General features: G+C 35.2%; 2 protein-coding genes and 2 pseudogenes across 2 annotated transcripts; 3 read left to right on the top strand and 1 right to left on the bottom strand.

The window, feature by feature from the left end:
- Positions 1–4487: 4487 nt before the first annotated feature.
- LOC103566857 (olfactory receptor 5D13-like) lies at positions 4488–7755 on the bottom strand (annotated as a pseudogene).
- A 22517-nt stretch (positions 7756–30272) lies between these two features.
- Positions 30273–31205, top strand: LOC103542689 (olfactory receptor 4C16-like). The gene has a single exon (XM_008509621.2). The coding sequence runs from the start codon at positions 30273–30275 to the stop codon at positions 31203–31205; it is 933 nt and encodes a 310-aa protein (XP_008507843.2).
- Positions 31206–33816: 2611 nt separating this feature from the next.
- Positions 33817–46539, top strand: LOC103542691 (olfactory receptor 4C16-like; annotated as a pseudogene).
- Positions 46540–54481: 7942 nt separating this feature from the next.
- LOC103542692 (olfactory receptor 4S2-like) lies at positions 54482–55417 on the top strand. The gene has a single exon (XM_008509622.1). It carries the CDS (start codon positions 54482–54484, stop codon positions 55415–55417), a length of 936 nt encoding a protein of 311 aa, XP_008507844.1.
- Positions 55418–72089: the final 16672 nt, after the last annotated feature.

The following is a 72089-nucleotide window of genomic DNA, read 5'->3' as shown; positions in this document are numbered from 1 at the left end:
TGAATGGAGGGAGAAAAGGCACTCATACATCATGCCATTTTATAAAGAACATGGACTTAAGCAGCAAATCCATTAGGTTAGATTCATCCTCTGTCATCTATTACATATGTAGCTTAGCAAATTGTTTAATTTTATAAGCTTCAATTTTATAATCTATGAAATGTGGATAATAACCCTGGGTAATTTGATATTTAGTGTGAACATCTTTAGTAAGATTTGACTTTAAAATACCCGAAAAAAAAATCCTACACTTAGCTAAATCCTCCACAAATATCAGCTCCCTTCCATCTTGATTCTTTAAAGCTGTTGATCTCCAAGAAGATAGCATTAGTTCCACGTCTTGAAAATGTTTGCAGAGCAAATTTGGGAAGGTATTTTAAAGAGTCTCATATCCTGGACTCCTTTTAATTTCAGATTTTTCACTCAGTCTGGGCCTCACAGTTGTATCCATTTCTAATCCACCTAAATATCTTCATTTTTCTTTGCTTTCCTAACCCCATCTGGTTCTTTCTGACTCTCTTTTTGCCATCTCATATCTATAACTGTGGAAAAGATAACCAGGGAAAAATGAAAAAAGAGAAATAGTCAAAATGTTCTCCCCCTTTGTTTCCACTGTTGTCAACTCTCCACTCACCTGGATACACGATTCCAACCACGCTCCCAAACTACAGTCCAATCTGGAAGATTAACTCTTGGTTACTCTCACTCAGCCTGGAATGCAATAATGTCAGGGTTTGGGAAGACATTTTATACTAAATGCATCAAATTGGAACTCATTAGCCTGGATTTCTATAATATCTCCAGGAACAATATAACCACATCCTTTTTTCACTACAATACTACTTCATTCACAAGAGTATATTAAAACTTTATTGTACAAAAACAAATCATATTTTCTAATCTTCCGCTGTTTATGCCTCTGAAATGGCACCTCTACCTTGTTCTTTTCACTGTGTCATCACTTCACGAGTTATTGCATAACTCTTCCAAGAAACTATTGCTGGTTAATCTAAATGTCTTTTCTCTTACTCTATTTTCTTTTCACTTATATCATCACAATATTTATAATATCTGGCATATTTTGCTATTTTTGTGAGTGTGTGTGTTAACCTTTTCCCTGAAGAATATAATTTCTTTAGAATAAGACTTACATTTAACATTTCTTCTATGAACCCTAATGTGGTTAATATAGACATATTTTCAAGTTCAGGATCACGGTCCTGGGAAGAACGAAAGTAGAATTTAGCCCATTGATTATAACCAGGAATTAAGTAGATATTGCTGTTAGTCAGCTCACATATGTTTCTCCTGATAAAAATTTGTTAGATTCCAATATCCTTCACTTCAGAATGAAAAGATGATCCTAGGTAGAATCAACTCACCAAAAGCTGGATCTTCCTGTTGTGTTTTTTTATTCAAGGCTTCCTTGCTAGTCTTAATAAACTGCATACATATTCTGTCTCAAAATTGAAATTTTTGTTTAATTCTTTCCAATCCTTTAGTCAGACAGTTGATGATTCTTGCTAAATATAACTTCATAAAGATACCAAGAGATGTCATTTTTGCAACTGTCAAGAAATTTTAGAGGAAGCATAGAGATGTCCTTGAGGAATAGACAGACCTGGAACCTATACTCTATGATCACATTGTCTTATGTCTAACTACCTGACCTTGGGGACACAGGCCTTGGAGAATCCTGACAGAGTTTGTTGTCATGAGCTACAAACAAAATAACTAGAAGAAATTTCCTCTTCTGTAACTTAAATATAATTTCTTCTAAACCATTAACGTGGAACTTTATGTATCAAAAAATAATTTACCTCTGTTTAGAGGCTATAATTCTTAAAATCATGAAAAAATTATAGTCACATCTGTCCAATGACTCCAACATAATTATAGTTGTTATGATATGCTTTTTAGTCTCTTTATTTTGCTGGAGTGTTGGCACATGTATTTATATGGAAACACATTTAACATTATACTGTACTTATTTTTACATTCAATAATTTAGACTTATTGCTTTTATATTCTGAATATGCATTCCTTCAGCTGGCAGTTGGGAGATGGGTTATATGCTATTTATCCCCATCCTGGCTATAGATCCAGCTGTGTTCCTCAGTTCAGCCATAGGTGTCATAGTGCTGATGTTTTAAATCCCTCTATGTGATTCCTACACGTACTCCTCTAGGACGCAGATCAGGAAAGAAAGAAAATAGCATTAAATACTGATCTGTCCTGACACAGGCCTTCAAGGAAAATCAGTCACATTTATACCCCTACATCCAAAATTTTAAAAGAACAGTAACATATGAATTCATTGGTAGAAAAACAAAATTAACCTGTAATCATCACTTAACACAACCATTAGTGAATTAATATATTATCTAACATACATTTTTACATTACATTTGTGTAAATAAACTACTCATTCAAGAGTATTTGCCAAAATAAAACAACATCCTGTTCAAAAGGATTTTGCAACTATTCACTCTTCTTTGCTTTTGTTTTATTTTCCACTAAAAGACAGAAAACTAGAGTACCAAAACAATAAGTTACATAACTTGAAAATCAAAATTTAAGTATAACATATTCTAAATTTTAGCCTAGAAACCTTAATGAATATACCAAAAGTTCCATGATGCATGCTCAAACTTCCTAATTCTTTCTTATATTCTTAAAGATCTTTATTAAACCACACACACACACACACACACACACACACACACACACACACATTTTTACAGTACCTTATAGGAACAGTTACTTACGTCACCTGGTTGATAAGCAATTAAAAATTAAAGTCAATCCTTTGTTACTACTGTGATACACTATGAGTGTTGAGAATGGTGTTGTATATCCCCAAAGAGTAAGTTACATAAGACACATGATTTGATGTAAAGCATTCTGGTAAAGAGTATTCAATTTCCATATGGAAATAAAACTCTAAATCATGGAAAGAAACAAGTAATATTTAAAAGGTTAAATTAGAACCATAACACATGGATACACTCTATTACAAGCAGAGTAAGTAAGCATGACTCTGTTTGTAAACTTTAATTATGATTAGTAAGACACAAGAAGAAAAAGCAAGTTCTTATATTTAATCTCAACCAATCATTTGCTTAAAGCACCCCAATGACCTATCAATTATTAGAAAACTTTGGTAAAACCTGTCCCAGTCATGAGCTATCTGTTATCTGCCATAGAATTATCTGGCATTATCAAGAAATAATGTGTTTCTTGAGGGAAATGTCTTCATCAATCTTTGGTAGAGTTTGAACCATGCTCTACATTTCTCCCTATACCCTTGAATATTGACTTGTAATTTTACAGTTCTGTAAAAAGTAGATAACTTTCTCATACTTTGACTTTGGGCTTAATTATGTGTTTTGCTTTGATTCACAAAATATTAGCAGGTGAGACCCAAACAGGGCCTTAAAGTATGCCTTGTTGGGCATACTTTATTGTGACTCAGTACTCAACAAAGACCAGCAGCTACATGGTCCAACAAAGATGGTATACAAACAGGCCTGTAGATTGAAGTTTAGTTCATCTAGATAGCTCAGGCTTGGCACTCAAGTGACCCAGTTGGTATCAGTAGAGCTACCTCAGTCAAGTCACTGATTCAAAAGGGTTTTTATGGCTACATCCCACTGGAATTCATGATTATTTGCTTTTTCTCAATAAATCGCTGGTTCCTGAATAAGATCTATGCACTGTGTTGTCAATGTTCTGGATGCTGTATTGTACTATCATGGGGGAAACTGGGTAAAACACATTGGGATCTCCTACACTATTTACTACAACTTAAAATGTCTAAAATTTGTCAAAATTTCCAATAAATAAATAAATAAATATACAACTACATTGACATAAATGGAAAAACCAGAATAATGGGCACATATTTCAAAAATGTGTATCATTTACTTGTGCTCTAGAATGTAGAAAGAAAATATTATATATTTGGTTATACTACTAATTATATTTTAACTACACCATATTCTGGACTTTTTAAAGGAGAGATATTTCTTATTTATTTTTGCTTGTCTGTGAATCTTCCAGTGTTAAGATGATTCTAATGGAACTAAATATAATATTTTTTAGATATTTAGGATGTTATGTTGAACAGCTCTTAATGTACTACTTTTATAGTAAGAAGTAAATTTCCTCATTGTAAGCAATGACCCTTCAGATCACCTCAAAAATCCCACATGACTTAAATTTAACTGAAATTTCTCCTGGGCTATCACACTGTCATGTATACTACACAGAAACATTTATATTACAATTTCTGAATCAAAACTTAGGTTAAGGAGTCAAAGCTTTTATTCCTAATATTATTTATAATGTTAAAATTATTTTGCTAAACATTAGAGTGAATAGATATTGGACTGTCAGTTACAAGGTTACCATAGATTCATGTACTGCTTTGCTATTGAACAACTCTTATGAGTACCCTCAAGAAGAAATAATGAATATTTCTATCTTTACATTTTATCACAGAACAATTTAGTATTGACTAACTTGTGGGCTGTATCTTTCACATCTTTGTTCCTGAGGCTGTAGATCAGCGGGTTCAGCATGGGGATGACCACTGTGTAAAAGACAGAGGCTACCTTGACCATGAGCCATGAACTTTTGGAGTTAGGAACACAGTAGAGAAAAAGGAGGCTCCCGTGGAAAATGGTAATGTCTGTCAGGTGGGAGGCACATGTGGAGAAGGTTTTGCGGCTCCCCTCAGTTGAAGGCATCTTTATGTCACTGATAAAAATGAAAGCATAGGAAGTAAGAATGATCATCAGGCTATTTATTTTATCGAATGTGCCAGAGACTAACATGGTCTTCTGGTTAATGTGTGGATCAGAGCAGGAAACAGCTACAATAACGTTCTGCTCACAGCGAAAGTTATTTATGAAGTTATTATCACAAAAGGATAAAGTCAACAAAAAAGTATGTGAAGAACAGGCTATACCCCAAGAATATGATGTACCCACCAAGAAGGAACAAAGCTTCTGGGACATTACAACTGTGCAGAGAAGAGGGTTACAAACTGCCACAAACTAGTCATATGCCATCCCTGCCAACATGAATGTTTCTGTCACTACAAATATGCATGCAAATAAGAATTGCATGATACATCCTGTGAAGGAGATGGTTCTGTCTTCCACAACCAAGTTTTCTACTAGTTTGGGTGTAACTATGGTAGAGTAAAACAAGTCAGCAAAGGATAAGTGGCTGAGAAAAAATACATGGAGGAATGAAGTTTGGGATTGATCTTGATAATCACAATCATGCCCAGATTCCCCAGCACAGTGACTGTGTAGATGGTTAAGAATAACAGGAACAGAGACTCCTGGAGTCCTGGATATTCTGAGAAGCCCAAGAGAATGAAAGTGACTTCCACACTCTGGTTTTCTTGTTTCCTGTGGACAAAATAGGAAAGCTGATTCAGAGAAATGAGAAGCAAATTTTGGATAAAGCAGATTAAAATGAGGAAATGTTGAGAGACTTTGTAATACTGTAAACGATGTCATGGAAAACTCTCAGTTTCAATTCTCACATTATTTAAATGGTAAAATTTACTAGTATCACAATTTTAGAGTGAGTGTGAGATCTGTGCAAATGCAATAAAAAAGAAAGTGGTTGAGAGAGGAAGGACTAAAATAAAGTTGGCTCTGCTATATTTCAAATGATCAGACCCTGTATCCTCAGAGGCTGTTAGCATCATGACAAAGAAAAGTCTAGCTTTTTGCATGAATCTGAGTTTAGTCAAAAGGCTTGTCTTGTAAAAAAATACATATCATAAGTTTCAACAATTTCTTCCCTGACAGCTTGTTTAACTATGAGACCTGAGAAGTCAAAAGAAAATTAATGACCCAGGAAAATGGTTGTATTACAAATTTGTTTTTTTGTTACTATTGTTGCTATAACTATTTATAAATTTCCCTTTCCAGTGACCTTCTTACACTCAGTCACACATTTTTTTTCCAATTTTTTAAATAATTCCTTCAGAAGAATAATGCACTTGATCAATCACATTTACCTAATTATCACAAATTATAAAAATCTGTGACCCTTTTTTGGTGTGTTTTAATATCAAGTATTTAGATAGATTTGTGGTAGAAATAAAATTAAATTAAGTGTAATATGTCCAGACCATCTTTATTATGCTGGAGACCTTTCTACAATATCATTATCTGATGGTCATTTTAGTGTACCTCAAAACCTCCAAAGATGGGCCATTGCTCCCTGAGGTATTACAGTGAGGTTTTTATTTGGTTAAGGGTTTTATTTAATTGAATTGGTTTCAATAGACATAAAGATAATTCTGCCAATGCCCTGTTTTCTTAATTTCTTGATCTCTTCCAATAATTTTACCTACACATTATAATCATGATTATAAGACCTCAAAAATGCCAATTTCATCCACATTTGTAACATAATATGTTTTGTACTCATATTTTATCATTTACTTATATTTTATCACTTACTTTTTTAACATTTTGTGTTCCACAGTAAAATATTCATGAAAGCAAAGATGGGGCACTAGAACAAAGTAATTACTCAAAACACTTATCGAAAGCATGAATACATAAGTATATGAATGAGTGAAATCTAGGTATATAATATACATGAATTGGGTAAAAGCTTGTAATAACACTAAAGAAGTTAGACTTGCCTATAAAATCAGCACCACACTGTAAACTCACAATATAGTGAGACACATCTTGAGCCCTGCAAAACAAGTAGTCAGACTGAAACCCCATGGGACCTAAGTTTCCTGAATTAGCATAAAGTAAAGATAATTATGGGAGGGAAATACACTGAATTCTTCTTAAAAAATGTCCTGTGTGTTCCTCCAAAATGGTTAATACTGCTTTCTTCTGCAATTATAATCAATTTTTCTCAAAGCCATTTCCTGACTGCTTGCTGTAAACTGAAATGGCACTAGGCGTAAAGGGAAGGCCATTCTACAAAGAATTCTGTAAAAATTCTATGTCTTATTAGGAGCTGAAATTAAACATGCTATGGTTTTCACTCGGTTGTTATGACTTTACCTCCAAGACCATATACAGCACTTAAAGGTTTCCTGCATAAACATAAAGATATCACATATCTCTCCTCTTTTTCTTCTTCAATTGCTCCTTAAATTCCTTTGATTTGATACCTGTGATTTAATATTTCACCACATTTATTATTATTTCCTAAAAGTATTTTTCAGGGGCCAGCCCAGTAGCACAGCAGATAAGTTCTCACATTCTGTTTAAGCTTCCCAGGGTTCACTGGTTCGGATCCTGGGTGTGGACATGGCACCACTTGGCAAGCCATGCTGTGGTAGGCATCCCACATATAAAGTAGAGGAAAACGGGCACGGATGTGAGCTCAGGGCCAGTCTTCCTCAGTAAAAAGAGGAGGATTGGCAGCAGAAGTTAGCTCAGGGCTAATCTTCCTCCATATATATATATATGTATATATAAAGTATTCTTCAATTTAACATAAAACTCATTCAGTGCAAATTCCATAACAGAATATATTCTTTCCAAAATCTGTATTCGTCTCCTATGGCTACTGTAACAAAGTCTGAGCAGCCTAGAATTGAATTGGAATACATAGTCATGAAAGAGAAATAAAATTTCAATACATATTCAGCTCATTCTCACCCACACATCTTTTCCACATATTTAGCTTTTCACTCCACCTCTTGCACTCTGTACTTGTAACGACAGACTTGGGGTTAAGTTCACAGTCTCCCATTTAGCCGCAGGAATTGTCAACCTTGTCAAGCTGACTGAGAGCAAAATGTGCTGTGTACACTCTTTCTCTCCTTTCTGGTGCCATCCATCATGACTATCTCACTGCATATCCACTGTGTAGCCAGCAGTATAATAGGCATTTTAGAAACTACAATATTGTAAAATATGGGCTTTATCCCCAATTTTTTTTCTTATTAGTATTATTCTGGGGAGCAATGTATATAATTGCAAATGATGCATTGCTGATGTGGATTAAGGCTGCCCCAGCTAGAGAAGCCCAAGGTGACCTGGCCTACGTGCCAAACTATACGACCCAGTGGACTTTTTTTATGGTATGAATTAGGACCGCCCCAGGGAGAGAAGCCCAGGGCATCCTCACCTACATGCCGATCTATATGGCCAGTTTCGTATCTAAAGTTATATGACCGCACAATAACCAGACCCCATCTGCAGTGAAATCATTTAATGACTTTTTACATCATATTTTCTTTTCTCCAGTAAAAATAAGTCACGTACCCATGCCTTATAAAATTAGCCCTAACCCTCAACTCGGGGCAGCAACAGGAGCTCTGACCGCCCGTGGGTCCTGTCCCCATGCACCAGCTCTGCCTGCCCATGGGTCCTGTCCCCATGCCAGCGGGGGCAGCAGAAGCGGCTGCAGCAGAAGCTCTGACTGTCCATGGGTCCTGTCCCCAGGCTATTCCACACTATTCTCTAAATAAAAGAGCACTACTGCCAGATCTTAAGAGTCTAAGAAATCTTTCTTTTGACCCTCGGCTCACCGACCCCGCATCATTTCTACATATAATTCTTGTTTGTTATTAAAAATAAAGTTTGCATGTATCAAGAGAAGGGAAAGAATATTGTGATCAATAAAAATTGAAAATATTTCCTAGTGATATGTCAGTCAATAATAGTAAATGTGATGAAAGATAAGGAATCATATTTTCTAGTTAGTTGAACTAAATAGGTATCACAGCAGTTCGTTACACAGATATTTGCCTGCGGCAAAGATTATTGGATTATCTTCCTTTTAAAGTTAAATAAAATAAGGATTGAATCAACTCACCTGAGTGCAGAAGAACCTGACTTATTCATTTAGTGAAGCTTCCTTACTAAGATTAATAGACTCCAGGCAAGTTCCTGTTGAGAATTCAATTTTTATTATTTTTTAATATTATAACAAACTTGAAAAAGTAGTAATAGGAGTCTACCGTATATTACAATCAATATTCCAAGGAAGTGACTTTTTCCTCTAATCTGTAAAAAATAAACTCAGAGATGACAGAGAGAAAAGGAGACCAAAAAACTGAATCATAACAGTAAACTGTGTCACAGTGATATGCCACCAAGACCTTAAGGATGTTAACCTGGCAGAATATCACTGAAGTCTTGCCTTGGAGGCTACAAATAGAGCAATTAGATGAGGTGATGACCCATGTGATATTTTGTTTGTATATAATTCCTTCTAAAGCTTAGGGGATGATTTCATCATGAACTCTAATCCATTGATCTTTTAAAAATGTTGAACCAAACAATATATTTTGTTTCTAAATACCCATAAAGTACAGACATGTAGAAAAGAAAAATCAGCTCCTGGGCAACAATCCAGAAACAATTACTCTTAATCTTTGTTGTACTTCTGGTTTTCCTCTCTATATGGATATATAGTCATCCGTGTGTATCTGGATATAAACTTATATTCTAAGTATCGTAATATAGATATAGTGTTTATTATCCTTTCTTTAATTTAGCTTTGTATTATAGCTTCATTTTCTGTGAAAATCCTGGGCCAACTGGGTGGCACAGTGGTTAAAGTGCTCACGCTCCGCTTCTCAGCGGCCCAGGGTTCGCCGGTTCAGATCCCGGGTGTGGAATGGCACCTCTTGGCAAAAGCCATGCTGTGGTAGGTGTCCCACATATAAAGTAGAGGAAGATGGGCACGGCTGTTAGCTCAGGGCTGGGCTTCCTCAGCAAAAAGAGGAGGACTGCCAGTAGTTAGCTCAGGGCTAATCTTCCTCCAAAAAAAAAAAAAAGAAAGAAAGAAAGAAAGAAAATGTATGGTATTATTTTATTTCAAGTTGGATTATTCCAATAAAATAAAAGAAAGTACCATAGGCCTTCAGAAAATGCTCACTACAGTAGTCTCTAATTAGTGGAGTTAGAATCCACTACTGCAGCAGAAAGCTATGTTCTTTGTCTATTTGTGCTTCCTAATACAGGGACAGCACAGATTCATAAGTTAGAATTGCCAATAGAAGGTTGGTGCCCAGAGTCGGCAGAGCAGAGTAACACTTGCACCTTGGATGTCTGTGCCAGGGGTTATGTCATGGACTTTTAATATTCATTGATTTAAGTATATTAAAGTGTACCACATTCATAGTAACAGTTACAAGATTCCATTTCATTTTTAATTGGAAAATGTTACCAATACCAATATTATGCTCCTGTCAAAGACTATTTTAAAATAAATTCATTAAAATAAGGCAAGTTTGGGGCTGGCCCCGTGGCCGAGCGGTTAAGTTCGCGCGCTCCGCTGCAGGCGGCCCAGTGTTTCGTTGGTTCGAATCCTGGGCGCGGACATGGCACTGCTCATCAGACCACGCTGAGGCAGCGTCCCACATGCCACAGCTAGAAAGACCCACAACGAAATATACAACTATGTACCGGGGGACTTTGGGGAGAAAAGGAGAAAAATAAAAAATCTTTAAAAAAAAAAAAAAAAAAAAAAACAAGTTTTTAGTGTTCTCACTTCTTTTTGCTTTTTGAGATAGTATGAAGCTCAGTGTCTGCACTGGTGTTGCATACTTGGCATATCATGCATGATAAGGTTAGCATCATTAACACAGAGTAGAAATGTCATGATCCATCATAAATTTACCTAATCTACTCCATTATAATACCAGTACTTGTAAATACATACACATACCACAGACACAGTACAATTTTTCATGGTGATTTGCATTTCAGATAAATAATTGAAACTAGGAGGTATAGAAGAAAAGAAGTAAGTTACAAAACAAATGGAAAAAATCAAGGCTGTAAAATTGAATTAGAAGAAGCTACACAGAGGAGGAAAAATTGGAAGGGTTTGTGTGGTTCGAAAGTACTTTTAGTCAAATTAAAACTGGAAAAATGAAGTAAGAGTTTTAAAATTTCTTGGCTATCATATCCTTCCAACGGATAATTTTGAAGTGACCACCAGCACTCAAAAGCAATTCATCTAAAGGAGAAAATTATTAATTCTAGTTATACTTTCACTTTAGAAACAAGTAGTATCTGATGTGTCCAAGGTTTTTCTGTCTCACAAAAATAGAACAAAGTTATATATTTCCGTTGTAAACATACAGATAAAAAAATCTAAAGGTCAGGGAAATAAACAAATTCCTTGAGGTTGTTTTGCTAAGTACCAGAAGCAAGGTAAACCACTTCTGCATGTGTCCCAAATCTGTAACAAATGACTCTATCCTCATTATACCCTATTTCAAACATCTTTGTAAATGGCTAAAAGCACAGGAAACATTGAAAAGTTGATGCAGTAATCATAAAATGCACTTATTTTAGCTTCAAGGGAGGTGGGAGACTATAAAGAATAAGAATATGACCTTTAGAGTCAGACTTGATCAATACAAATGCTGGCTTTAACACTTTTTTTAACAGCTTTATTGAGATATTTTTTGACATACAAAAATTGTATATAGTATACACAACTTGATGTTTTGAGAGAGATAGATGTATATAATGTGAAAAGATCACCACAATTAAACTAACATATCCATTGTCTCCATCACATAATTACCATTGTGTGTGTGTGTGTGTGATGAGATTAATTTAAGATCTATCCTCTTTGCAGTTTCAAGTGTACAATATGGTATTATTAATTATAGTCACCATGCTATATAGCAAATTTCTGGAACTTATTCATTCTACATAACTGAAACCTGATCCTTTGACCAACATCTTTCCATTTCCCACAACCTGGCCCCAGGTAACCTCCATTCTACTCTCTGCTTCTGTACATTGAAGTGATGGGGAGAGAGAGAGAGAAAGAGAGACTGCACCTGGGATTCTGCTTTTATTGGAATGGAGGGTGGGAGTCTAGGGTTCTGTAGCTCACTCTTCATTGGCAAATTTAAAACATAAGAGCAGGAATTTAAAGCATGAAAAGAGAGAAAAAAGAAAAGACAGAATAACAAGAGGCCCAAATGGCCAGTTATCTAAATCAACCAGGGCTTCTAAAACAGAGGAGCTTCATGATGTAGGGTGTGGGCGTGCATCCTGGCTCTTTATTTGGTTCTGTAGCTGGCAATGTGTTTATTGGAGGTAGCTTTCATTGAAGTGGATGCCTCTTTGAAATGGATGCCTGGGCAATCAAAGCTTAAGTCAAGCACCTCCACAACAAAAAGGAAAGCCAGCTGTCAGGGCTTACTAGACACACACACACACCATATTTCTTTATCCATTCATCTTTTGACAGAGAATTATGTTATTTCATATCTTGGCTAATTTGACAAATGCTGCAAAGAAGATGGAACTGCAGAAATCTCTTCAAGATCCTGTTTTAATTTCTGTTGGGTATGTACCCAGAAGTGGGATTACTACATCACGTGGTAGTTCAGTATTTAATTTTTTGAGGAACCTCCATACTATTTTCTATAGTGATTGTATCAATTTACATCCCTATCAACAATGCACCAGGGTTCCCTTTTCTCCAAAGTCTTGTTAGCACTTCTTATCTCTTGTCTTTTTGATGATAGTTATACTAACAGGTATGTGGAGATATCTCATTATTTGTTTATTTTTTTTAAGATTGGCCCTGAGATAATATCTATTGCCAATCATTTTTTCTTCTTCTTCTTCTCCCCAAAGCCCCCAGTGCATAGTTGTATATTCTAGGTCCTTCTAGTTCTCCTATGTTTGAGGCCACCTCAGCATGGCTTGATGAGCTGTGCTAGGACTGCACCCAGGATCCAAAATGGCAAAACCCTGGGCCACCAAAGCAGGACATGCAAACTTAACCACTCAGTCACAGAGCCAGCCCCCTCTGATTATGTTTTTGTTTTGCATTTTCTTGATCATTAACAACTTTGAGCACCTTTTTGTATACCTATTGGCTACTTGTATGTCTTTGGAGAAAATGTATACTCAGTTCTGCCTATTTTTAATTAGATTATTTTTTTGATATTGACTCATATGAATTCCTTATATATTTTGGATATGAAACTGTTATCAGATAGATGGTTTGCAAATATATCCTCCCATTTCATAGGTTTAATTTTCATTTTGTTGACTGTTTCTTTTGTTGTCCAAAAGCTCTTTAGTTTAATATAGTCCCACTTGTTGATTTCTGCTTTTGTTGCTTGTGTTTTGGATGTCATATCCAAAAACTTTTTGCCAAGACTAATGCCAAGGAGTTTTCCCTAGGTTTTCTTCTAGGAGTTTTATGGTTTCAGGTCTTACATTTAAGTCTTTAATACATTTTGAGTTAATTTTTTGGAGTGGTGTAAGATATGTGCCCAATTTCAGTCTTCTGTTTGTGGTTATCCAGTTTCCCTACAAAATTTATTGCGGAACCTATCCATTCTCCATTGAGTTTTGTTGGCTCCTTTGTCAAATATTGGTTGACCATATACTTCAGGGTTTATTTCTGGGCTCTTACTCTGTCCATTGATGTATGTCTATGTTTATGCTGGGTCTCATAGTGTTTAGATTATACTGTAGAGTGTAGTTTGAAATGAGGAAGTGTGATGCCTCCAGCTTTGTTCTAATTTCTCTGAATTGATTTGGCTTTTTAGAGTCTTGTGTTTCCATATTTCTTTAGGATTATTTTTGTGAAAAAATGTTATTGGAATTTTGATGGGTACTATATCAAATCTCTTTAGGCAGTATTGACATTTTAACAATTTTTTATTCTTCTGATCCAGGAATACAGAATATCTTTCCATTGTTGGTTTCTTCTTCAATTTCTTCCATCAAAGTCTTTTACTTTACATTGTTCAGATCTTTCCCCTCCTTGGTTAAATTGATACCTAAGTATTTTATTGTTTTTTGTGCTGTTGTGAATGGGAATTAAAAAAATTTTTTTTTGTATATTTTGTTTAGTGTACAGAAATTCAACCGAATTTATGTACATTGATTTTTTAATTAGGATTATTATAGTTTACAACCTTGTGAAAGTTCAGTTGTACATTATGGTTAGTCATGTTGTAGGTGCACCACTTCACCCTTTGTGCCTTACCCCATCCCCCCCTTTCCCCTGGTAACCACCAATCAGTTCTCTTTGTCTATATGTTAACTTCCACATATGAGTGGAGTCATACAGAGTTGGTCTTTCTCTATCTGGCTTATTTCACTTTACATAATACTCTCAAGGTCCATCCATGTTGTTGTGAATGGGACGATTTTGTCTTTTTTATGGTTGAGTAGTATTCCATTGTATATATATACCATATCTTCTTTATCCAATCATCAGTTGCTGGGCACTTAGGTTGCTTCCACATCTTGGCTGTTGTAAATAATGCTGCAATGAACATTGGGGTTCATGGGACTTTTGGTATTGCTGATTTCAGGTTCTTAGGATAGATGCCCAGTAGTGGGATGGCTGGGTCATAAGGTATTTCTATTTTTAACTTTTTGAGAAATCTCCATATGTTTTCCATAGTGGCTGCACCAGTTTGCATTCCCACCAACAGTGTATGAGGGCTCCTTTTTCTCCACAACCTCTCCAACATTTGTCACTTTTGGTTTTGGATACTTCTGCCATTCTAACAGGTGTAAGGTGATATGTTAGTGTAGTTTTGACTTGCATTTCCCTGATGATTAGTGATGAGAGCATCTTTTCATGTGTCTATTGGCTATCCTTATATCTTCTTTGCAGAAATGTCTGTTCATGTCCCCTGCCCATTTTTTGATCGGATTGTTTGATTTTTTGTTGTTGAGCTGTGTGTGTTCTATATATATTATGGAGATTAACCCTTTGTCAGATAAATAACTTGTAAATATTTTTTCCCAATTAGTGGGGTTTTTTTTTTGTTTCAATCCTGTTTTCCCTTGCCTTGAAGAAGCTCTTTAGTCTGATGAAGTCCCATTTGCTTATTCTTTCTATTGTTTCCCTCATCTGAGGAGTTATGGTGTCTGAAAAGATTCTTTTGAAACTGATGTCAAAGAGTGTACTGCCTATATTCTCTTCTAGAAGACTTATTGTTTCATGCCTAATCTTTAGGTCTTTGATCCATTTTGAGTTTATTTTTGTGAATGGTGAAAAAGAATGGGCAATTTTCATTCTTTTACATGTGGCTGTCCAGTTTTCCCAGCACCATTTGTTGAAGAGACTTTCTTTTCTCCATTGTAGGCCCTCAGTTCCTTTGTTGAAGACTAGCTGTCCATAGATGTGTGGTTTTATTTCTGGGCTTTCAATTCTGTTCCATTGATCTGTGCACCTGTTTTTGTACCAGTACCATGCTGTTTTGATTACTGTAGCTTTGTAGTATACTTTGAAGTCAGGGATGGTGATCCCTCCAGCTTTGTTCTTCTTTCTCAGGATTGCTTTAGCAATTTGGGGTCTTTTGTTGCCTCATATGAATTTTAGGATTGTTTGTTCAATTTCTGTAAAGAATGTCATTGGGATTCTGATTGGGATAGCATTGACTCTGTAGATTGCTTTAGGTAATATGGACATTTTAGCTGTGTTTGTTCTTCCAATCCATGTGCATGCAATGTCTTTCCATCTCTTTATGTCGTCATCAATTTCTTTCAATAAAGTCTTGTACTTTTCGTTGTATAGATCCTTCACTTCCTTGGTTAAATTTATCCCAAGGTATTTTTTTTCTTTTTGTTGTGATCCTGAATGGATTGAGTTCTTGAGATCTTTTTCTGTTAGTTCATTGTTAGTGTATAGCAATGCTACTAATTTAGGTATGTTGATTTTATATCCTGCAACTTTGCTGTAGCTGTTGATTATTTCTAATAGTTTTCCCATGGATTCTTTGGGGTTTTCTATATATAAGATCCTGTCGTCTGCAAACAGTGAGAGGTTTACTTCTTCGTTGACTAATTGGATTCCTTTTATTTCTTTTTCCTGCCGAATTGCCCTGGCCAACACTTCCAGTAATATGTTGAATAAGAGTGGTGAAAGTGGGCACCCTTGTCTTCTTCCTATTCTCAGACAGGAGGCTTTCAGTTTTTGTGTGTTGAGTATGTTGTTGGCTGTGGGTTTGTCATATATGGCCTTTATTATGTTGAGGTACTTTCCTTCTATACCCATTTTATTGAGGGTTTTTATCATAAATGGATGTTGGATCTTGTCAAACGCTTTCTCTGCATCTATTGAGATGATCATGTGGTTTTTGTTTCTCATTTTGTTAATGTAGTGTATCACAATGATTGACTTGCAGATGTTGAACCATCCCTGTGTCCCTGGTATAAATCCCACTTGATCATGGTCTATAATCTTTTTGATGTATTGCTGTATTTGGTTTGCCAAAATTTTGTTGAGGATTTTTGCATCTATGTTCATCAGTGATATTGGCCTGTAGTTCTCCTTCTTTGTGTTGTTCTTGTCAGGTTTGGGGATCAGGGTGATGTTGGCTTCATAAAATGTGTTAGGGAGTGCTCCATCTTCCTCAGTTTTCTGGAATAGGTTGAGAAGGGTAGGTATTAAATCTTCTTTGAATGTTTGATAGAATTCTCCAGAGAAGCCGTCTGGTCCTGGACTTTTATTTTTGGGGAAGTTTTTGATTACTGTTTCTCTTTCTTTACTTGTGATTGGTCTATTCAGATTCTCTATTTCTTCCTGCTTCAGTTTGGGGAGGTTGTAAGAGTTTAGGAATGTATCATTTCTTCTAGGTTGTTCAGTTTGTTGGCATATAGTTTTTCATAGTATTCTCTTATGATCCCTTGTATTTCTTTGGTATCTGTTGTGATTTCTCCTCTCTCCTTTCTAATTTTATTAATTTGAGTCTTCTGTCTTTTTTTCTTAGTGAGTCAGGCTAAGGGTTTGTCAATTTTGTTAATTTTTTCGAAGAACCAACTCTCTGTTTCGTTGATCCTTTCTAGTGTCTTTTTTGTTTCAATATCATTTATTTCTGCTCTAATTTTTATTATTTCCCTCCTACTCATTTTGGGCTTTGTTTGTTCTTCTTTTTCTAATTCTGTTAGGTGTCATTTGAGGTTGCTTATCTGAGATTTTTCTTTTTTTTTGTGGTGAGCTGGTATTGCCATGAATTTCCCTCTTAGGACTGCCTTTGCTGCATCCCAAATGAGTTGGTGTGGCATGTTTTCATTTTCATTTGTCTCCAGATAATCTTTTATTTCTTCTTTAATTTCTTCAATAATCCGTTGTTTGTTCTGTAGCATGCTTTTAGTCTCCACGTTTTGCCCCTTTCCCAGCTTTATTCTTGTAGTTGATTTCTAGTTTCATAGCATTGTGATCAGAAAAGATGCTCGATATTATTTCAACCCTCTTGAATTTATTGATGCTTGCTTTGTTTCCCAAGATATGGTCTATCCTTGAGAATGTTCCATGCCCCCTTGAGAAGGATGTGTAATCTGCTGTTTTTGGATGAAGTGTTCTATATATAGCTATTAAGTCCATCTGGCCTAATTTTTCATTTAATTCTATAATTTCCTTGTTGATTTTCTGTTTGGATGATCTGTCCATTGGTGTCAATGGGGTGGTGAGGTCCCCTACTATTATTATATTGTTGTTGATGTTTCCTTTTAGTTTTGTTCAGTTGCTTTACAAATTTTGGTGCTCTTGTGTTGCGTGCACATATATTTATAAGCGTTATGTCATCTTGGTGGAGTGTCCTTTTTATCATTGTAAGCTGCGCCTCTTTGTCTTTCTTTATGTGTTTTGCTCTGAAGTCTACTTTGTCTGATATAAATATGGCAACGCTTGCTTTCTTTTGTTCATTATTAACTTGTAATATTGTCTTCCATCCCTTCACTCAGAGTCTGTGTTTGTCTTTGGGGCTGATTTGTGTTTCCTGGAGGCAGCATATTGTTGGGTCTCGTTCTTTGATCCATCCTGCCACTCTGTGTCTTTTGATTGGAGAGTTCAATCCCTTTACATTTAGAGTGATTATTGAAATGTGGGGGCCTACTGCTGCCATTTTATCACTTTTTTTCCAGTTCTCTTGCATTTCCTTTGTTTCTCGTCCCCTGATCTTTGGACTGCTAATTCTGGTAGGTAAATTTCTGTATTGGCTTTCTTCTTATTTGTAATCTGTGTCTTTATTCTTGTTATTTGTTTAGTGGTTACCAGGTGTTTTGTATAAAACATCTCACAGATGAGATAGTCCATTTTCTGATAGCTTCTTATTTCCTTAAATTAAAACGTTCCATCCCTTTTCTCTTCCCCTTCTAGGTTGTTATTGTCAGATTTTTTTCTCTTCCTTCTTGTGTTGTGAGTTTGTGGTTAAAATGACAGGATTATATTTATTCTTGGTGTTTACCTTCCTTTTATCTTCAATGTTTTATTTAACTTTTGCTAACCTGTTCTGATGGAGAGCTGCTACTTTCTGTTATTGTCCTTCTACTTATCTCGGTTGCTCTGGGTTTTTTAACCCCTTTCCTTTTTTTGATTTTTCAGTTATGAGGGTCTTCCTGAGCATTTCTTGAGCAGGAGGTCTTGCAGCAATGAACTCCCTTAACTTTTGTTTATCTGGGAAAGTTTTTATTTCTCCATCATATTTGAAGTATATATTCTCTGGGGAGAGTATTCTTGGCTGCAAGTTTTTGTCCTCCGAGTCTTGAATATTTCATTCCACTCTCTTCTAGCCTGTAAAGTATCTGCTAAGAAATCTGCTGATAACCTTATGGGGGTTCCTTTGTAGGTTATTTTCTTCTGCCTGGATGCCCTTAGTATTTTCTCTTTGTCATTGGCTTTTGCTAGCTTCACTGCTATATGCCGTGGGGTTGTTCTTCTTACATTGATAAAGTTTGGAGATCTATTGGCTTCTGTCACTTGGAATTCCATCTCTCTCCCCAGGTTTGGAAAGTTCTCAGCCATTATTTCTTTGAACAAGCTTACTGCCCCCTTCTCCTTCTCCTCTCCCTCTGATATATCTATAATCCTTATGTTGCATCTCCTAATTGAGTCAGATAATTCTCGAAGAGTTTCTTCATTTCTTTTTAGTCTTAGTTCTCTCTCCTCCTCTGTCTGCAGCATCTCTATATTCCTATCCTCCAAATTGCTAATTCTGTCCTCCATATTATCGACCCTACTGTTCAGAGTCCAGATTTTTCTTAATGTCCTCCACTGTGTTCTTCATCTCCAGTATTTCTGATTGGTTCTTCTTTAGGGTATCAAGCTCTTTTGTGACATAGCTCCTGCACTCGTTGATTTGTCTATCAGTATTCTCTTTTAACTCGTTGAGTTTTTTAATAATGGCTGTTTTGAATTCATTGTCATTTAGCTTATAGATTTCATTGTCTTTGGGATGGTTTTCTGGGTACTTGTCCTTTTCCTTCTGTTCAGGAGATTTAATATATTTTTTCATTCTGCTTGATGGCGTGGATTTGTGCCTCTGCCTAGAGATAGAGTTTAGTTACTGCTTCCACTTGTCTCTACCGGTGTGGGGGGGAGCAGCTGTTTAGACTGCACCAACAGGGAACTCTGTCAGCTGTTGCTGACTGGAACTGGGCCCCTCCTAATAGTCACAGTGGTCCTGTGGGGTCCCTTGTGAGCTGTGGGGGCAATCGCAAGGGGGCCTCAGGCTGCTGTTGCCTACTGTTGCACACCACCTAGACACACTCCCTCCTTAGGGCCTGCAGTGGTGTTATGGGCTTTCCCAGTGGCCAGGAGCAGGATCCCCTATATTCGCAGCTCTGTCACTGTCAGGGCCCACAAGATCTCACTTGCCCACTATAGGCAGCAGCAGAGCTATGGGTATCATCTGCAGTCTGTGGTTAGCTCACCTAGCTGTGCTACTTTTGCCCCAGGGCCTTCCAGCCTTGTGATTGCTAGTCGGGGCCTCTCCACTAGTGCTGTGCAGAGGCTTTCACTGTGGCTGCTGTTGGACTGTGGATTTTCCCCCTGGGCTGCGGAGCCAGGCTGCTGGAGCTCCAACCAGCCCCTGGCCACTCCCATGGGATCACTGGGTGTCTCTTGCCCCCTCTTGGATACAGCTGGAGTCTGTGAGTCAGAGGTGGCTGGCGGGCTGCTGCCCTGCCTGGAATCCTCCTCTCCCAGAGCCTTCTAGGGTTCTGATTGCTGGGTGGGGCCTCTCTGCTAACACCAGTAGAGGCTTTCCCTGCCACTGGTGTGGGACCATAGAGTTTCCCCCTCTGCCATAGAGCTGGGCCACTGGAGCTCCACCTAGCCCCCGGTGCCCCTTGCCCCGTCTGGGACACAGCCAGAGTCTGTGAGTCTGGCAGTGGCTGGCTGGCTGCTGCCTTGCCTGGGATAATCCTCTTCGGGAGCCTCCCAGTGTTCTGAATGCTGGGTAGGGCCTCTCTGCTAATGGCGAGTAGAGGCTTTCTCTGCTGCTGGTGCAGGACCATGGAGTTTCCCCCTGGGCTTAGGTATAATCGTGTGAGGCTTAGGTAGGGCTGCAGTCACCTGTTTCCACCGTCACTCTGCCGGTGTGTGCACACTCCAGCCCTCTTGCCTGGTGATGCTATGGGGGTGTCTGCTGGAAGAAAGCCGCTTGCAGGTACTAGGCTGTCTGGGGGTCAGGGGTTGGAGAGTTTTCACCTATCTCCACCTCCTCCCAGGCGGAAGTCTGTCCACCTTCCAATATATAGCAGCATCAGTCTCTCAGGCATCCTCAGATGCTATACGGGTGTAGATTCGAAGGGGGAGAGACAAAGAAGACTACTCACTCTGCCATCTTGGTGATGTCATCTCTGTGCATTGATTTTTTTACCTTGAAAATTGGTGAATTTGCTCATTCATTCTAAATTTCTTTTGGTTGAGTCTTTAGGATTTTCTGTACATAAGATAGTATCATTGGAAAACAGATAAAGCATTACTTTCTCCAAAGATGCCTCATTTATTTTTCTTGCTTAATTGCTCTGGCTAGAATTTCCAGTACTGTGGTGAATAAGAGTGGTGAGAGCGGAAACACTTGTCTTTTTCCTGATCTTAGAGGAAAAGCTTTCAGATTTTCACCATTGAATATGATGCTATTCATGGATTTGTCATATATGCCCTTTATTACATTGAGTTATACTTCTTGCATATGCAAATTGTTGAGTGTTTTTATCATGAAAGTGTGCTGTGTTTTGTCAAATGTCTTTTCTTTATCTATTGAGATGATGATATGATTTTTGTCTTTCATCCTAATATGGTATATCACATTTATTGATTTGTGTATGTTGAACCATCATTGCATCCCAGCCACAACTCTCTTTAGACTATCGTGTATAATCTTTAACATGTTGATGAATTCAATTTGCAATATTTGGGGGTAATTGTTGCATCTATATTGACACGGTATATTGGCCTGTAGTTTTCCTTTCCTGCAATGTCCTTATCTGGCTTTGATGTCAGGGTAATGCTGGCCTCATAAAATTATTTAGGTGTGTTCCTTCCTCTTCAAAGTTTTGGAGAAAATATTTCATCATGACCCTCATTTGCATTTCCCTGATGAATTGAGATGTTGAACACCATTTCATATATTTGTTAGCTATTTGAATTTCTTCTTTTGAAGAGTGTTTATTTATATCCTTGGCCCATTTTTAATTGGGTAATTTGTATTTTGGGTACTGAAATATATATGTTCCTTATATATTATCAATACTCACCCTGTCTTTGATACATGATTTGCAATTATTTTTCCCATTCCGTACATACCTTTTTATTATGTGATTTTTTTTTTCTGTGCAGAAGCTTCTAAGGTTGATGTTTAATTTCACTTGCATATTTTTGCATTGGTTGCTTTTGTTTTTGGTGTCATGCCCAAAAAATTATTGTCAAGGCCAACATCAAGAAAGTTTTTCCCTGTGTTTTCTAGGATTTTTATGGTTTTAAGACTTATATTTGAGTATTTAATCCATTTTTTAATTGACTTTTGTGTATTTTGTGAGATAGGAGCCCTATTTCAGACTTTTGCATATAGATATACAGTTTTCCTGATATCTTTTATTGAAGAGACTATCCTTTTCACATTAGGTGTTCTTGTCTCCCCTGTCAAAGATCAGTTGGCTATCCATACATGGGTTTATGTCTGGATTCTCTAATCTGTTCCATGGGTCTATCTACCTGTTTTTGTTATGCTAGTACCTTATTACTTTGATTACTATAGCCTTGTAATATAATTTTAGATCAGGAGTTATGATGTCTCAGCCTTTTTCTTCTTACTCAATATGCTTGGCTATTAGGGGTCTTTTGTGGTTCCATATGAGTTTTAGTGTTGTTTTCTATCTATTTCTGTAAAAAAAAAATCATTGGGATTTTACACAGATTGCATTGACTCTGTAGATCACTTAAGACATTTTAACAGTACTAGTTATTTTAACACATGAATATGAGATGTCCTTCTATTTTTGTGTGTCTTTTTAAATTTTCTTCATTGATGTTTTATAATTTTCAGTGTATAATATTTATATCTCTTTGGGTAGGTTAATTCCTATGTATTTATTCTTTTTATTGCTAATGTGAATGGGATTGTGTTCTTTGTTTATTTTTTGATGAGGAAGATGGGCTCTGAGCTAACATCTGTTGCCAACCTTCCTCTTTTGCTTGAGGAAGATTGTTGCTGAGCTAACATTTGTATGAATCTTCCTCTATTTTCTATGTGGGACACCACCACAGTATGGCTTGATGAGTGGTATGGAGGTCTGCACCTGGGATCTAAAACTGCAAACTCTGGGCCACTGAAGAGGAGTGCACAAGTTTAACCACTATGCCACTGGACTGGCCCTGGGATTGTGTTAATTTCCATTGCAGATACATCATTTTTTCTGTATTCCAAGATAACTGATTTTTATACTTTGATTTTGAACCTGGCAACTTTACTGAATTTATTAGTTCTAACAATCTTGTGTTGAGTCTTTGGCTTTTCTATGCATAGGGTCATACCATCTAGGGACAGGTAATTTTACCTCTTCTCCATTGACTTGGTCACCTTTTATTTTCTTTACTTGCCTAATTGCCATGGCTAGGACTTTCAGTACTATGTTGAATTAAAGCGGTGAGAGGGGACATCCTTGTCTTGTTCTAGATCTTAGAAGAAAAGCTGTCAGTTTCTCATCACTGAGTATGATGTTAGCTATGGATTTTTATATAAGCCCTTATTTTGTTGAGTTCTATTCCTCCTATACTTATTTTGTTGTTTTTATTATGAAAAGATATGGAATTATGTCAAAGGCTTTTTCTGCCTCTATTGAGATAATCGAGTTATTTTTGTCTTTCATTCTGTTAATGAAATGTTAAAGGGTGTGTAACATTTAATGATTTTCAGATGTTGAACTATCCTTTCATCCCAATATAAATCTCTATTGGTTGTGATGAATGATCTTTTTAATGTGCTTTGAATTTTTTGCTAGTATTTGAGTGAAGATTTTTGCATCAATGTTTATCAGAAAAATTGGCATATTGGCATATAGTTTTCTTTCCTTGAGCTGTCTTTGTCTGATTTTGAAGTTGGGGTGATGCTAGTCTCAAAATAAAGAGTTTAGACGTGTTCCCTCCTCTACTTTTTGGGAGGGTTGGTATTAATAATTATTTGAATATTGGGTAGAATTCATCCATGAAGCCACCTGGTCCTGGACGTTTCTTTGTTAGAAAGTTTTTGATTCAATCTTATTTCCTATTGGTCTGTTCAGACTTTCTATTTCTTATTGATTCAGTCTTGATAGGTTGTCTATTTCTAGGAATTTATTGATTTCTTCTAGGTTATCCAGTTTGTTGGAATATAATTATTTATAATTGTCCTCTTTACAATCCTTTATATTTCTATGTCATCCATTGAACTGTCTCCTTCATTTCTAATTTTATTTATTTGCCTTCTTTTATTCTTAATCTAACTAAGCCTTTATTGATTTTATCTTTTCAAAATATAAATTATTTTCATTGATTTTTCTATTGTTTTTCTTGTCCCTATTTCATTTATTTCTGCTCTAATCTTTACTATTTTCTTTCCTCTATTATTTTTTGGGTTAAGTTAATGCGTTTTCCATTACTGTCGGATGAAAATTTCTGTATATGTCTGTTAGGTCTATTTAGTCTATTGTGGTGTTTAAGTCAATTATTTCCTTATCAATTTTCTGCCTAGATGTTCTATCCAGTATTGAAATGGCAGTATTGAAGTGTCCTAATATTAACACAATATTCTCTTTCTCTCTGCAGTTATGCTAATATTTGCTTTATATATTTAGATGCTCTGATAGTGAGTACATATATATTTATAATTGTTATATTCTCTTGATGAATTGATCCCTTTATATAATCCCATTATATAATGTCCTTTATCTCTGACCATTTTTTCACTTAAAGACTACTTTGTCTAAGTATGGCCACATCTGCTCCTTTTTATTTATTATTAGCATTGGATATCTTTTTCCATGCCTTCACTTTCATAATATTCATGTCCTGAAACTAAAGTTGGTTTTCTTATAGACAGTTTATAGTAGAGTCTTGCTTTTTCTTTTTTAAATCCATTCAACTACTTTGTATCTTCTGATTGGAGATTTTAATCAAAGCACATTTAAAGTTATTATTGATATGGAATGGTTTATTATTACATTTTGTTATTTATTTATGTGTGTCTTGTATTTTCTTTTGTTACCCTATTCTTCTCTTGCAGTTTTCCTCTGTGTTTTGTTTTGTTAATTTTTTGAAGTGATATTCTTTCATTCCTTTCTATTTTTCTCATTTGTGTCACCTATAAGTGTTTTAGGTGAGACTTACATAAAGCATATTATTGTTATCATAGTGTGTTTTAGTTATAACATCTTAACATCAATCACATTCACACTTTTACTTCTTCCCTCACATTTTATAATAATTTAATTGATATCACACTGTATATCTATCTGTATTGTGTCTCCATTAAACAAATTTGTAGTTATAGTTATTCTTAAAACTTCTGTTTTTTATCATTTATGCTAAAATTAGGAGAGGTTTACAAACCACTATTAAAGTAGAAAATTATTCTGTATATGTCTATATATAAGTGTTTAAAATAAGTTTTAAGCTTTAACATGTGTTCATGTTGTTGTTTGTTGTCCTTTCCTTTCAGTTTAAAGAAGACTCTTTAGCATTTGTTGTAAGGAAGGTCTGATGCTACCGAATTCTCTCAGCTTTTGTTTGTGTAAAAATGTATATCATCTTTATTTTTAAAAGACACTTTTTTGGGGTATTGAATTCTTGCTTGGCAATTTTTTTCATCCAGCACTTTGAATATAGCATCTCACCCTTCTCTTCTGAAGAGTTTCTGCTGATAAATACAGGGAGGGCTAACTTAAGGCTCTGGTTAATATCAGAGATGTTTCTGGGTGATATACTTCTTTTTTTATGAATGACACTATTTTTATTCTTTCTGTTCCTTACCACCCTCTCCACCATTCATTAATTTTATTCTCCATTTTCACTGGTCCTGTTGGTCACTCTGAAACACTTAACAACTCCAAACCCTTATTTGTATGTGGCTAATGAGGATTAATTTTCTATTCTTGTAGGCTGAATACACAAATAAAAAGTTAAGTTTATTATGTATAACGTGATTCTGACTAACAAAGGGAAGAAACTTTAGGGAATAATACTTTCTAGGATGCTAATAACTTATTTCATTATTTCTTAAAGTAGTCCCCCTGGAACACAGACAAGAACATTTTTTTTCAGTGTTCTGTGATAAGGCTACTATGAAAAAAGGTTGGCCAGACTTGACACCATTCAGAGTCTTCTAACAGGTAAGTGACAGATTATACCAATTCTTTTACACAGAGAGGCATCATTACAAATAATCCAGAAGAATTTTCTAGGATATTTCCATATTTATTTTCACTATACTGTTTCCACATATTCTGAGAAAGGAATAGAAATAAAAGAACAACATACATTTTTTTTAAGATTGAGTGTCAATATAGGAAGTAAGTAGAATAAGTATGTGTTGGGTAAAATGATTTATAAAAGTTTTATGAACACCAGGTATGTCAAAAGCCATCATTGCAGTTTGGGAATACAGGAATGTATGCCATGTGTTATGATTTATTACACTTTCTAGAGATGACAGAGTGTAGAAAAGTTCACAAATGATTTTGTCATAAGGTAGTGTGACAAGACTAGTCCTTACTAAGAGCTATGGGTTCTGGAAAGTTAGAAATGCTTGCATCTATTTAGAAATTATAGAAAAGGCTAATGGAGGCAGTAGCTTCTGGAGAATGTCAGCTTTTCCATCTCCAAGAGGCATTTTTGAATAGAATTTGTATATTGGGATATAAAATTATTACTCCTTGTATGCTTCTAAAATTATATCATAAGAATGCAGTTTGCAGTTGACACACTTCTGAGATTTAATTTAAAAGTAGAATGACTATTCAGAGTAAGCTCAAAGGAAACATGACAATGAGGAGACCAAAAGCTGAAGATAGCATACCATATATTAAGGTGAAAGATAACATACCATATATGTGGGAGGAGAGTTCCCGAAAATGTTTTGGGTAAAAATATTCCCTTTTTGCTAATATTTGCCCCTGCTCAATGTTCTTCCACATGTGACCTTATCTATCCTTACTTTTCCATAGGTTCCTGCTCACTTTAGTAAGATTTGGAAAGAGGAATAGCTAAATATTAATTTCATGTCATTTGGGGCAAACAGATATAGGAAACATAAGTAATTGGTATTAAGGTTCACAATCATCTTTTGATTCTCAGGTAAAGCTGTCCCCATGGCATCTCTTGAATAGATAAGCAGGAATCATTTGATTCAGTTATCCAGAGTGCTGAGTTCAAGGAAGGTAGATTATATTACTCTTTTATTTGGACTTTTGAGGGGTAAGTAATCTCTGGAAAACTTATTAACATTCCCACAGAGACTTGTAAGTTCTGTGTAGAAATAAACTGAGTGTAACGATTTTTCTAAAGACTGAAATCTAGTGTGACTCATTTAAGGAGGGGTAGGTAGTTTAAGAGACACTGCCTAAGGAAAGCAATTCTTCTCACTGCAGCATCTGCAATAAAACATGAAAGCATAAAAGAAGCCACCTACCAATCTGTTTTACACCCTTATCTATTCTCCACCTTTTCCTGTCTTCTTTTCTTTTAATACTTCTTTGTTTCCCACTCATTCTCAAACCAACACATGCTCTTATTATTGTTTTGGCAAATTTAGCCATTTTAAAATTGGCTCATGTTGTCTGAAGAGTTGAGGTGAGTACAGTAGTTGTTAGAAGATGCACTATGTTACCAGTGCTGTTTTGTGTCTGTATCACTGTAACCTGTTTTTGTGTCAGATTCCATTGACAATCTGATGAAAGGTGTTAATGCTACTTTGGGGGGGGGAACTGCACATGTGGTCATACACATACCACACATAAAAAACATGAATCAATACTAGAAAGATAAGAAAAATGTCTCTTTTTTACCCTTAAGGGCGTAGAATTCATGAACAAAATGCTTGAAGATGATCCTTGTTATAGATGTCAGAAATTCAATTGCTTACATGCCATGTGGTGCTGTTCAGAGTACATCTTCTACGCCAGGTTGCACACTATTCAAACTTATGAAAATTGATCTCAGTTTTTTTTTCTGGTATTATAAATTGGAAGTATATTTTCTCTCTACCATTCACAATAGATAGGAGGCCCCAGTAAATTTATGTTGTAAATGTGTTTTGTAAACAGGATAGTTCAACAAAAATGAGATAAACATTATTACATTTTAAAAGGTAGTAGAGAATATTAAATTTAAAAGCTTTTACTGAGCACCTCCAAAGTACAAGGCAGTGGGTTGGAACTGTGGAAAATAAAATCCTGAGAACACATAGATTTCCAATATTCTAATTCCAGGAAGAAAGCTAAACTAACTACACTCATTCTAGTTTTATAAGAAAAAATATCTAACATTATAAGAAAAGCTATTTTAAAAATGCCCTTAGAGAGCAGGAGAATGAATTTCCCTCCACACAGGCAATCATCAAAAGCCATCTGGAGGATTTTTCTCAGCAGTTCAGTCCCAAAGTTCACAGAAGGTTGAAGTAGCTAACAATGAAAAGATGTTCTGGGAAGAAAGAAGAAGGAAAGTTGAGTTTGGATCCACCCCAACTATTTATTTTTAATCCTTGGCTTCTACACTACTTCCATTATGGAGATTCACTTGATTTATTGACGAGTCTTTGTATGCTCCCATTACATTGTGAACATATCAATAAATATTTGTTGATTCAAGAGCTATAGTCTCTCTTTTCTAAATCATGGGATATTATAGATTACAAAATAGATTTAAAAATCCTTTTGTTTAACAGAACAGGGACTCCTTGAAATGTATTTGAGGCCACAGAGAATATCTTCCAAAGTCAATAGATTTCTGATTAAAATAGTCTGGATGGTTTGGAACATGAATGGATGGAAATGAAATTTATGGAGGCTGAGTGGAGTATAGTTTTTTAATGTCATCATGAAACTATTGATTAAATATTTGATGAAGATCCATAATTATTAATGTTAACTAAATTGCATATATTGATTACTCTTAATTTTTAATTATGTACATCCTAAAGCAAAACAAAAATAATGTTTGTTCTAGAAATTGACAGGCTAGTAGGATTGATAATATGCAAACCAAAAAGTATGCCGTCAAGAGAGTGGCCAAAGTCATTGACTAAATAGAGTGACAAAGACTGTCTCATCATCTTCCTTCCACTCCCTACCATACTTTCAAATGCTGAAATTACATGATGCAACACTCATTTAAGTGAACAAAGGAAAGAATAATCTCATTGTGAGGATTAAGATACTAAGACTTACTTTTGTTATAGTTTCAGGTCATCCTCAGATCTGATCTTCAGATCAGTCCAAGATTACAAAGTCCAAAGAGAATTATTTTTATCCTTGGCACATGATGTTGCATAATTTCATTTTCTGAAGAGCTGATTTTGATTTGGAGGAAGATAAGAGAATTTTCAAGTCTATTGAGCAGAAGAAAATTTTCTAAAGAAAAGAAAAAATATATGAGGGTAATTTTTTGTCTATGCAATCTGTAATTGAGCTTTGGTCCACTCACAACTTTCAAGACAATATATTTGATGTATGAGTGAGATTTGGAAGAAAGACATAGGATAAGTAAGTTTTCAAGATTATCTTTAAACATATCACAATTTACGTTATATTTTTACTTGCATATAGTGCATCTTCCAATATCAATTTGACAAGAAATATCTAGAGAAAAGTTTTCTTCTTCAAAATGAGGATCATGATAATATTCCTTTTCAAATTGAAAGAAAGAAGTCTTCATTGAAAGAATGATATTTCAAAGTTCAGTAATCACTGATTTTGCTAAAACAGGAAAAAATAACGAAATCTTTTTCTGGGTAACTACTATACCTCTTTCTAAAAGTCACATCTCCCCCCCATTTCTGCTTCTCTGTTCTGTTTCATGAATATGACGTTTAAGGGACTACAATCATGATCTGGTCCTAGACCATCTGCCTGGTGACACTCAACAAAATCCCCTCTAGATTTTCAATGCTTAAGCTAAAACTTGAATTGTGAAAACAAACTATTAAGTAGTATCCCCCTTTAACTTAGAAATGTAACTTCAGGAACTCTAAGGAGTGCTTCTCCGAAGTTGAAGAAATACGTATAGAAATGATGTATTTGACATCTTATTAACTATCAAAGAACATTTCTGTTCATTAATGTTTGTCGATGGTGCTTGAAGGTTGAAACAGATTATTAAAGGCTATAAGTTGTTTCTTGTTTCTTCTTTGAAGTTAGAATATCTGGAAGATAATGTACAGAGAGTGGAGAACATTAGATATTTCTAAATAATGTACATTTGTATAAATGTGTATAACAACATGTGATACATATAAATGTATAAAGTATACATTCTTTATCTTGTCCTAGTGGTGTGTGAGTTGCATATTATTATTCATGGACCTGTAAGGGCAGTTAAGTATAGTCTAAGTAAGTATTACACCATACAAAACATGGGCTCCAAGATTTATTAAAATGAAAAAATTGAAGGAAATAATAAAATGAACACTATTTCTTAATCTTACATTTATTGAATTGGCAAAATTAATCAGAATAATGTCAACACTAACAAATTGTTGTATTTAGAGAGTGCTGAAGGACAGTATCACATTCATGAGTTTATTTGAGACTCAGTCTGTCCAATGAATTGGTCATTAAAAATTGAGTAACAAAGTATTGAAGTAACATTAAGAAATCACAGAATATACCTGATGAATAATATTTAATTTTGCTTAAAATTTGCAATAATCTCACATAGCACCATAAATTAATTTGCTTAAAACAATCCATAATATGTCATAACACACCATAAATTAATTCCTTTATTTTTTGCAGATAATCTATTTCACACTGATCCTTTCTCCTCATTCATGAATCATGCAGCTGAACCATAATGTGACTGAGTTCATTCTGCTTGGATTGACCCAGGATCCTGTTAGGAAGAAGATAGTGTTTGTCACTTTCTTAATTTTCTACTTAGGGACATTGCTGGGTAGCTTGCTGATTATTACTACTATCAAAACCAGTCAGGCACTTGAGAGTCCAATGTACTTCTTCCTTTTCCACTTATCCTTATCTGATACTTGCTTCTCCACTTCCATAGCACCCAGAATGATTGTGGACGCCCTTTTGAAAAATACCACTATCTCTTTCAGTGAGTGCATAATCCAAATCTTTTCATTGCATTTCTTTGGTTGCCTAGAGATCTTCATCCTAATTCTCATGGCTGTTGACCGCTATGTGGCCATCTGTAAGCCCCTGCACTACATGACCATCATGAGCCTACAGGTCTGTGGTGCATTGGTGGCTGTGGCCTGGGTGGGATCCTGTGTGCATTCTTCAGCACAGATTATTCTTGCCTTGAGTTTACCTTTCTGTGGTCCCAATGTAATCGATCACTATTTCTGTGACTTGCAGCCTTTGTTGAAACTTGCCTGTGCAGACACCTATTTGGTCAATCTACTCTTGGTGTCCAATAGTGGAGCCATTTGTATGGTGAGTTTTGTCATGCTGATGTTCTCCTATGTTATCATCTTGTATTCGCTGAGAAATCACAGTGCTGAAGGGAGGAGAAAAGCCCTCTCCACCTGCATTTCCCACATCATCGTGGTCATCTTGTTCTTTGGTCCTTGCATATTTATATACACACGCCCTGCATCCACCTTCCCCATGGACAAGATGATAGCTGTGTTTTATACAATTGGAACACCTTTGTTCAACCCTCTGATTTATACACTGAGAAATGCAGAAGTGAAGAATTCCATGAGAAAGTTATGGAGCAAGAAATTGATCTCAGATGACAAAAGATGAATGGAAGTTTCAATTTTTTCTTAATAAGCGTGAATTGACATGGAAATTTATAGAGACTATGATCTTATTGTGGAATTATTAAAATCCTAACTTAGGGCATGAGAGTTAGTTCCTTTAGGAAAATAAGGAATGTAAACACAAAGGGTTAATGTTGATTCAAATTTATGAAGAGGTAGAAAGAGCACCAGGTACAAACTGATATATAGGTCCCCTGCCTAATATATTGTTCACTGCTGTGTCTCTGCCTCTTGCCTTCTTAGTATCACTTCTTGTTTTGATTTAGTGTTTTTCCTGCACCTTATCATGTTGACTTCTGATGTTTTCTGCTTCTATATTAACCCTCCCTCCCATGCTTATATCCACTGCCTAGCTATTTTTACCTCTTCCATAGGGTTTCATTTACTAGACATGATTCTCATCATGTTTGATCTTGGACCTTTAACTTAGTTGTTTTCTCTGACTCAGCAAAAAGTACCACAATTAAAATAATTGTAGAAAGTTCAAACAGTAAGGGACGATATAAATTCTAGTAATGCCCTTTCTTATTCTTGAGCATTTACTCCAAATTCTAACCATGTGTTTACCTGGATCTTTCTCGGTGACATAACAGTGAGAAAATTCACCCTTCTGAGGTAGGTTTTGATGTTAGGAAAGTTTTGACAATTGGGTGTTTACTTAATAATTTTCTTTTGATAAAGTATAATTTATGCTCCTAACTTAATTCCTTCTAATTTGTGTGTGTATGGTGGGGGGCATATGGCTTCCACTGAAACATAATTTAATCATAGCATAGATGACCCAAATTAAGGGTAATGTATTTATGTAGTCTAGAAGTAGACTAATCAATTTATGTTATGGAATTTTAAAATATAAATGAAGTAAAACAAGGGATAAGATAATCTTAAGATGAATATTATGTTTTAAAACAGCAATATTTACATGAGAGCTATGAATTATAAATATCCTTTCTGGAAAATGTAAGATTGTGGAAACAGTAAAAAATCAGTGGTTACCAGAGGTTCAGGGAGAGGGGAGAAGTGTTAAATAGTTTGAGCACAGATCATTTTTAGGGAAGGAAACTATCATTTATGATACCGTAATGATGGATACATGGCATAATGCACATGTGAAAACCCATAAAACTGCACAATACAAAGCGTAAGGCCTAATGTAAACTTTAATGGACTTTAGTATAAGTGTAAAAATATTGGTTCATCGATGTAACAAATGTACAAAACGAATGCAATATGTCAGTAAATAGGGAAGCATTGAGAGAGACAGAGCACATATGTGGGAACTCACTGATCTTTTTGCATAATTTTTCTGTAGAGCTAAAATTGTTCTAAAAATAAAGTCTATTTTAAAAAGTTATACTCAGAGGGGCTGGCCCTGCGGCCGAGTGGTTAAGTTTGCACGCTCCGCTGCAGGTGGCCCAGTGTTTCATTGGTTCGAATCCTGGGTGCGGACATGGCACTACTCATCAGACCACGCTGAGGCGGCATCCCACATGCCACAACTAGAAGGACCCACAACGAAGAATATACAACTATGTACCAGGGGGCTTTGGGGAGAAAAAAAAGGAAAAAAATAATAAAATCTTTAAAAAAAAGTTATACTCAGAAAGAGGGGAAAGGGGATGGCAAAAAGGGGTGATTAGGCCCACATGTGAGGGGATGGACTATAGTTAGTTTTTGGGTTGTGAACATGATGTAATCTACACAGAATTCAAAATATGATGTACATCCGAAAAAATAACTTAATTAATTAAAAAATAAATAAATAAAAATTAAAAATAAATAAATAAAAAGTTATATCCACAAGAGAAAGTTTAACTTCTTCTTACCAGGTTTAAAATATTTTATTTGAATTTTTATACTAATTTGTTATACAAGTGTATTTATTAAGCCACATATTAATAACCTCAAGTTCTTTTTACAGTTTACTCTTCCATGCCTATACAAATATCATTAATGAATATACAAGATTGTATTTTCTGTATGAAACAATTTTTAATTGAGATACTAAAGTCATAAGCATTAATTTAAATGATGTTACAGATCATGAAGAATTTGCATTAAAAGTCTACCTATATTTTACAAGATAGTCTTTAATACTACGTATTTATATATCTTAAAAATGTTTTTCTCTTATTCTTTTCTTTATTTTCTCTCTATTTTTAACATCCCACCTTTGCAGACATTTTCATGTCAATAAACACAGAATAGGATATAATTTTTTAAATAGTTTGTCTCCTATAATAGCAAAATATGTTATTTTTTCTGATCCTCTCCACCCATTTTGCCCACTCTCCTACCTGCTGCCTCTGGCAACTACCAATCTTTACTCCATATCTATGAGATCAACGGTTTGTTTGTTTTGTTTTATTTGTTTTATATTCCACATATAAGTGAAATCTCAGGGTTCTTGTTTTGAATTATTTCACTTAGCATAATGCCCTCAAACTCCATCCATATTGTTACAAATAGTATGGTTTCATTCTGTTTTTATTGCTGAATAGTATTCCATTGTATATTTACTGCCTCTTCTTTAGCCCTTCATCCACTTGGGTTGTTTCTATATCTTGGTTATTGTAAGTAATGCTGCAGTGAACATGGAGCTGCATATATCTTTTCAGGTTAGTGTTTTTGGGTGCTTTTTTTGGCATAAATACCCACAAGTGGAATTATTGGATCATATGGTAGTTCTATTTTTACTTTTTTGGGCAATTTCCATACTGTAAAAGTAATACTTAAAAAATATAACTAAATGCTGTTTAAAGAGATCCTTTTCAAATTTAAGGACACACAGGCTGAAAGTGAAGGGATGGAAAAAGATATTTCATGCAAATGGTAACCAACAGAGGGCAGGATGACTAAACTAAAATCAGACAAAAAATAGACAACACAAAGAAAGTCATTACCAATGATAAAAGATTATTTCTGTAAGAAGTTATAACAAATATATGTGCATCCAACATCAGAGTATCAAAATACATAAAGTGAATATTGATGAATCTGAAGGGATAAATAGACAAGAATATAATGATAGCAGGAGATACTGATATCTCACCTACAAAAATTGGCACATCACCTAGACAGAAAATCAATAGGGAAACAACAGACTAGAACAACACTATTGATGAAATGTACCTAACAGACATATCCAGAACATTCTACCAACAGTAGCAGTAGACAGAATACTTTTTAAGAGAACATACAATTTTCTCCATAACAAACCACAAAAGAAGTCTTAGCAAATTTAAGAAGATTGAAATCATTCCAAGTATATTTTCTGAGCACAATGGGATGAAACTAGACATCAATAACAAAAAGAAATAGAAAAAATTACAAATATATGGAAATTAAAAATAACACACTCTTGAACAACCATTGAGCAAAAGAAGAAATCAAAGGGAAATTAGATAATAAGACAAATGAAAACAAAACGTACCAAAAATTATGAGATGTCTCAAAAATATTACTAAGAGGGAAGCTTATAGTAATTAAATTCTAAATTTAAAAATAATAGAAATGAATAGAATGGAATAGAATCACTAACAGAAGAATAGAATCACTAACAAAATATCTTCTAACAATGAAAAGTCCAAGACCATATGGTTTCACAGGTGAATTTTATCAAATATTTAAAGAAAAATTAATATCAATCCTTCTTAACCTCTTCCACTAAACAGAAGATGGAACACTTCCAGAGTCTTTCTGTGATGCATCACTCTGATGCCAATGCCAGACAAAGCTACAACAAGAAAAGAACACTACAGGTTAATATCCTTGATTAACATAAGTGCAAAATCCTCAACAAATTATTAGCAAGTTGAATTCAATAGCACCTAAAAACAATCATATACTATGACCAAGTGGGAGTAATCCCTGGGTTTCAGGATCCATTCAACATACACAAATCAATCAATGTAATACACCATATTAGCAGAGTTAAGAACAAAAATCACATCATCATCTCAATAGATGGAGAAAAGTTTTCACAAAATTTAATACTCTTTTACAATAAAAACTTTCAAAAATTTAAGTATAGAAAGACTTTACTTCACTATAATAAAAATCATATATGAAAATCCCACAGCTAACTTCATATGCAGTAGTGAGAAACTGAAGGCCTTCTTCCAAAATATGAAACAAGACAAAGAACCCCACTCTCTCCAGTTCTGTTCAAAATAGTACTGAAATTCCGAGCCAGAGCAATTAGGCAGGAAACATAAATAAATGGCACCCAACAAAGAGGGAAGAAGTATAGTTATCACTGCTTATAGAAGACATCATCTTATACCCAGAAAATCCTAAAGACTCCACAAAAGTACTATTAGAATAATTAAGTAATTCAGTCAACTTGTAGGATAAAAACAAATCAGCATACAAAAATCAGTTGCACTTATACACACTAACAGTGAATTTTCTTAGGAAGATTAGCCCTGAACTAACTGCTGCCAATCCTCCTCTTTTCACTGAGGAAGACTGGCTCTGAGCTAACATCCGTGCCCATCTTCCTCTACTTTATATGTGGGACACCTACCACAGCATGGCGTGCCAAGAGGTCCACACCCAGGAACCCCAACTAGGGAACCCCAGGCAGCTGAAGCGGAACATGCGAACTTACCCATTGCACCACCAGGCTGGCCCCGACAACAATGAATTTTCTTAAAAGGAAATTATGAAAACAATCCTATTTATACTAGCAAAAACTTTTTTGGGGGAATAAGCTTAACCATAGTGCTGAAAGACTTGTACACTTAAACTATAAAATACTGATTAAATGGCCAGACCAATGGCATAATGGTTGTTTGTGTGCTCCACTTTGGCAACCTGGGGTTTGCAGGTTCGGATCCCAGATGTGGACATAAACACCGCTCATCAAGTGGTGTGTAGCAGCATCCCACATACCAAATAGAGGAAGATTGGCACAACTATTACCTCAGAGACAATCTTCTTCAAGGAAAAAGAGGAAGATTGGCAACAGATGTTAGCTCAAGACCAATCTCCCTCACCACCACCCACCACCAACAACAAAACAACACATTAAAAAATTAAAGCAGACATAAATAAATGGAAAGGCCTCCTGTCTTCATGGATTGAAATACTTAAATATTGCTAAAATGTCCCTGCTACCCAAAGTGATTGATAGATACAATGAAATCTCTATGAATGTCTCAAAGGCATTTGTTTTTACAGAAATGGAAGAAACAATCCTGAAATTCTCATAAAACCACAAGACTCTGAAAAGACAAAGCGATTTTGAATAAGAAAAATAAAGCTGGAGGCGTCACATTTTCTGATTTCAAACTAAATTACAAAGCCACAGTACTCAAAAGAGTATGCTACAAGAATAAAATCAGACCCATAGACCAATGGAACAGAATAGACAAGACATAAACTCATTCATATAGTCAACTGCAATTTGACAAGGGTGCCAAGATTAAACAATAGGGGAAGGATATCTCAATATGTGGTGCTAGGAAAACTGCATATTCACATGTAAGGGAAGAAGTTTGACCCTTATATTGCACCATACACAAAAAAATCAACTCAAAGTGGATTAAAGACTTTAAATGTCAGACCTGAAACTGTAAAACTCGCAGAAGAAAACGTAGAGGAAAACCTTCTGGACAATGGCCTAGGTGATGATTATTTGGATATGACAACAACACAAGTGACAAAAGAAAAAAATCAGCAAGTGGGATTATATCAAACTTACAAGCTTCTGCACTGCAAGATGCTATTTTATATTTAAATATAGTTATATATATATCTATTTTAGAAGATGAAAGGAAAAGCTTCCGTACTGCAAAAGAAACAATCAACAAAGTAAAAACACAAACTAAAAAATGAGAGTAAATACTTATAAGCCATGTATTGAATAAGGAGTTAGTACCTAAAGTTTTTGAACTCATACAACTCAATGACAACAATAACAACAAAATCCAATTAAAACTGGGAAGAAGAAATAAGTAAAAATTTTTCCCAAGAAGACATTAAAATCGGAATCCAAAAAGAAGCAATCTCAAAAAAACAGTGAAATGGTGGTTACCCGGAGCTGAGGGGTGGGGCAATGGGAGATGTGTTGTTTAAGGGTACATACTTGCAACTGGCGGATAAATAAGTCCTGGAGATCTATTATATAGCATAGTAATTGTAGAAACAATAATGTATTATAAACATTAAACTTGCTAGGAGGCCAGATCTTAATTTACCCATCACTAGAAGAAATGGTAATTACGCGATGTGACAGAGGTGTTAGGTACGGCTACAATAGCAATTATGTTACAATGCAAGTGTAGCTAATCAATATGTTGTACATCTTAAACTTACAATGTTGTATGTAATAAAATGTTATATCTCAAGAAAAATTACATCACATTATGCAACATGATACTAATAGGGGATTCTGGGTAGTATTATATGAGGACTCACTGTACTTATACTTATTCATTTTTCTGTAAAACAAAACTATTCTTTAAGAAAATAAGAGCATTGGTTACCCTTAGAGAGTGAAGCAGAGGAAGATTGGAGAAGGTGTTCCCAAATATATTTAATTATTAGTACTATTTTATTTCTTGGGATGGTTGGTAAGTTTACAAATATTTGTGATGCTATCTAAATAAATGTAAAAGAGCAACAATATAAAGTAAATAAAATAAAAGATGATAAAATATTCTGGACATGACCAAATTCTACAGATGTAATTTTATTGTAAGAATTTGTTTCTTCTGCTTATCTGTTAGCTCTTTTGTGTCTGTTGGCTTTCTCCACTCATGTAAGATAATAGGCGGGAATTCTGGGTCTGTACTCACAAAAACTGTATTAGAGAAAAAAGAGTGACTTTAAATAGTCCAAAAGAAAAGTATTGACTTTTCACTTCATTTGATTATAGATCCCTGATCCAATCATTACAGTCTGGGAGAAATGTTTCTGATTCAACTAGCCAGATTCATATTCCCACCTTTGAGAGAAAAACGTGACATAAAATTGATATAGTAAAATGGAGAAGTTGTGTTTTCTCAGAGGAAAATCAGGGTTCAATTCTTCAAGAAGGAAAATAGACTCCTGTCAGGGCTCACTAAGGCAGTTTTTACATCTCATCTTTAACCAACATTATGAACCAGGTCAGATGTATCTGCAAAGCTGTGTAGTTTTGTGCAACAAATCAGCAGATGTTCTCCAAATGTTGACTTTTTCCTCCTTATTGATACCACACTCCACGTATCATGAAAATTATGCACTGTGCTATGAGGACAATCTATCATTTTCAATGTTGCATTTGATGTTGTCCCCCAGTGCTGTTGATTCTAAGTACTCTAAGTCACATCAAAGGAAGGTGTTCCTAGAGGACTACTCATTGTGCCCCAAGACCTGACCTCACTTATATTCTGCTGTTCAAGTTAGTGGTCTTAGTGTAGTTCAAAACTGTTTCTTCTTCTTAGTTCATTTGCCACTATATAATGTTAGAAAAGATAATAATAAAGTATTACCCAATTACTTTTTTCAATATAGTTTAATTTGCTTCATCAATTCATTCACTTAGAAATTGGCTATTAATTGCATGCTGTAAACTGTTGTTTGCTAAATACTTGCCATGATAAAGACATGGTGGAGAACAAATTAGTTGTGATCTCTGTCCTCAGTGAGTTCTTACAGCTTGCAAAACTGGCTAAGAGTTTGAGTAACAAAAATGAAACTCCTGGTTTCCAGCCCTTCTGCAAAATTTGTCTATTTAAAATTTCTCCAGGAATTGATGATTTCAATAAGGATTTGCATGTGTCTAAGTTCTAGACGCAATTGCTCAAGTGGCTTTCTTATGCAGGACAATTTCTCATACCTTTATGAAAGTCTACTTTGGGAGAAGTTAGGCATTAGTATATCATGATTTTTTTTAATTCTTAATTTTTAATTTATGTAACACTGATATAACAATATAAATATTATATAAATGTATAAAAATATATAAATTTTAGGTGGACATCATTATATATTTCAATTTCTGTGTAGATTGCATTATGTTCACCATCCAAAGACTTAGTACAAGCCATCACCACACACATGTGCCTACTCAAACTTTTCTCCCTACTCTCACTGCACTTCCCCTCCTGTAAAAACCAATCCAATCTCTGTTTCAATGTATTTGTTTGTCATTGTTTTTATCTCCTACTTCTGAGTTAAATTATGCAGTATTTGACTTTCTCCCTCTGACTCATTTCACTTAACATAATACCTTCAAGGTCCATCCATGTTGTCACAAAGGGCTGAATTTCATCGTGTCTTATGGCTGTATTCCATTGTATATATATGTCACATCTTCTTTATCCATTCATCCCTTGAGGGACACCTACTTTTCTTCTAAGTCTTGGATGTTGTGAATAATGCTGCGATGAACATAGGGGTGCATGTATCTTTATGCATTGGTGTTTTCATATTCTTTGGATAAATACCCAGCAGTGGAATAGCTGGATCATATGGTAGATGTATTCTTAATTTTTTGAGCAACCTCCATACTGTTTTCCATAGGGGCTGAACCAGTTTGCACTCCCATGAGCAGTGTTTGAGTGTTTGCTTCTCTCCACATCCTCTCCAACACTTAATATTTCCTGTCTTAGTAATTATAGTCATTCTAACAGGTGTAAGGTGATATTTCACTGCAGTTTTGATTTGCATTTCCCTGAAAGTTAATAATGTTGAATATCTTTTCATCTGTCAGCCACCTTTATATCTTCTTTAGAGAAATGTCTGTCCAGATCATTTGCCCATTTTTTAATTGGATTGTTAGCTTTTTGTTAAGATGTATGAGTTCTTTGTATATATTGGATATTAACCTGTTACCAGATATATGGTTTGCAAATGTCTTTCCCAATTGTGAGATTGTCCTTTTGTCTTGTTGGTGGTTTCCTTTGCTGTGCAAAAGCTTTTTAGTTTGATATATTTCCATTTATTTTTTCCTATTGTTTCCCTTGCCTGGTCACACACGATACTTGAAAATATGCTACTAAGGCTGACGTCGAAGAGAAACTGCCTATGTTTTCTTCTAGAATTTTAATTGTTTGAGGTCTTACATTCAAGTCTTTAATCCATTTTTGAGTTAATTTTTGTGTATGGTGTAAGATAATGGTCTACTTTCATTCTTTAGCATGTGGCTGTCCAATTATCCCAACACTGTTTATTGAAGAGGCTTCTTTTCTCCATGTTATTTCCTTAGCTCCCTTGTAGAAAATTAGCTGTCCATAGATGTGTGGGTTTATTTCTCAGCTCTCGATTCTGTTCCATAGATCTGTGTGTCTGTTTTTGTGCCAGTACCATGCTGTGTTGGTTAGTATAGCTTTGTAGCATAGTTTGCAATCAGGGAGTGTGATAGCTCATGCCTTGTTCTTTTTTCTCAGGATTCCTTTGACTATTTGAGGTCTTTTGTTCTTCCGTATAAATTTTAGGATTCTTTGTTCTATCTCTGTGAAAAGTGTTGTTGGAACTTTGATAAGGATTGCATTGAATCTGTAGATTGCTTTAGGAGTACGGACATTTTAATTATGTTAATTCTTCCAATCTGCGAGCACAGAATATCTTTCCCTTTCTTCCTGTCTTCTTCAATTTCTTTCAACAATGTTTTATAGTTCTCAGTGTACAGATCTTTCATCTATTTGGTTAAATTTATTCCTAGATATTTTATTCTTTTTGTTGCAATTGCAAATGAGATTGTTTTCTTAATTTCTCTTTCAGCTACCTCATTTTTAGTGTATAAAAATTCAACTGATTTTTGTATGTTGATTTTGTATCCTACAACTTGACTGTATTCATTTATTATTTCTAAAAGTTTTTTTTTTTTTGAGGAAGGTTAGCCCTGAGCTCACTGCTGCCAATCCTCCTCTTTTTCTGAGGAAGGCTGGACCTGAGCTAACATCTGTGCCCATCTTCCTCTACTTTATATGTGGGATGCCTACCACACTATGGCTTTCCAAGCGGTGCTACGTCCCTCACCCAGGATCTGAACCAGCAAACCCCAGGCCACCAAAGGGGAACGTGCGCACTTAACCACTGTGCCAATGAGCGGGCCTCTAAAAGTTTTTTGATGGAGTCTTCAGGGTGTTCTATATATAAAATAATGTCATCTGCAAATAGTGACAGTTTCTCTTCTTTTCCAATTTGGCTCCCTTGTATTGCTTTTTCTTGCTTGATTGCTCTAAGACTTCCAATACTGTGTTAAATAACAGTGGTAACAGTGGGAATCCCTGTCTGCTTCCTGTTCTTAGAGGGATAGCTTTCAGTTTTCCTCCATTGAGAATGATATTACCTCTGGGATTGTCATATACGGCTTTATTATGCTGAGGTACTTTCCTTCTCTACTCATTTATTTAGAGTTTTTATCATGATTGGCTGCTGTATCTTGCTAAATGCTTTCTCTGCATCTATTGAAATGATCATGTGATTTTTATTTTTCATTTTGTAAATGTGGTGTACATGTTGATTGATTTCTGCATGTTAAACCATCCCTGAATCTTTGGAATAAATCCTACTTCATCACGGTGTACGAGCTCTTTAATGTAGTGTTTTATTTGATTTGCTAGTATTTTGTTGAGGATTTTTGCATGGATGTTCATCAGTGATATCGGCCTTGTCTGGTTTTGGTATCAGGATAATGTTGGCTTTGTAGCCAACTTTTTTTAATCTATAATTCATTATTTCTGCTCTGATTTTTATTATTTCCTTCCATCTACTGATGTTGGACTTTGTGTCTTCTTCTTTTTCCAGTTCTTCTAGGTGCACTGTGAGATTGCTTATTTGGGATTTTTCTTGTTTGTTGAGGTAGGCCTGAATTGCTATAAAGTTCCCTCTTAGAAGCACTTTGTCTGTATCCCATAGATTTTGCAATGTCGTATTTTCATCTTCATTTGTCTCCAGGTAATTTTTGATTACCTCACTGATTTCTTCATTGAGCCAATTGTTGTTCAGTAGCATTTTGTTTAATCTCCATATATTTTGGGCTTTTCTGATTTCTTCCTTTAGCTGATTTATAGTTTCATACCTTTGTGCCCAGAAAAGATTATTGGTATTATTTAAATATCTTAAATTTATTGAGACTTGTTTTGTGGCCTAATATGTGATCAGTCAAGGGGAACATTCCATGAGCATTTGAAAAAAATCTGTATTCTGTCATTCTAAATTTGGCTTATCTTTTCTGATGAGTTGAGGTGAGGATAGGTAGTTTTTAGAAGATATTCTATGTTATCAGTGCTGTTTTGTCCTCATATTCTTGTAACCATTTTTACATTAGACCATAGGGAAGCTGAAGAAAGTTGTTAACGCTCCTCTGGAAAAAAATGGAAATATGTTCATGCTCATAAACATATGTAAAAATGAGAATTAATAAGGAATGATATGAAAATGTAAGATTCTTCTTGCATGTCATAAGGACCATAGATTCATATTAAAAATGCTTTAAGATTGTTTTTTCAAAGGTCAATGTTTTACATGGCCATGCAGTGCTATTCGGAATATAACATATTACACAGCAGGTCATGGAGCTGATTCACTAAGTTATTTAAAATTGACCTTAAGGTTGTTTTCTTTTTTCTTTTCTGGCTTTATAAAATGGGAGCATACTTGTCTGCTTACCATACATAATAGATAGAAGATACAAGTAAATTTATGATGATAATATGTTTTGCAATGAGACTATTCCTACAAAAATGACATAAATATTATCTCATTTTAAGGGGTAGTAGGGAATGTTCAACTTGAAGTTACTTACTGAGTAGCTATATTGCATAAAGCATTGGTTTGAAACTGTGGAGTAATATTATGAGAACATATAATGCCAGTATTCGTTTTTCTGGAAGAAAGCTAAAATAAGCAAACGCATTCTTACATTATAAGCAATAGTATGTAATATTATAAGAAGAGATATAGGTAAAGTGTTTAGAAAACAAGAGCGACTTTCTCTTCTGGCAATCACTGAAGGCCAGCTAGGAGGTGTTTCTCAGCAGTTTGGTCCTAAAGTTCCCAGAAGATTGAAGAAGCTAGAAATGGAAAGCCATTCTAGGAAGAAGGGAGAGGGCAAGATAAGCTTGGATACATTACAGCTATTTATTTTTAATCTTTGGCTACCACATTACTTCCATTATAGACATTCAACCTGATGCATCTGCTAATCTTTATGTGCTCACATTTCATCATTAACATATCCTGACTATACACAGACTTCAACAAATGTTTGTTGACTTGAGAACTATAGTCTCCCTGTTCTAGATGGTGGAATAAAAAATAGATCCCTTTGTTCAAGATACAAAGAAAATTACTGAAATGTACTTGAGGGCACAGAATATGTTTTTCAAAGAAATTACTAAATATGTAGCTAAAGTAGTCTGGATTGTTTGGAACATGAATGGATAGAAATGCGCTCCACAGCTGCAGGTATGGTTGGAGAATTTTAATATCATCCTGAAATTATTGATTGAACAATTGATTAGCACACATAGTTATTAATAAGTTATGTAATCACATGTATTTTTGATTCTTAATTTATCTTAAATATGTTTGCCCAAATCTAAGGAAGAAATAAGCTTGTCCTACAAAATGACAGGCTAATAGGACAGAAAACTGTACACTCAAAGGCGTGGACAATATCACGGAACATTGACGTTACAGAGACATTCACATCATCTTGTTCTCATTGCCTACCATATTTTCAAGGAACAATATTTTATGGTACATCACTCTTTGAAATGCATAAAGGAAACAATGACCTTATTGTAATGAGTAAGATACTAAGAGTCAGTTCCCTTATAGTTTAAGATTTTGCTCAAGATCACACAGTGCAAGAGATCATTGTTTTAAATCCTTGGAAAAGCAAACTGAACAACTTCATCAAACATTTTCCGTAGAGTTGCTTTTGATTTGCAGGAATGAGTGATATTTCAACTCTGTTGAGAAGAAGAAAATTGACCAAGGGAGAGGAAAAAATATATAAGGCAAATTTTGTCTATTTAGTCTATAATAGTCTGTACTTTTCCTACTCACAAATTTCAAGACAGTGTATAGAAGATTGCATGGGACTGAAGAGAAACAATATAATAAATGTCTTCCAGAATATATCTAAATACATCATATTTCAGTTTACATTTTTACTTGTATATAGTGTCACTTCTAGCATCATCTTCAGTAGAAAGATAAAGAGAAAAATTTTTTTTGCCAGTGAAACCAATGATAATATGTTTTTCCAAATGTGAAAAAAAAATCATTGAAAGAAGTGAGATTTCCAAGTTGAATAATTATTGTCTTTGCCAGGATAAACAAAAAAAATTGAATGAAGAAGTCAGTTACTGAAGCTATACCACGCCTCTCTTTTTAAAACTACATCTCCCTCCTTCTTTGCCCTCTTTGCTCTGTTCTGGCAACAGTGGTTTTAGATACTTGAATAATACAAACTCTACTGGGAATACAACCATGACTGGGTCTTAGACTAACCACCTAGTGACACAAAACCCTGCAAAACATCACCCCAGATCTGAAATTCTTAAGCAAAAAGCATGTACTATAGAGTAATAACCCACCCACATTCCTTTGGAAATGTAACTTCAGGGACTCTGAGTGCTCTAAAGGATGAGTTTCAGAAATTGTACAAAGAAATATAGACACGGGGATATTTGACATAGTATCAAACGTGAAAGAATATTCGTGTTTGCTCATTAGTATTTGTTGATTACTGAATATCACAAACATTCTTGAAGGTTATAGCAGAAGGCTATAGGCATTTCCAGTCCCTTTTTTTCAAGATATAATATCTGAGAGCAATTGTCCAGGGAAGAGTTGGGGCATATTAAATATATATATAGCTATGCAATTTGAAGTATATATGTATAACAAATATATCATACATAAACATATGTATAAATAAGACATTATTTATGGGTTTAAGAGTGGTGTATAACTTCACATTTATATCATGAACCACCAAAGGCAGTCAAATATTTCCTAAATGCAAAGTGACACATCACGCAAAACATGGGCTGTTAAGATTTTTTAATACAACCAAAAAACTGCAGGAAATAACAAAACACAGCCATGTCTTTCAAATATACATTCAATAAATTGGCAAAGTTAATCAAAATCATATCAAAACTAACAAGATGTTTTCTTTGAAAATTTCTGTTGGAAAAAATTACATTCATAAGCTTATTTGAAACTTGTTATAACCTTTTGAAGTGTTCATTAAAAATTAAGGAACAAAGTGTTGACATGAATTATTTAAAAATCACAACTAGGTTGTCCTCCAAGAGGAATATTTATTCTTCCTTAAAATGTTCCATAAGATTATGTATCATATGACACATTAATTCCTCATTTTTTGCATATGGACCATTTTACACTCACCCCATCCCTTCATTCATGAAATTGTGCAGCCAAACAATAATGTGACTGAGTTCATTCTACTTGAGTTGGCCCAGGATCCTGTTAGGAAGAAAATAGTGTTTGTCATTTTCTTGATTTTCTATTTGGGGACCTTGTTGTGTAACTTCCTGATTATTGCCACCATCAAGACCAGCCAGATACTTAGAAGGCCAATGTACTTCTTCCTTTCCACTTATCCTTATCTGATACCTGTTCTCTACTTCCACAGCTGCTAGAATGATTGTGGATAACTTTTTGGAGAAGACCACTATTTCTTTCAGTGAGTGTATGAGCCTAGTATTTTCATTCCATTTCTTTGGCTGTCTGGAGATCTTTACCCTAATCGTCACGTCCATTGACTGCTATATAGCCATCTGTAAGCCCCTGTACTACTAGACCATCATGAGCCATGGAGCCTGCGGTGCCTTGGTGGCTGCGGGCTGGATGGGGTTCTGGGTGCATTATTCAGCTCAGATTTTTCTGACCTTGAGTTTACCTTTTTGCAATCCCAATGTGATAAATGATTATTTCTGTGACTTGAAGCTTTTGTTGAAACTTGCCTTTACAGACATCTACATGGTCAATCTACTCTTGGTGTCCAATAGTGGGGCCATTTGTACAGTAAGTTTTGTCATATCGATGTTCTCCTATGTTATCATCTTGCATTTTCTGAGAAACCACAGTGCTGAAAGGAGGAGAAAAGACCTTTCCACCTACGTTTCCCACATCATTGTGGTCATCTTGTTCTTTGGTCTTTGTATGTTTATATACACACAACCCACAACATCCTTCCCCATGGATGAGTTGATAGCTGTGTTTCATTCAGTTAGAACACCTTTATTCAGTCCTCTGATTTATATACTGAGGAATGACCAAGTGAAAAATGTCATGAGGAAGTTATGGAGCAGAAGTTGATCTCAGATGACAAAAGATGATTAGAAGTTTCAAAATTTTCTTTGTAGTCTGAATTGACCTAGAAGAAGTCCCTAGAGAATATTATCCGCTTATCATGGAGTTAACATAATACTCCTGTCTCAGGGTATGAGAGCTATTTCCTTCAGGATTGGAAGTGAACACATATATGGGTTAACATTGAGTTCATTATATGGAGAGGAAAGATACCATGAAGTAAAAACAGGTCATATGGTCTATTACCTTAGATGTTGCACATTGCCATGTTTCTGCCTCTCTTGCCTGCTTAGCATGGCTGTGGACTTCATCTACTGTGTTCTGTGCCTTTCTTATGCTGCCTCTAGTGTTTCTGCTTCTAGATACTCTCACCAATTATGTGTATTACATGGTGTAGTAACTTTTAAATGTTCCAAACATTTTCATTTATTAAAAAATTGTCTCATCACATTTGATCATGGACTTCAACTTAGTTGTTCTTTGTGATCAGTACCTGTAGAAGTTTCATGAAGTAAGGGACAATATTTCTAATCTACTAATATCCCTTCAAAATGTTGGGCATTTACTGCAAATTCTTACCATGTGTTTACCTAGATCCTTCTAGAAAAGTGTCAGAACATAGAGAGAAAATTCATCCTTTTGTGCTACATCTTTGATCTTAGGAAACTTTTCACTGTTAGGTTCACACTCAGAATAGTATCTTTAATAAAATCCACTTTGTGCTTCTAACTTAATTCTTTCTAATTCTGGGGGTGGTATTAAGGTTTCTCTTGAATCATAGCTGTTACGGTAATTTTTTATAATATTGGGTTATGATTGTAGTGTAGATGGTCCAAATTAAGGGTAATATATTTATGTGGAAATAAAGAGTGTAACCAGTTGAAGTTAGTAAATTTCAAAATATTAATAGATTAGAACAACAAATGAAATAGATCACAGGAAGATATTTAGGCCTTGAAACAGAAATATTTGTTTCACAGATATGAATTATGAATTTATTTTCTGGGAAAAAAGCTGTGGAAACAGCAAGAAAAAAAATCAGTGGTTGCCAGAGAATCAGAGGGAGAAGTAATGGGACAAATAGGTGGAGTACAGGACAATTTTAGTGAAGGGAAACTGTTATGCTTTGTACTCTAATGGTGGATACGTGGTGTATTGCATAAGCCAAAAGCCATACAACTATACAACACAAAGAGGAAACTAACAAAAATTGTAGATTTTAGTAAAAATGAATCCATATTCATTCATCAGTTGCAATGAATTTACTACACTAATGCAAGATACGAGAATCTGGGAAACTGAGGGAGACAGAGTGGGTACATGGGAACTCTTTGTATTTTTTGCATAATTTGCTCTAACCTAAACTGATTCAAAAAACAAAGACTAATTAAAAAGTCACATTTGCAAGAGAAAGCTCAAATATTCATTACCATGTTTAAAATATTTTATTTGAACTTTCATGTACTTCGTTGCATAAGTATACATTTTATTTAGCCACATATTGATACTCTCAAATCCCCTACAGTTTCCCCTAGTATGCCATACAAATATCATTAATGAACACAGAATATTACATTTTCTATCCACAGATACACAATATCATATTTTTAATTGAGAAGTGTTATTTTACATTTGCATGTATTAGTTTGAATGTTGTTACAGATCATGAAGAATTTGCATTACAAGGCTTTAGCTATCTGTATTACACAAGATAATCATTAATACTTTGCATTTAGATATCTAAAAGGTGTTTTTCTCTAATTATTTTATTTATTTTTTATCCTTTTCAACATACTACATTCATGGACATTTTACAGTTAATAAACAGAGAATAGGATATCATTGTTTAAATTAGTTTAAGTCTCCAATAATAATGAAAAGAGTTTGAGTTTTTACTACAAATATATCCTATCTAGATTTGTCTTGTATTCTGAAAGGAAGTAAATGTAAAACCCACACTTTCAAAGCGTCAGGCAGGATTTCAAATGCTAAAAGTGGTTGAGAAAGTTTAGGGTATAAAACTAAATTTATATTTACCATAAAATAATTTATACAAAATGAAGGCAAAAACAAGAATATTCTACCACCTTCTCATTGCTGTGCGTTATTCTAGAAGTTGAAAATATGGTAGTGTAGAAAAACAATATTCATAGTCCCATGGAGTTTACTGTGTGATGTAGTGAAGGTGGATAATAAAAAACTAGACAAATATTTAACATTCCAGGCATTTAAATAGTGACATAAATTAACATAAAGCAAGGTAATTAAGAGTGTGATGGTGGCAAAGCTAGAGGTAAAGACACATACTCTTTAGGATAGGATAGTCAAGGAAGGTCCAAAAGATTAGTTGACTTTTTCAAATAAGGCCAAAATAAATGCTTCTTAGCCAGGGGAAATTTTGCCCCAGGGTACAGTTGTCAAAGTCTAGATATGTTATTATTCGTCAAAACCATGGGAGTTGGGGATGGGCACTGCCACTAGCATCTGGTGGGCAGAGATCAAGGATGCTGTTGAACAACTGATAAAATACAGGAAAAACCCTTATAACAATGAACTATCTTACTGCAAATGGCAATAGTGTCATGGTTGGGAGCCTCTGATCGATATAAACAATTCTTAAATCTACCATCGGGGAGAAAGTTCTAGGTAGATGAAACAGCCAGAGTAAATAGGATATGCTTATTGTAAACAAAGAAAATCAAATAGCCCAGTGTGACTAGAGAAAGGGAATAAGAAAGAGAATACTTGACGATAAAAACAGAAATATAATGGAAAATGTCATTGTATACAACTACAGGATTTTACCTGGAGTGAAATGAGAAAAGATTTCAGTATTTGTGGTGCGATATGACTTATGGTTTTATAGGATAACTCTGAATGACTAGTTGAGCATTCTAAGTGGAAATAGGGATATTAGGAAGATACTATAATAATCTAGAAAAGAGATTATGGCAGTTTAGACCAGGCATGCAGCAGTGTATGGTGAGAAAAAGTCTGCTTATGGATACAGTTTTAATTGTTGATGAGAATGTAACATGGTACATTCACTGGGTTATGTTCTACAAGGTTATCGTAAATTAAACATACACTTAGCATATGCCCCAACAATTTCATTCTTAGCTATTTATCCAGGAGAAATAATGTTTTCTCAAAAGCCTTGTACTATAATGTTCACAGCAGCTTGGTACATAATAGCCAAGAACTTGAAATAACCCAAGTGTGCATTAATAAAAATAAGGATAAATTGCAGTATATACATACAGTTAAATCTTCCTTAGCAATAAAAAGGAATGAACTATTGATATACACAACATGATTCATGAATTTCAAACATGTTTTGCTGAGTTGAAGTCTTACTTAAAATGGTATTTTTTATGATTTCAATTAAATTAAGGTCTAAAACAGGCCAAAGTAATCTTTGATAAAAAATAAAATAAAACAACAATTGCTTATACAGAATGAGGGAGTGGGGATTGTCTGGGAAATGACATGAAGGAAATTTCCAGGGTAAAGGAAAATGTCTAGATCTTGATAAGTATTAGGTAACACAGATGTATTCATTTGTCAATGTTAAATGTTTGAAAAAATTTATAACATGTTGGGGAAAATAAATTTTCTTGAGCATCCAATATTACTAGCCATTTTCTTTTATTAGTTTTGTTTCATTTCCATAAGAAAAAATAGCTTTTATTGTGTTATCTTATTATATATTTTTTTAAAGATTTTATTTTTTTCCTTTTTCTCTCAAAGCCCCCCGGTACATAGTTGTATATTCTCTGTTGTGGGTCCTTCTAGTTGTGGGATGTGGGACGCTGCCTCAATGTGGTTTGATGAGCAGTGCCATGTCCGTGCCCAGGATTCGAACCAACGAAACACTGGGCCGCCTGCAGCGGAGCGCACAAACTTAACCACTCGGCCACGGGGCCAGCCCCTTCTTATTATATTTTTATATAGTAATTATCAATTATGGGAATGACTATCTATTCTGTTTCATTTTCACTTTTATATCACAATATACCCATTATCCCCAATTATTACACACTCTTCATAGGACATTATTTTTAACAGCATGAGCTATGCTGGACTTTATTTATATAAAGGATTACCCAGATTCCTGTACTCACCTTGCTTGTAGCCAGAGACACTGAAGTAGTGGCCTGCACTTCACTATGATATTAAGAGACCATATAAGAAGAGACCATACAAGAAGGGACCAGCGGAAACTATTCTCCATCATTAGCACAATTCACCCTTGTGTCACTTATATCTGTTTGTACATTCTTTGGATATTGGGGTCTTATTGCAGGGTGAAATACCTTATATTCTTCCACAAAAGGAGAGGAGATCAGAGGTACAAGTCAGCTTCTTCAAGGAGGGGGCCATTTCTAGTCTACTCAAAAGACTTAAAATGGGATAAAAAATCAAGCTATGTTCCCTACTCCATCTTTAGGTCACTTATGGGCCAGACTGGACAGGACCTTGCCACACAACAAGGTAGGCACTTCTGGAATCCTTCCTCAGAGATTCTCTGTTGCTGCTGAAGTGGTAGATACTGTATGACATGATTGGAGCCTAAATATGCTCAATCGCTTTCCCATCAAGCTTGCCTCCTACTGTGATTGCTCCTGATGCCAGTTTGGACTTTGGACTCTGTCTTCTCCTACAACTGTAGGAGTGGTCCAGTGACATGGACAGAAACTGCAGGGGGAATGGCCCAAGGTCGGGTCAAGATCAGTAATCAGCTGTGCTTACTAGCAAGTGGTGGACAGCTCATAAGTTCCCTATAAGAGTATTAAGAAGTCAGAGTATGATACTTTGGAGGTTGTTTGAGAAAAGAAGTAGGTGAGGTGAGAGTAGAAAGGGGAAAGAAAGAAAAGCAAGAATGAGGGGAAAGGAAAGAGTAGAAATAGAAAAAAATAAGACAGATTAGTGGTCAAGAGTCAAATCTTAATGATTTACAATCAAAATGTAAAAGAATGAAAGCCTTCTCTATAATTTGTCCCAGGCATAGGCTGGAACTGAACTTCTTCCCATCAATTTCTGAAGAAATCATCAGAGGTTCAATTAAAAAGAAAAGCACTGAAACCCAAATAGCACTACTGAATCCACTTTTTTCCAATTGAATGGAACTTTCAAAAGAGTAGAACAATTAAAACTCAATAGAAGAGTAATCTAAAAAGTAGAATATATTATGTAATATGTTACATAAATATGTAATATTTAATATATGTATTGACACAGTCCATTGAACAAGATATAAAATCATAAGACAATTACTTCTGTTTACTGAAATGCTTTGGTTTCATATTATGATCCTAAATGCAAGAATTGATTGTTTTACATTTAGCAAATAAAGAAAATTTTTAAAAAATTTTCTTAATAAATTGAAAAACTACATCTGGAAATTAAAGCTCATTGTGGTTGCACTGATGTGATTCTGATTATGGATGGAGACTTTGGGAGAAAGTCTTTCCCCGAGGTCATTAACATTTTGCATCATTCTATTTAAATAGGTCTTTTAAGAAGTAGGGATAAAAAGCATTTGTTGCCAAAGATATTGTGAAATGGTAAATTTCAGTAGATGAGACAGTGAACTAAGAACATTAAAGACTTGTCTTCTACCAGCCTTTGAGTTTTGGGGTCAGGGATTCTCCAGTGCTAATTATTCAGAAGGCAATTCCTAAGGCATCACTCTTACTTCATTTTGGACATCTGTACTCAAATTATCTCAAGAGAGATAGGAAAATAAAGCAAAACTCAAGCCATGGGCAACACTGGTGAGATTATCTTTTTTCTTCTAAAGCTGATATAAAACGTTTGTGGAAAAATAATTCAATCAAATGCCTATATTTTGAATACCTGTAATATAATTGCAAGACACTGTTCTCAGAAATAAAAGGATAATAAAATTATCAATATTTTGATAAGATAATGAAGTTCATCCATACACGACTACGAGATAGGGTAGCATAATGGTGAGTAAGAAAATGTTAATAATTTCAAAAGAAATTGAGACGTTATCACGTTTGAAATGCTCAGAAAGTGGACAGAGGAACTCTTTGAGATGAGTCTTGATTCAAGGAGAAAGAAGAATTCCTTAAGGAATCATGCTATGGACGATGGAGACACAATTCCCAAGGTTCTTCTAGATAAAAGCAAGCAGCACAATTCATGGTTGTCAAAAACTACTATAATTTGAGCTTTCTTAAATTGAAGGGCTCTCTTAGTGAAAGTAGTATTTGTTTTTCAATTTGGAAGGAAAAACCAGAGGGGAAGGAACATGTAAAAAAGGCATAGGGATGTGCTTGAGTCTGAATTTGAATTATTACTCTTACCATTACTATTATTGTTATTATTATCATTATTTTTTACTGTATAAGAGAAGACACACCAGTAATGACTACTTTATCAACTCTATTATACAGACCTGAGGAAGAACAGCCCTGTAGTTTCCCAAAAGCTATAAGTGTCAGGTACAATCTTGCTGCAAACACATAGCGGAGCATAGAGTTCAGTCAGAGTTGTAAGTACTAACTTAACAAATTATGAGGGGAAATGGCCTCAGGTGGACAAAATTCCTAATGACCATCTAAGATGTTATGTAATCCTATTCTAACCTAAAACTAAAAGAATAATTTACATCTGTGGCTTGGTCTGCGGAATAATTTGTAAGCCCCTTTAATCAAAATTATTGATACCCTTTTCCACACATACACTCCAGTGACCCCACTAGAATGCCTGAAACTCCACCACTGAAGACTCATCCATTTACATTAAATATTGTCCTCTTTCTAAATCCATCTTTCAGTAGACTAAAGTATCTTTCAGTGATGCCCTCTTCCAGAAATATTTAATTTATCCTACCTGGGAGAACTAATACAGACTAGCATGAAACTTGAGAGATTAAAAAGATGTGTGAAGGAATGGTGAAATTAAAGTGCAGAGGTTTTTTTGTTTTTTGTTTTTGTTTGTTTTTACTTTTTTTGGTTAGCAGATAAATCTTTAAAAGAGCAAGGAAAAGTAATTCCTGGAGAATGCAGAAATTACGCAAGACTTCTCCTCCCCTCCTTTAAAATCAAACAGGTCTTGTTCTGTCTCCAGCAGTTTATTTTATTGCTTTGTCTTCTCTTATTTCAGCCTCTTTTTTAGAGTTTTATGACTATTCCATGTTGACAGAATTGATTTAATTCATGGTAGAAATAACTGTTAATAGATTGTAGTGAAATTGAAACTGTCTCATTTCACAAAAGGGATAACAGAAGCCCCATGAAGATAAATGGTTTGTCTAGAGTTACAGCACCATTATCTCTGAATCAGGTTTGTACCCGATCCCCTTTCTACTACATCATACTGCCTCTCGACTATAAGAGCTTGATATCAAATCAGGGACCATAAACTCATGTACAAAAAGATCTGAGTTTCATAACAAAAAGAACCTGCTGAGGTCAGCTGGTTTCAACTACTTGAAAATTCATGGCAGTATTTGCAAGGAAAAATGCTGCTATATATTTACATTTTTGTGTCAAAAATAAGATGAATCCTTTCAGATACATAAATATCACCATAGCCCCCAAAACAGAAGTTGTTTCAAAATTAGGTTAAATACTTTATACAGAATAAGAGCTAAGTAAATTTTTAGAAACATGAAAATACCTTAATAAAATGTGTGGGATGTGAGACTCTTGGTTAGATGTGTGACTAAGGGATTTACTTTATCTCCCTAAACTTTGCTTCCTCATCTGAAGTGAATGAATGGATTATCATGTGGAGCTAAGATGATCAGAATATGAGCATTTCAATTTCTTGAAGAATACATTCTAGCAAGCAGTGAGTATCTATTTGTCCACTTTCAACTACAGTGATTATCCATTTATTTCGAGTTAGAAGAAAATGTTGTTGGTCCTTGTTATGTTTTTCTTTCAGATAATTTAATTGTCTCTTGGGAATTTGGTCTCCTAGATTAATTCCATGGAAAAAATTAACAATGTAACTGAATTCATTTTCTTGGGGCTTTCTCAGAACCTAGAGGTGGAAGAAGTTTGTTTCGTGGTATTTTCTTTCTTCTACACAGTCATTCTTCTGGGGAACCTCCTTATCATGCTGACAATTTATGTGGGCAACCTTTACAAGTATCCTATGTATTTCTTTCTCAACTACTTGTCTTTTGTGGACATTTGTTACTCCTCAGTCATAGCTCCTAAGATGCTCGTTGACCTGTTAGCCAAGAGCAAAACTATCTCCTATGCAGGGTGCATGTTACAACTCTTTGCGGGACATTTCTTTGGTTGCACTGAAATCTTCATCCTTACTGTAATGGCCTATGATCGTTATGTGGCTATCTGCAAACCCCTGTACTATGTAACCATCATGGACCAGGAGAGATGCAATAAAATGTTACTGGGGACCTGGGTAGTTGGGTTCTTACACTCCATTATCCAAGTGGCTCTGGTCGTCCAACTACCCTTTTGTGGACCCAGTGAGATTGATCATTACTTTTGTGATGTCCATCCTGTGCTGAAACTTGCCTGCAAAGACACATATGTTGTTGGGGTGGTTGTGACAGCCAACAGTGGTGCCATCACTCTGGGGAGCTTTGTTATCTTGCTCACCTCCTATACCATCATCCTGGTGTCCCTGAGAAAGCAGTCAGCAGAAGGCAGGCGCAAAGCTCTCTCCACCTGTGGCTCCCACATTGCTGTGGTCATCATCTTTTTTGGTCCCTGTACTTTCATGTATATGCGCCCTGACACTACCTTTTCAGAGGATAAGATGGTAGCCGTATTTTACACCATTGTCACCCCCATGTTAAATCCTCTGATTTATACACTGAGAAATGCAGAAGTAAAGAATGCAATGAAGAAACTAGGGGGCTGGAAGTTTTTCTGGAAGGCTAATTATAAATAGTTGGAAGTAACAATTTAAGCAGGACGATGTTACATTTTCTCACCTGTACAATGAAGACAACAAAAGCAACCTCACAGGTTTTTTCTTTTGGAGGAACAAATGAGAAAATAGCAGATTCTATAGAAGTAAGGATTATTTATTATTATTATTATATTTTTTCTAATATTTAGTAATCAGATAATTCTCCAAAATATCTAGGCCAGAAAATCTTATTAAACTCAAAAGCTCAGCATGATCATACTCACTACCATTATTTTCTCCTCTCCATTTTTCCCTTTTTGTCATTTTCTTTAATGAATGAGAGTCTACTGTGAAGTAGTTAAGGCTGTTTTCTAGTGTTTAGAACTGCAATTGGTACACACTAAGCATGCAATATGTATATATTGTATGAAAAATAACAGAGATATGAGCTAAAGCATTCAATATAAGACCTCCAAGACACCGTGAAAACCAAACCTAGTAAGGTTGGAATGGGAGGGGAGGTGTGTACAGAATGTAAAAGAGATTAAACACAGGCTTAAAAAACAATATACCTGTTGTCATCCTCTGGTCATGGAAAAAGTTTTTCCTTTCTCTAGGACTCATTTTCTTTACCCAAAAAATAAGGAAATTGGGGGAAAAATACCTCTAAGATCCCCATTTTAATTGTAACATCCATTAATATTCTTCTGCTAACTGACGTTAAACTGTAATAGTCATCTGTAGCCAGTGGTCCCTGTTAGGAAAAGTGACTAACAGGAAAAACTAAAGAATATGAATAAAAAAAAGGCGAGTGATGAATAGGTGACTGTCACTCAATCAACATGGTACATACAATTTGCTGAAATGCTTAGTTGGGAAACCACATTTCCTCCAATATTTGAATTAAGCAGCTTTATTGAATCCAGTGAATACTATATACTGAATACTGAATACATTTATTACTTCTTCCTTGACTGACCTAACACAGTTTCCAACTGTGGAACTCCAGAGAAACTCATTCTGGACAAAAAACATTCATGACTTTCTTATGCGTGCTAGTACTTGCCCTGGTGACAAATTCCTCCCTTACTTTGTGCAAGCTGAGCTTTATCTTTCTACAGCAAATGAACACAACATTGCTTATGTCTTTATCATTGTTTTATTGTCTTTTCCAGAAATCTGATTATTCAAATTACTGCCTATACTTGGGTATGTGTTTATGGTTGTGGAGTGTGTGTGTGAGTGTATGTACATTACATTAAGGATTGTACACAGTGCTTTAAAAAGTGATCTCTGGTGTTGATGCATTCACAGAATTTAAGATAAGAAAAATCAAAAGGTATTAAGACATCTGGATTAGAAGTCATAATTAAGAAACCCTTGCCCTGGACCACACAAATCTATGTTTATTGTCCCAGATTGGACATATACTCACTGGATCTCTCTGGATCTCCCTTTGCTCAATTTAAAAATGATGCCTAGGTCAGTGATTCTCAAACTTATCTGATCATTGGAATCATCTTGAGAGACTTTTGAACAGATAACAGTACCTATTCTAAGAGTTTCTGATCCTGTAGGCCAAGGTTAAAGGGTATACAAAAATCTGTAATTTTAATAAACTCCTTTGATAATTTTTACACACTCAGTGTCATATCTGGGCACTTATATTTGGAAACACTGGGACTAGATCATACTTGATGTTCTTATAGCACAGGAGGTCAATGAGTCAATGAAATCCAAAGAGGCTTACCTTTGGGTATGTATACTCGCTTTGATTCTCCTAACCAACACACAAAGGGAGCTAAACTTGAACTCAATTTGGAAAACTGTAAAATAAATAAATGCTATCAATCTGATAACTTTTCTCTGCAATACCCTTTCCTTTACATCTTTGCACTAAAGTCTTGACCATTAAGGGATATTAGTGATATTGAAGGTCTGAAGTCCCTAAAACGATAAAAGCTGACAGAGTTGTTACTCTCAAAGACCAAGAAGTGGGACATATAAAATGTATTCAAGTTTCTACTAGTGACTTTATAAACATATTCCTGTTCACTAAAGTTCCTCAAAGTCAGTCCCAATTGGAGGAGCTTGGAGAGTCTCCTCTTGGCTCCTTGGAAAGACATGGCCAAGAACCATGTGTAAGTACTCAGACTTCCTCCAGTTTCATTGGGGGTGAGTCTGGTCAACAACATCATTTTATTTCATAGATGTATGATCGCAACATTGGCTGCCAGCTTTATACTTTTATAACCTTGCTGCTATATTATGGCAGGTGTGACTTGGATTATAACCTTCACTGATAAAAATAAATGGCAACCTTTCTCATTTTCCAGATGAATAAATTAGCTTATTTTATAGTGGAAAACACCAAAAGTATATTTCCTTGTATCTTGTAACCAGTGATTACACATCTGTCTCTGGAGTAGCCATAAAATATTTTAAACATATTTCCATACACTGCTCAATTGAATATGTAAAGAAAACATTTTTGTTCCTTAGCATGTTACCCCTTTCTCATTTAAACATATCGAGGAGATTAAAACATTTATTACATGTCAGAGCCTCCCGAATTCACTGTTTTTTATAGCGACTGAGTGGGAATGCCTCATTTTGACAATGTTCTGATGTGTCCAGTTCTTGCATGGTGACCACTGTTGTTTTGAGGTATAATGCAACTTCATCACTTTATTCAAATGTTCAAAATAGTCTTTAGTGTACATTTTTAGTGTGAAAAATCTATAAGTTAAAGGCACCACAGGGTAGAAAGAGACATACAATGCTGTGATTCCATAACGGTGAGTGGTACTGTCAAACATCGCATGTACAGAACATAAAATTTCAATTTCAGCAAAGATTAAGATGACACTTCTATTTTATTCATGAGAAAAATAAGAACTATGTGAAATATATCTGAACCTACCCTGGTGTCTGGAATTAAGCCCCATCAAGCTCAATGTAGATTGGCTGAACCCCAGTTTACCCAAAGACACATAAATGAGAATTAAATGTTTATTGTATAGGCCACAAGTTTTGGAATGGCTTGTTACATGTCAATATTGAGCTGGCTGATCCATGAATAGTGTGATCAAACTGTAGAAGTGGGGATTCTGAGGTGTATTCTTGAATTAATGAAACCTCCAATATCTTTAGTGTAAGGTACTTTGAAAGGAGCAATATACAAGGCCAAGTTAGAGAGAAGGGGCATGAGGGACAGCACATAACATTGGTGATATACATAAAGGACAAATTCTAACTACCAAAGTATGCAGCTAGCCTCCCTCCCACTATTTCATCCATGGATAACACATAGGAAAAGAAGGACATATTACTAATGACATTTGGGTAGATTCCTTTTCACCCTTCTTTTGTTAACAAATTATAAGAAAAGAGCTAAGAAAAGATAAATATGAGCCATATTCAAACAGATTTCTGAAAGGCATGTCTTCTTTTGGGAGAAAACAAATAGCAAATTTGTGACAGTAAGCAAATTTAATTCATTACTGGAGAATGTGGCCTACACATGCATCAGTAACAGGCTTATTAAAAATAAACATCAGAATTACATACCTGCCCATGCAGCTATAGACATTTCTGTTCTCCCTCATCTTCCAGAATTGGATAATTCCATGATGTGGTAATCACCACCAGGAGGTCAACAGCAAATCTAAACCCTGACTTGATCTGCTGTTGTCTTTCTTACCTCCTTTTCAGCATACTTCATAACTTTTCTTCCACCCCTTATTCTCTAAGTTCTCCAATTTTTTAGGTTGTACACATGCCAGGATCTTTTTGGAAGAGAAAAACTATTGCTGAAATCTTCATCAACCTATGGCTAATTTCTGCAAATATACTCCTCACCTTAAAACCTGGATTCTTGTTGAACAAGGGACAATAATACTTTAAGGATATACAGTATAGTTTCTTAGTGGGGATTATGGTGAAGAGGATGGAGCATCAGAAATTATAGGGATATGTCTTTTGTTTGAATACTTGTTGAACCCACCCTGTAGGCCTCAGTTCCTCAAATGTATGTTGTGTTAATGGATGACCCTAGATGACATCACAGTCCCTTCCAATTCACAAAGCTTGAGGATTCTTGTATAAATTAATGAAACATGTCAAAGTACCAATGATCTTGGCTTATGCCCCAGTTTTCAGTTGGTTTTATCTGCTTCTTAGTCTAATCTTCTTTATTTCTCCTTAGTACGAGAGCCAGCCTGAGAGGAAATGAGACAGATTTGCATAGTTTGAATGGTAGAACAAGACATCAAATTATACTAATTAGCATAAGGAACAATGAGGGTTAACAAAATGTACACTAGGAACATCAATGTATTCAGCTATGTGCCTTCTTAAGCTCAGGGCCTCTCACAGGATGGGAGATTTTCTGTGTTGCACATTTATATAGAGCATTAAGTTGTATACTAATGAAGACTTTGTAAGTGAGATAATAAACACAGTCATAGAATTACACTTGTAGGATTGAAAAAAGATGTTCATCATCCAGTTTGAAACTTCTAGTTACAATCATCCCTCAGTATTCACTGTGGATTGGTTCCAGGACTCCCCCACACCAAAATCCACAAATGCTCAAGTCTCTCATATATGATGGCATAGTTATTTGGAAATAACCTATGGACAACCTCCTGTATACTTCAAATTATCTCTAGATTACTTATAATACCTAATATCATATAAATGCCATGTAAATAGTGGTCATACTGTATTATTTAGAAAATAATGACAAGAAAAAAGGTCTATGTGTTCAGTACAGATACAACCATCTTAGGCCTTTAGATCCATGGTTGTTTGAATCCACAGATGGGGAATCTACAAATAAGGAGGGCAGACTGTACTGTAATACACCACTGATGGGGTAGTAAGAATTAATGACAATATGTCCCATTAGCATAATGTGAATAGTATAATTATATTGCACTGCATTATTTTAGAAGCATGATTTGTTAATGTAAAGAATTAAAATATAAAACACTTGTAAAATTTTGTCATTGCTTTATTTTTTTTATAACAATGGAGACCTCAAAACTATGGAAGTGCTTAGGACCTCTATCTGTGAGAGGTGTCTCAGTCAAGATATCTGTTTCCTAAAGCAGGGCACAAGTGCCAAACCATGCAGTCTTTACAATTTGCCCTGATAAAAGTCCTCTAATGCTCACTATGTCAGGGATCGTAAAAAACAGAAAGGTCCAGAATGTCTAACATTAATTCCAGATTGTCAGAGCTGGAAGAGACCTGGAGATCACCTGGTCCACTCCCCTTCTATACAGTCTCAGAAAAGTAACAGAAAGAGAGTGGCTGAGGGTCCTCCTCTCTTCAAGGCTTTCAGATTTTGATGACAGCATTCCACCTCTCTGTACCTGCTGTATCTGTTCATATTAATGATTCTATGGATAGAACAGGATGTGCCAAAAGGTTTGAACACCAGCAGCTTCATTTCCCTTCAAACAGTTTGTGTTGGCACCACGCTCGCCTCATGGCATTCTTCATGTCTGTGTTTCTCAGTGTATAGATGAGAGGGTTGAACATGGGAGCAATCATAGTGAACGTAGGACAAAACCCCTTGTCATTACTGACAGAATCAGCCATGGGGACCGAGATGAAGATGAGGGACAAGAAGAATGTGAAAACAGCAGTGATGTGCCAGCCAAGGTGCAGAGGGCTTTGTGGTGGCCCTTGGATGAATGGGTCCTCAGGGTGGACAGGATGATGATGTAAGAAATGACCAAGGCAACAAAGGTCAAATGGACATCACCCCTGTGGTGGTACTGATCACAGTGATCAACAAGCTGGTGTCCGTATGGACCAGCTTCAGCAAGGGGAATACATCACAGAAATAGTGGTCCATTTGACAGGGTCCACAGAAGGCAAGTTCAATAAAAATCAATACATGCAGGATTAAATCGGTAAATGCTCTGAAAGTTAGAGGCCATCACAAGGCCATAGCACACTTGTCTGCTCATGATGACCATATAGTGAAGGGGTCTGAAGATGGCCATGGCCACCAAGATGAAGATCTCAGTGGCACCAAAGAAGTGGGCATAAAACATCTGGGACATGCAGTCACTGTAGATGGTCTTCCACTGGGGCAATAAGTCTGTGATCAGTTTGAGGGCCACAGCGGAGGTGAAGTAGACATCCATGAAGGACAGGTAGCTGCGGAAAAAGTACACGGGCTGCTCACTGAGGTGGCTGCTCCTGATGGTGAGAAGAATGAGAAGGTTTCCTGAGAGAATTGTGATACAGGAGAGTGAGAACTGGAAGAAGCAGACAACCTTTGCATCCGCATCAGTAAAAGGTCCCATGAGGATAAATTCTGTGATGTTTACATGTCCCATTGCTTCTGTGGGTTTGATCATGCAGAGAGGGAAGTTATACCTGAAAACACTCAACTTTTTGAAATTATTGATTTTGGGGGGGTAGATATGAGCCCTGAGTTAACATCTGCTGCAAATCCTCCTCTTTTTGCTGAGGAAGACTGGCCCTGAGCTAACATCCATGTCCATCTTCCTCCACTTTATATGTGGGATGCCTACCACAGGATGGCTTGCCAAGAAGTGCCATGTCTGCACCAGGGATCCCAACTGGCAAACCCTGGGCCACCGAAGCAGAAAGTGCAAACTTAACTGCTGCACCACAGGCCAGGCCCATGAAATTATTGATTTATTTTAAAAGCCATTCATTTTTTCAGTAAATATATATATCAATTGTTCATTATGATACAACTCCTATAATTGCTGCTAAAGGTACAGCAGTGTACAAAATACGTACAATCTCTACCTGCAAGTAGAGTACAGTTCAGTAGAGCAGACATACAGTAATAATAACAGCACACATCATCAATTAATTTCAATTATACAGAATTTCAAAGTCTCACACTTAACATGAACAACAAATTGAAACTTAAAAGATGAAACACGCTTTTTCAGATCAATATTAAGAAGAAATTTCAGTATTATACCTTAAGAATGATTTTTCAATCTCTGCTATATATAAAACAGCACTGAGGTTATCTGTTCTTCTAGGGCAAGAAGGTCAATTACAATTCTGGATCCTTCCCAGTGACTAAATCTATGCTAAATCCTGAAAGTTGGGTAACGTCATGGGAATTTAATGAACTCCTGATTCAAAATATAGGACCTCTGGGTAACAATTTTGGAAAGTACCTTTAGAACCTTTTCATGAACATTTAAAAAAATAGTGGAAGGAGAGAAAGAGCAAGAAGTAGATTTTTGAGGATAAGCATCGCCCCATTGTATGCGCTTCTAGTAAATTTATGGCTTTCTGGAATTGACTTTATTTCTTAGTTCGCTTCTGAGTCTAACCCAGGATTTCTCATCATTTTTATCCTTTGGTCACACTTTCTGGCACGTCCTTTTATGACAGCACCCTTTGAGGGGCAAACTGCATCCAGAGAGTCTTCTTCACTCAGTCTGTTTCACTACTGTATCTCTTTGAACTGAACTACTTACTTTCTTTGCCAGGCTCATTACGGGCTCCTGGGGCCCTGTCCCGTGATATTTTAGTTAAAAAGGAAATATTTCTTTGGTGCAAAATATTACACTACATCTCTTACTTCATTTCTGCAAACTTATCTAAAATGCATCACAAAATTGTTAAACTCAAGGCTCATTTTTATAAAAAGATTAACCCTACACAGTGATAAATCTGCCTGCCTTATTGCAAAGAGCTATAATAGCAATTGAACTCTGTCCTTTGCTCCATCTGAGTTCCTATTACATTGTTTTAGAAAAATAGGCATTTGACATGTAAAGAGATTTTTAACAGGATTTTAAGAGGTTCATGGACTTTTGATTTAACTTCCATCCATGAATCCCATGTTAACACCCGGTGGTCTGATTTCTTGCAAAATCTCTGGCAGTATCACTGTCACACAAGCAAAACTCCAATTGCAATCGCTCTGAGCTGTGGTGTGATTTGTTTCAAATAAAATGTTAAAGATTCTTTTAGCTGTTAGCTATTTTTCCTTACAAATAGGATTCTGTCCTTGAATATAGAATTGTGTTAAAAGCTATAAAAAGATTGAAACAAGTAAAGAGATATACCATGTTAATGGCTGAGGGGGATCTGTATAGAAAAGATGTCAATTCTTCCCAAATTAGTCAATGCATTAAATAATTAAAACAAAAATTCTGACCAGAATCTTCAAGAAATTAGAAAATCTGATTCCAAAGTTCAAAAACAGTTAATATCTAGAATAATTAATCTAACCTTTTAAAATAAAAAGCAAAGAGGATAAACATACCTTTCAGAAAGGAAGTATGTTAGAAAACTATGGCAATTAAAGACTTGGTGAAGGCAGATTGCTAGACTTGAAGACAGCCAATAAGTAAATACATAAATATATTGGAATTTATTTTATGTTTGAGTTGAAATTTCAGTTTGCAATGAAATAATTAACTTTTCAGTAACTGAAGTTAGGACTTTGAATCTCCCTCTGGAGGAAAAAAAATACCTCACAAGGCATTAAAAGATATATTGCAGATGATTGAAAGGCACAAATGCATCAAACAAAACTAGAAAATATATTTGAGAAATAGTTATAATGGATTTATTTCATAAGGTAGAGAATTCTTTTAAATAAAGCGCAGAAAGAAAATTCACAGAATGTATACTTAAAATTTCTGTATGATAAAATTCCATATGAACAAATTATTTTAAAAAGTAACAATATGAGTGCTGATAGCCAAAGGGAATTTTAGTGTCATACCATATTTTGATTAAAGAGATTATATTTCAGTATTACTTCTGTAATTAAATTTAATTTAAAAACCTCACTATTTTTTAATATGGTTTATGAAGAATATAATACATAATGAATGAAATTAAATTAGATATAAACACAATAGTGGAATTCAATAAACTCATGTAATTTACCAGATTGTTTCCTAAATTACTTAAGTAAATGTAGACATAAATGCTGTTCTCCAAGCAGTATATGCCATCAATTGTCATAAAAAAATGAATATAACCAGACAAATACACTCCCCTCCTCCAGGAGGAGATATTTGATGTAAGGAAACAGAAAACACCTCTATTACTGCATCTACATTTAGACTAATATCTATATCTCTTTTTACATTTTTATCTGAATTTGGTTTTTATATAAGCATTAAAATGTCTAGTTATACTTTTATAATCTTGGTAAGATTTAAATAAATTCCAAGACGATCTGTTAAATCTAATGGTTGCTATTATTGAAGACTCAAGTATATTATTTACTCTTTTACATGGCTCCATGTTTTGCTGAACTAACACTGGTGCTTACTATAGTTTTAATGAAAGCAAAAAATAAATTTGTAAGAGAGGGTGTTGAATAATCAGGGTCTGCTACACAAAAAGTTAGCCTCTGATATACGTGGACTCTATAGAAATGCTTCTATATTTGAAACTTCTGATTATTTGACATCATCATCAATGCTGCAGAAAGCTCATAAAGAAAATCTGCACTGCACAGCATCCTAAATGGGATAGTGAGGACACTAATATTGACTCTGTCTTACCACAACCTCTAAAAATGAATGAAAAAGGAAAAAAACACTCAATTCCTTTTTTTTCAGCATCGTCTTGGTGTCCTTAGTCTCACAGGAAATGTTTCTTAGGAAACAAGACTGACTAGTCTTTAATTCCTCACTGGAAGTTGTATCTGCAAAGTAGACAAGTTACAATTGGCAGCTGAGAGTGCTTGAGTTAGAGTAAGTGGGTTCCAATATACGGTCCACTACTTAACTGTTGAATAATCTTAGGCAAGTTACGTACTCCATGACCCTTGGTTTTTTCATCTGTAAGAATGTGATAATAACAGTACCTATCACATAGGGTTATTGTGAAGTTCAAAATAAAAGATCCATATGAAACATTTAAGTGTAGATATGTGCATCTCATACACTGCAAGAATTAACAAAACATTAACCTCTTTATTATTAAGTATAAAAGGACTAATATTACATAAGTGCTTCACCATTTATAAGACAGGGGAGCTCAGGGAATAAATTTTCTTCTATGAGTTTAACATGACACTGAATATAGATTTCTACAGAAGTTATAAAATATTTTGACAACTAACCATTACTGAAAATTCCAGACTACCAACATACAAGGTAGGTAATAGTATTTCCCATTTCACAGATGAGAGAACTGAAATAAAAGTAAAAATTCATTTATGAAGACATTCAGTACCCTACAAAAGATAATATCTTTGTTTTAAATAGGAATAATTGAAATACACACCTCAAGGAAATGATTATTTATCCTTATATTATACTTGGATTATTTTGTAGTTTCTGCAGTTTTTCTTTTCAATTTTAATAATATCTGTATGATCTAATTTGTTAAGGAAATAGTCATTAATTATATAATTAGAACTTCTCCAACTGTGACCACTGAAATTTCCTTCTATACTACTCCTATTCATTTCAAATACTGGGGATTATTGCAAAGTATTACAGACCTATGCCACAGTGAGGCAGGAAATGGAGGTTCTCATCCTTATAGGCTGCTCCCTGATTAAGTAATTTAGGAAAAAAATCCCTTAAATTCTGTAACGTCCATTTCTTCTTAAAGAAATGAGGAATTATAGTTTTCCATATTCTCCTAATTGCAAAGAACTAATTTCTGGGTTCTTTTTTGAGGAAGATTAGCCCTGAGCTAACATCTTCTGCCAATCCTCCTCTTTTTCACTGAGGAATATTGGCCCTGAGCTAACATTCATGCCCATCTTCCTCTACTTTATATGTGGGAAACCTGACACAGCATGGCTTGACAAGTGGTGCATAGGTCATCACCCAGGATCCAAACCGGTAAACCCCGGGCCCCCAAAGTGGACTGTGCGAACTTAACCACTGCACCACCAGGCCGGCCCTGCAAATAACTAATTTTTTTAACAAAGTGGTTTACTAAATCATTTATGAATTAATTTATCAAAATTGTAATTTATCAATTCCACCACTTTCGATCTTTGTTCTGCTTATTGCTTATCTTATCCAATTGTTTGATTTTTTTAACTTTTATGGTTTTTATCATTGCTTCTTTATCTGAAGTAGAGTACAAAACATCCCACAATTTCTCTTAGCCACTTGTCCTAGCATCTAACAGGCCCAAGTTTGAAACCAGGATTTATAATGCTATTAGAAAATACCTCTTAATGTTGTTTTGTAAACTATTAAAATGCCACATTGTGACTTGAATTAGAAGCCTATACAGATTATATAATAAATAGTTAGCAAACAGATACATTTTTAGAATACATATTCATGGAAAAAATAATTTCCTTAGAACATAAGCAGATAAGGATAGATGATTCTGTAGCTATTCAAAGAGATGACTTTACATAGACTCAGGCATGCAAAAAATAGGAAGTGAAGAAAGAAAGGAAAGATGGATAAAAGAAAAGAAAAAAATAAGAACTCGCATGTTTAGTATCAGCCAATTCCAATCAATATTTGAAGGGATGTCTTTGTTTTCTTGAACTCATGACAACAAATGAAAAAAATAAATCTATTCTAACTGAAAAAATACATAGATCTTTTAAGGGAAAAAAGCAATGACAAAAGCCTCATGTTTTGTATCTAGCCTTTAATTTGTATTTAAAATAAATATATCTTAAAAACTAATTTTATATGTTCTCAGTATGGAGATGAGAATTATATCACAAGAATGTAGGGAAAATGGGAAATGCATCTGGGTTTTCTCCCTTGTATTTTTCCCTTTGATGCAATAGTGAGCAGCAAGGACTAAGTCCCTTCATTCATGGGAGCTGGGGACTCTTAGAGAAGCTGCACTGTTGGTAAAGGGGAGTGTTTAAAGGCACTGGAGGGACCTGGTGTGATCCCAATGTCAATCCCTATAGTAATTCTTGGACAAAGCTAGTAAAAATAAACTCTGGTGATTTTAATTTGCTATTGCTTGGGCTTTTCAGGTGTGCTTTTTAAAACATATTCTTCTAGGGGCTGGTCCATTAGCGCAGCAGTTAAGTTCTTACTTTCCAGTTCAGCAGCGCAGGGTTCGCTGGTTCAGATCCAAGGTGTAAACCTATGCACCGCTTAACAAGCCAAGCTGTAGCAGGCATCCCACATATAAAAGTGGAGGAAGATGGGCACAGATATTAGCTCAGGGCCAATCTTCCTCAAAAAAATAAAAATATAAATAAATAAATAAATGTCATTTAAAAAAATATATATATTCTCTTAGATTGCTTCAAACATACGATGTTAAACATCAAATGTAGATTTTATGGTCAATGGCCAAAAAGTTTAAAAAGTAGAAATTACTTTCTATGCAGGGAATAAACCCTAATGCATTCATTAAATTTATTAAGAATCATCCTCTGCTTCCATCTCCAAGGCTAATTATTTATTAATCTTGAAGGTATCCAGCTTTTTCTTAATATAATTAGGGTCAAACTTAAATGTCTCCATTTCCAGAAAGCTTATATTCATTTTGTTATCTTTCCACCAACCTAATTCCACACCTCAAGTCATCTTATTACACTCCTACTACTTAATTTTGCCATGTCATTTGATTCCCCTTTCATAGACAGTCTGAGGTCTTTTTTGTTTTGCTTTTTGGGCATTTTTGTGTGTTTTTTAAATATTGGTGTTCTCTTATTTTCTCAATACACTATTAATTCAATGAAATTAGAGTCTGCTCTTTCTCGTTTTGACTTTAATAATTTAAATTTTAATGATGCCAAGAGCAGTCCCAATAATTGAAAACAGTCACTACAATGTGCTAGTTTTTGTCGTTAAGGACTTTAAAAGGATTTTTTAAAATTTAACACACATAATGACCCTATGAGATGGTACTATTTATATTTCCACAGAGGCACGAAGAAGTAAATTGACAAAGGCTAGGCAGACAGTAAGTAGTATACTAAAATTTGACTTTGGCTAGGATATTATACTAACACTACAATGACTTTGAATTGTACTGTCACACTTTACATATAGTAAGCACTTAATAAATATCTCTGGATTTTCAATTTAAAATAAGATAAAATAATGTGCTGAATATTTCAAAATCACATGTAAATTTTAAATAGTGTAGTTCAGATTCAAGTTACACATTTTTCTCCAAATTGTACAGTCAATTCACAGTATAACTTTAATAACATCAACAAAATAAATTACTGCGATAACTTTTGTAGTTTTGATTTTATTTGATGATGGCAAAGTTACATACAATTGAAAGGATTTATTTTTAAATTTTTGAACTGCAATTAACATTGTGTTTAACTGCCTAAACTATTTAATTTTTGTGCTTTTGATGTCTGAAACATTGCAAGGAAGAATGATTAGTTTCAAGTGTCTGTATATGTGCATGTGTGTGTGTGTGTTTGTGTGTGTGTGTATGTGAATGGTAATAGGAAGATGGCTGAAAGATGGAACGATGCCAGAACCTAATTAGATATACATCTTAAGTGTTCAAGAGAAGAAGTAGCAATTTTATGTGTGATGCATTTACCAGACATCCAGGATGATTTAACGTTTACCACCTCAGAGGTTGAAGCCAGTGTCTGAGTGTGAATTCTCGATGTCCCTGTAACCAGCTACATGACTTTGTAAGATACTTATCTCCCTGAAATTCAGATTCTTCACCTATAAATGCAATAAGAATGTGTACGTTATCACACATAAGTAATATACATTCTCCATTATTATTATAATTAGTATTGTTGCTAGTATTATTAGTAGTAGTAGTATTAACATTATTATGAGAAACTCTCTGATACAATTTACAAAGAAGTTGGTGTAGGGATATTTGGAAATATTTACAAATAAAGCATTGAGATCACAATGTTTAGACAGAAGTAAAGGATAAATAAGGAGAAAATAAGACAATAGCTCATGATGCAAAACTACATGAAATTGAAATTTCAGTTCCCCACTTTAGGCCCTCATCCATGAGGCTTAAATGTTGATGCATGTAGGCAATTTGTTATAACTGAATGGATTGTGTAAGATATTTGATGAAGATCATATATTTAGTTGGATTCAGTGATTTTTAAATTGATACAAAATGTCACTTATATTTCCTTCAAGACTCTCCCCCTTGCTTAAGGGTATGTCACATTTTTTCATGGATAATATTTTGGTAGAAGATGCAAAAGTGGCATACTTAATAGAAAGAGTAGAACTATTCTCCTTTTAGAAATATTGAGTTATACACTCTCTGATTCTTGTGTTAAAGTTATGATTTTTCAAAACCTCTTTATCACTGTGTTAGACATAATTCCAAATTGCCCCTCAAGATTTCCTGCCCTGGCCCCTGGCACGGACTATAAATATGATAATATATTTCACCTATATTAAATTACATGTCAGAAAGGATTTTACAAATGTAATTAAGGTTACTAATCAGTTGACTTTGAGTTATATGTTTGGACCCTATCTAATCCCAAAAGGTCTTTAAAAACAGAGAATTCTTCCTGGCTGGTGACTGAAGAGTAAGTTAGAGAGATTCAAAGTACAAGAAGAGCTAAATGCACAATTGCTGGCTTTGAAGACAGGGAGGCCACATGCAGGGACCTCCAGGAACTGAGAATAACCCCCAGCTGACAGCCAGCAAGGAGTTTGGGGCCTCAGTCTTACAATCATGAGGAACCAAATTCTGCAAACAACCTGAATAAGCCTGGAAGCAATTCTTCTAAGAATTTCTGGATAAGAACCCAGCCCAATAGATCCTGGTTTTTGCCTTATAAATGACAGAAACCAGCTCACTCAAACTCCTAACAAAAGGACTATGATAGTAAATGGCTCTTGTTTTAGGCTATTAATTTTGTGGTAATTTTTTATGCAGCAATAGGATTCTAAAAGAATTACAACTACTTCAGTTCTAGATTTGTTATCTAGAAGTTTAGTTTACTATCTAAGTTAAGTTTAGTTTAAACTTAGTTTCTAGATTTATTATCAATATATCTAAGTATAGCTAAGGATGCCAGGTTAAAAGTAATAGAAATTCTGTTACAGTTTTCTTTAAAACAGCTGAGGGCTTTTAGAATAAATCAGGTTTGTTTTTCCTATGTAGTCTAGACACACACAGAGACACACACACCAATAATTCAAGTATATAAAATATAATGTGCTGGTGGAAATATGATAACATGTCAACAATGGACCTCAAATAAGCTCCTTATGCATGTAAAAGACACAGTTGGATGGTTACAATGGTATAAAAACAATTAAAACAACATGGCAAGTGATTTAAAAAACAAAGTCAGTTATATTTATCAATAAGCTTAAACATTATCTGACAAGAAATTGTCAGAAGGACAAGTAAATGAAAGATTTGAAGATATACAAAGGGTAGATCACAGACTATTAGAATTCTAGAGTTCCAGGACAGTTCTCTACATAAACTGATGTGGGAAGGTTACTTAGCAAAATCTACTTGTTTCATGGGTATTTCTCTACACTTTTTTGTCATTGGTAACCTGAATATTTTTTTTCCCCTCTTCCAGCTCATGCAAAAGAAAAGAAAGAGACTTTAAAGAAATCAGCCAAAGCATAAAGAGCATGATTACTTGATGCCTGTCTGTAGTCAGATTTTCATTTCCTCTGAGCCTAAACAAGACTGGATGAGTGGGAAAGGGAGATGGGGAGCTTAATAGAAAATGAAAAACTAACATGAACATAATGGATGGGGTAAAGGAGAGTACTTGATGTGGGAACAGGTAAGAGGATTCTTGGACACCAGGACTAGGAATAGCCCAGAAGAAAACTGAGGAGACAAGGGGTCCCTTTTTGTGCAACCTAGCTCTCCTCCATTAATCCATCACATTGGAACAATCAAAATTTAAACGTCCCTAATCGGAGCAAGCCTTCCAAAAGGAGGGGTTGGAATTGGTGGTGGTGTGGAGCATGATCATTCCCTGAACAAAGCGGAACTGAGCAGAACAACTTGGGGACCACAGTGGGATGCGTGTTGCCTTCATTGCTCACAGGAGAATTCTGCCTAAGCCAACTCAAAAAAAGGCACACAAAAAATAAACACAAGCCTTCCAGGAGCCACACTCTAACAGCTGTCCATGATGCTATCCTGGAGAACTTGGTCTTCTCAAGTGAAATTGTGGGAAAGGGAATTCACAGGAAACTGGCTGGCAGCCAGCTTATAAATTCTTTTGGATAAAGCACAGCAGAGCAATGTGGAACACAAGGTTGAAATTTTTCTGGTGTCCATAAGAAGCTCATGGGCAAGGATGATAATTTTGAATTCCAAGTTTCAGTTGTAAACAAAGATCATTAAATAAAGTATTATTCACAATAAAAAAGAGTAAATTTGGGCATACCACTATTCTTAAACTAGCAATGAACATCTTGTAGACAGACATCCCCTGTTCATCTGGAGAAGATTGTGCTTTGGAAGTGAAGGAACAATGTACCTTGAAATAAATACATTGAAGCATTAGATTTATCTATGAGGACTATCAAAGAATATTGGTCACAGTGTAACAGCATCCATTTTGGGGGAAAAATAAGTTTAAAGTAGATGGGAAATTTCAAAATAATTTTCTTTTTTTTTTTTTCCATTGGTAGTACCATAGGATCTTTTTATTTTTTTTTATTAATGTTATGATAGATTACAAGCTTGTGAGATTTCAGTTGTACATTTTTGTTAGTCATGTTGTGGGTACACCACTTCCCCCTCCGTACCCTCCCCCCACCCCCCCTTT

The sequence above is a fragment of the Equus przewalskii genome, chromosome 11 (assembly GCF_037783145.1).
Source record: "Equus przewalskii isolate Varuska chromosome 11, EquPr2, whole genome shotgun sequence".
Lineage (NCBI taxonomy): Eukaryota > Metazoa > Chordata > Mammalia > Perissodactyla > Equidae > Equus > Equus przewalskii.
Note: the sequence above shows the minus strand (reverse complement) of the source record. Positions and strands in the feature narration are given on the sequence as shown.

Excerpts from the sequence above, each read along its gene's own strand:
- LOC103542689 (XM_008509621.2), top strand. The coding sequence starts at position 30,273 with ATGCAGCTGAACCATAATGTGACTGAGTTCATTCTGCTTGGATTGACC.
- LOC103542692 (XM_008509622.1), top strand. The coding sequence starts at position 54,482 with ATGGAAAAAATTAACAATGTAACTGAATTCATTTTCTTGGGGCTTTCT.